Source organism: Rhineura floridana, chromosome 4, assembly GCF_030035675.1.
Source record: "Rhineura floridana isolate rRhiFlo1 chromosome 4, rRhiFlo1.hap2, whole genome shotgun sequence".
Taxonomy (NCBI): Eukaryota; Metazoa; Chordata; class Lepidosauria; order Squamata; family Rhineuridae; genus Rhineura; species Rhineura floridana.
Window position 1 is genome coordinate 187,558,067 of NC_084483.1, and position 72,089 is coordinate 187,630,155.

The 72,089-nt window shown below is 42.3% G+C and overlaps 1 protein-coding gene across 5 annotated transcripts; it reads right to left on the reverse strand.

Moving 5' to 3' along the window:
* Positions 1 to 17,206: 17,206 nt before the first annotated feature.
* BCL2L11 (BCL2 like 11) lies at positions 17,207 to 60,441 on the reverse strand. Of its 5 annotated transcripts, none has more exons than XM_061625544.1 (5): positions 60,422 to 60,441; positions 60,073 to 60,163; positions 55,084 to 55,507; positions 33,397 to 33,509; positions 17,207 to 18,012 (listed from the first exon to the last, which is right to left on the reverse strand). In XM_061625544.1, exons 3-5 carry the CDS (start codon positions 55,481 to 55,483, stop codon positions 17,923 to 17,925), a joined length of 603 nt encoding a protein of 200 aa, XP_061481528.1. In that variant the 5' UTR covers positions 55,484 to 55,507; positions 60,073 to 60,163; positions 60,422 to 60,441; the 3' UTR covers positions 17,207 to 17,922. The 5 variants fall into 5 exon arrangements, with proteins under 5 accessions (XP_061481528.1, XP_061481526.1, XP_061481527.1 ...); XM_061625542.1 differs by lacking the exons at positions 60,073 to 60,163; positions 60,422 to 60,441 and adding exons at positions 56,356 to 56,423; positions 56,931 to 57,198; XM_061625543.1 differs by lacking the exon at positions 60,422 to 60,441 and having other exon boundaries at positions 60,073 to 60,282.
* Positions 60,442 to 72,089: the final 11,648 nt, after the last annotated feature.

Consider the following 72,089-nt stretch of genomic DNA (forward strand, 5'->3'; position numbering starts at 1 on the left):
TTCACAGTCCAATCCACTTCCTGTGTAGCTTAGAAGGATTTGGTAACATGTGCCTCTGAGCATATGGTGAGTGATGGCAACACCTACGATCCGCCCAGATAACAGAAACAAGAGATGTGCTATGCTGATCTTGTTTTAGCAGAGAAGAAACAAGAATACGAAGATAGTTGATACAGTTCAGATCAGGGCTGGCGCCAAAGGGCAGCCAGGTCAGGCCCTGACCGAGGACCCTGCGGCCCACGGGCCCCTGAAGGCCCCCTCATTAGGGTAAGGGAGTAGTGCTCCTCCTCTGCGATCTGTGGCAGGCTGCCTGCCGCGGATCGCAGGGAAGGAGATGCCTGCACACCCGCCTCCCCTGCTCACCCCCTGCTTGCTCGCTCGCCTGCCTGCCTGCCTGTCCGCCCGCTCGGTAGGTAGGTAGGTAGGGCGTGCATGCTTGAGGGTGCCAGGGCCCAGGACAGGCATGCCTGGTGCCATCCCTGGTTCAGATAGTCACTTTAAATATGTTTGATTTACTTTGCAATTTTAGTGAAAGAGGGGAAGTCCCTTTCCTTTCCAAAAGGAAAACATTGTGAACAGTATCATTGTTTTTCAGCATTTCCCTCACCTTTTTATTCTACAGCAGGCACATGTAGTCTCCCACCATATTTAAACCAAAGCTGTCCCTGATCACACCACACCAGGCCTTTATTTCACTTTAGACAGTCATGGCTTCTCCCAAAGAATCCTGGGAAGTGTAGTTAGTGAAGGATGCTGAGAGTTGCTAGAAGATGCCCTGTTCCCCTCACAGAGCTTCAATCAGAGCCGCTGACTGTTAAACCACTCTGGCCACTGGAACTCTGTCAGGGGAACAGAGTCTCCTCTCAGTACACTTCACAAACTACCCAGGATTTTTAGGGGGAAGCCATGACAGTCCCAAGTGAAATAAAGGTCTGGTGTGGGTGTGGCCCCCTGAGTCTGGCTGTGAGTCTGGCTTTTAAAATGCTGATAGTTGGTTCTTACTGAGCACTTTGAACTCTCGATTCTCTCTGATTGTTTTGTGTATCACCATTAAAATTTAGAGAGTTGTTAAGCAAGCGTTTCTGAGTTCGGGACTATAAGTTTTGTAAGGTTTTGTTTTGAAATGAGCTTAAGAGAAGCATCAAAATGGCATGGGGGTATTTTCAATTTAACATTGCAGAATGCAAAAAATCCATGCTGGCTATAGTATACAGCCACTCTCGTGCCCATATAGTAGATTAATTTAGACAGTGTCACAAAACTGATTGGGCGGTTATGGGGGTTGTGGATTATTTCTGAATAAGGAAGGCCTAAAGGCCCAGGCCCCCTCCTGATCATAATATTGCTGGCACGCATATTGGGAGCCTATACCTCAACTGCCTGCCGTGAGTAGGAGAATCTCATGTAGGCCAAGAGGCTGCAGAGAGGCCTCTTAGTCCTGAAGTGATCCTGATTATGGCACAGAGAGTACACCAGAGAGAGGATTTTAATGGCCTCTGAGCATTCTGAACCTCTCCCTGTGCAGATCAGGCCCTTCTTCTTGTCCTTGCCACCCTCACATAGTCACCTGGGGGAGTGGGGCAGTCCTGAGGGCCCAGTCCATGTATGTAATCTTTAGGTCTGTGCATTATATTTGTACAAATCACAAATAACAAACCAAACAGAGCTGATTCAAGCCTAATTGCATCCTGTCCAGAGTACTGGAGCAGTTACAGATCTCTACAGAGCAGATCAGCTAGTCCCAAATCAATTTTTAGAGATTTATACACATCTGTAGCTCAAAACAGACTTTAATTAAGCCAGACAGGTGTCTGAATTGGAGCAATTTCAACACCATAAAGAAGAACACTGGAGTGGGGAGAGAGGGAAGAAGGCTAGAATTCTGTCACCCCACCAAACACTCTCCAATCACAGTGCTTGGAAGGGGTGAAGTCTTAAAATGCAGAAATCTTTTGTAAGTTCTGTCTCTTAGAAATGTTTGGTGGGGTTGGGTGGCATTTGTTCAGCTTGTGTATGTTTTCTGTTCTTTTCCAATCGATCCCAGCCTTATTTAATTTTTTTTATAAAAAATGTTTTGTTTTGTTTTGTTTTTGATTCTCATTGCTAAGAATTATTATTAAACCTTGTGGGCATATTTAGCCTCAGCTTTCTGAATTCAGTGTTGTTGTTTTGCAGTTGCTACCCACAAACAATAAGAAGCAGCCTGCTTGTGTGCTTATACATCTTTATTATTATTACTATTATTATTAGCCAGCCAAACTTTGTAGGCATATTAGCCAACATTCTGAGTAACAAATTATTATTATTTCAATTGCTAACCACAGTGAATATTATTAATATTAAATATTTTCACTCACTACTCCCTACTGCTGTTGGCAATCTGCCCCATATATGACAGGATTTTTTTAAAAAATCCACCTTTCTTGGAAAAAGCTAAATTTAAAGATGGTTAGCATAAAATTCCCTGGAACTGGGTAGTTTTCAGGTGGGTACCTGAAAAATTGCAGAGTTAATGTCTATAAGAGCTACCATGCCTCCAAATGTAATGTCCTTCCATGATTCCGTCAGCCTGTGCCTGCCTAATGCTACCCACTCATGTCTAGCATTGCAAACCTAATTTATACATACACACATACATACATACATGAAAACCTTTGAGCTACCCACTTGCAATTTGACAGGGTCAATTCCCTCTTTAGGGCCCACCATATCTCCAAATGTCATGTCAGTGTGTGAAAAAATAAAACCATTATGTCCATTTTTATTTTAAAGCATTTTCAACTTCAAAGGTGGTTAGCATGAAAACCCCTGGAGCTATCCACCTACAACTTGGCAGGTTTAATACCCTAAATTGTAGCTATCATGTCTCCAAATTTAATGTCTCTAGGTCAAAAAACCAGACAGTTGTGGTTGTGGTTGTTTTGGTTTTGCAATGTAAATCAATGGGATTTCCGGAGATTTCCGGAGATTTGTAATATCCAGATTGTAATCTGGATTTGGATCTGGATCAGGTCAGATCAGACTGGATTGGGCCTGATCTGTATTTGCAAATCGGAGCGACAAATAGGATTGGGGAGTCCATGCACAGTCCTAGTAATCTCCAAGGCTATAAGCCTTGGTCCTCCTAAGAAGTTATATGAATTGCAGTGTGCTGGGGCCTAGAAGCCTGGTTGATTCAGAATACATGTTTAATTTAAAACAGTAGCAACCCTTGGTCCTATTTTGGAGAACAAGAACTCTGAAATAGGAACTAGAAAAATGAATACACACACCCATCCACTCCATCACAAGACACATGTGTGAACCTATCAACACATTGACATACAGCACCTCCAGACTGTCAGTATTTTGCGGGAGGGATTCAAATAGATCCTGGGAAATTTAGGTTTGTGTAATTAAAGTAGATTAAAGTGCTCTGTCACTCTAGCACAATAAATCTACTTTAAAAAACAGAATTCCTGCAGTTAGGAAAATGACAGGGAAATGCAGGGGAAAGTGTGGAGAATTAATTATTAAAACATTGGCGGAGACCCTCTGGCCCCCAAGCCAATTGCATCCCCCCAGGCATCCCCATTTGGCCCTGAGGCCGGTTTGGGGAAGCTGCGCCCACCCACCCTACATCTGATGTCAAGGATGGGCAGATAAAAGCGGAGCTTCAAAGGAAGGTGGGCACACGATTGCTTCTTTTCTGGAACAAGATGCGCTTCCAACCACCCATCAGCTGATGGGCAATAGAAAGGGGCCTTCAGGAGGGGTAGGCAATTTCTGTTCAATGGAAGCCACTTCTCCCTACCAGCCTGCTTACTCCAGCAGGAGCAATGGGGGGGGCAAATAATTGTCTGTTTCCTTCCACCCCCAGCCCCTACTGCTGTGCCATCACCAGAGCGACAAGGCAAGGGGAATAATTCTCCCCTTCATTCCACCACACCCCCTCCCGCCACCGCTGGCTTTAAAGTGCCAGCTTTCTTCTCCCCCTTGCAGTAGCAGGGGGCGGGGGACAGGGAAGGAAGGAAGAATTCTGTGCTTCTCCCCCCGCCCCCCTGGGAAATGACAGAAGAAAGCCTGCTTCTTTCTTGAGCTTCCCTCAATTGCAGCAAGGGATTTTGACAACCCACCTGTCAATCTTGTGATGCCATGCAACACAGGTGAAGGGCCCTATCCATGTGTCAAATTTGGTCCGCAAGGCCAATCCTGATAAGGATCTAGCCCATGGAGCCAAAGAGGTCCCCCACCTTTGAATTAACAGGAAGGTGTATAAACACCCCACAAGCAAATCAGGATGAATGCAGCATGAAAGTTTGTTTTCAGCTAACCTTCCCACAAACAAGTTAGAATGAACACTCCATAAAGACTGGATGTAATCTATCCTCTGCAGAAGCCTTCCACACGGAAATCAGGACGAGTGCTCAATAAAGAGGCTGTCGATTGAAAAACACAGCTCTTGTACACCTACAACATGGCTTCTTTTTTTCTGTTTGGTCACAGGTCATGAGGCATTCATGCCTCACAGAGCCTGCAGCTGAAAAACACATCAGTGAACCTGCCCCCCCTTCCCCCTCTTGCAAGGCCACATTTTCTCTCATACACGGAATCGTGGCTGCCTGGCAGGTGATAATGGAGCTAGGGAGGCTGCTGCAGGCTCCTTGATGAGGAAACCCTGCCAGAGTCAGACAGTCTGCTGATTCAGCAAAGCATATGCAGGCCAGTGGAAACCCAATCTCTCTCTGTTTTCCACACCAAAATGCAGCTGCTTGGAGAGTGCGACGTTTATTGGTGTGTCCACATCTAGGAATTCTGCTTTGCCAAGCTGATGCGCAGTGTGCCGATTAGGTGGATTTTCCTGTGGCGTGTAGATTAGGGAGCACTTTGGAGATACAAATGTCCTGTACTCCCCCCACCCCCAAAAAGAAGAGCAGTACTAATCAAGCAATCTTTGTTCACTACACCTAGTGGTAACTCATCCCCGCCACTCGTTGTTGTTATGTTCCGTCAAGTCAGTTACGACTTATGGCAACCTTATGAATCAGTGACCTCCAACAGCATCTGTCATGAACCACCCTGTTTAGATCTTGTAAGTTCAGGTCTGTGGCTTCCTTTATGGAATCAATCCATCTCTTGTTTGGCCTTTCTCTTTTTCTACTTCCTTCTGTTTTTCCCAGCATTATTGCCTTTTCTAGTGAATCATGTCTTCTCATTATGTGTCCAAAGTATGATAACCTCAGTTTCATCATTTTAGCTTCTAGTGATGGTTCTGGATTAATTTGTTCTAACACCCAATTATTTGTCTTTTTTGCAGTCCATGGTATGTGCAATGCTGTCCTCCAACACCACATTTCAAATGAGTTGATTTTTCTCTTATCCGCCTTTTTCACTGTCCAACTTTCACATCCATACATAGAGATCAGGAATACCATGGTCTGAATGATCCTGACTTTAGTATTCAGTGATACATCTTTGCATCAGAGACTGAGAAACCCAAGTTTCGAGAAAAAATTCTAAACTGCAAAAAGATCAAACAGTCATATTTTAAAAACCACATAGGCTCTGGTATTTGTGATGCTTCTACACCATCATCATGATCACTGGCAATCGTATGGGAGGTAGTCATATCCACACATACTACAGTCTTAATAAAAAAAATGAGTATTTTGTAAGCTGGTGGTTTAGACCTGTGGTAGGATCTATTTATTTATTTAACTCTCATTGCCCTCTGACTGGCTAGAAACAGACCAAGACTTGTTAGGAAGAGAGAAACAACTTTGCTAAAGTGCTTGATGAGTCTCTGTTGAGGTCACCCTGTCGTTTCAGAACAAGGCAACAGTGATGGAAGGGAAGGGAATCAGATTGCTCTTGATTAAATAGATAAATGAAGAAAAAGATGTGGCTCAGGAGGACCGCTGAGCATGTTAAGGTTTCTTCTTCCCAGAAAACACTTCCATGTAATGAAGTCCTGAATGACTTGGGACCCAACTACTCGAGACAATGCCACCTTCTGTGTGGGCTAGCCCAGGCCCTGAGATTCACTGAGGGAGGGGGGGCTTCTTGGTGATCCATCAGCAGCGATGTGGGATGACCCATGTTAAAGCCTTCTCTGTAATGACACCCCAAGTGTGGAATTCCCTCCCCTCGGAGTGGTGGATGGCCCCAACCCTCTGGTTAATACCTGGTTAAAACATACTCATTTCCCTGGGTCTTTAGTGGTGGGAGACCAGGGTTCGAATCTCCACACAGCCATGAAGCTCACTGGGTGACCTTGGGCTAGTCACGGCCTCTCAGCCTCAGAGGAAGGCAATAATACCGCTTACTATGAAAACCCTATTCATAGGGTCACCATAAGCTGGGATCGACTTGAAGACAGTCCATTTCCATTTTTAGTGGAAGCTGAGTGTCTTATTTAATGTCTTGTTAAGCCGCACAACATCAGATTTGATGTTTTAACTTTTGTTGCTGTCCTGGGTTTTAAACGTTTATATTGGGGTGCTTGTTTGCACATTGCAGTTTTCGACTGCCCTTCCGCGAATAGCTCATAGGCAGTTTGTGAAACAGTAACTAACAACCACAAAAAAAAGAGCACACAACCCACATGTAGATGGACCCCCTGTGAAGGTTGTGCTTGTGTACATTTTTAGTGCTGGTAAACAATGACAGCCGGGGGAAGTATCTTGGACCCAAAGGAAGAGAGGCTGCCAATGGCGGTGGGTGGGATGATGGGAGAAAGCGAGTGCATTGCAAACAAGTTGCAGGGTCCATCATGGCTGAGCAAGGACCTCTGGGAGCGGCTCACAATCTGTCTAGGAATGGACTGGTGCTGTCAGACTGAAAGCAACATGTAAAAGTTTCACTCACTGCTACATCCAGCTTGAGTAAGAGCACACCCCGAGGAGACCTTGCACTGATGCAGAAGGCATATGATTGGGGCATGCCTTCACATAGTGTGGGCAGTTACGTTTTACTTGTTTCACAGTTGAAGGTAGTGAGGGTGTGGGGTATATGCAGAGGAGAACTGGAGAGAGGAGGTGCTTAACTCTCCACCCCACACGTATACACGTATTCTCTGTTATAATCTTCCTATATAATATTTTTGTAAACATCACACTATACACTTCTACACAGGCACAAGACATGTGACCCGTGAGGGGGAGGGGGAGCTGTTGACCCCTGGGAGGGGAGGGAGGGAGAGTGGGGTGGTGACTGTAAGGAAAAGACGAGGGCTAGTGACCCATGGGGGAGAGGGAGAGAACACTGGTGACCCACAGGGGAGAGAGAAGCGCCGGCGACCTGTGGGCAGGGAGAGGGAGGGGGAGCCTGGCGACCCGTGGGGCGAGTGCACTGGCGACAGCAGGCGGGGTTGGTGAGTGAAGCCCCTAGTAGGAGCATGAGCCTAGCTGGTGAATCAAGCCAGTGGCCCATCTAGTCCAGCATCCTGTTCTCACAATGGCCAGCCAGATGCCTAAGCAGGATCTGAACGCAAGAGCACTCTCCCCTCCTGCGGTTTCCAGCAACTGGTCTTATTTATTATTTATTTGTTTATTGCATTTATATACCGCCCCATAGCCAAAGCTTTATGGGTGGTTTACAACAATTAAGAACATTAAAAAATTGTTCTTATCAGTCCCATATCTGTGTATACCTGGCTGGGACTTGTGTCTCACTGTCTTCCCAATTAACAAACAGTGAAACTACTCTGGTCTTCCTCCCCCACCCCCAGGCTAGGCCACCTCCCTCTTCACCACCTTGTTCCCAAACATGCTAATATCCCCTCTCCTAATGTTACAAGGCAATCACAAGACCTGAACTTTTCTAAGGCATACTTTTGTCCTAAGTGAGTATTGGGTGAAGTGGAAGCTTGCCACGCTAATAAAGCAGACTATAAGAACTTAGTGAGCCACTTTCAGTGGTCAGTATTAGTCACCACCTGGAGCAAGGCTGAAAAGTTGCTTTTCCTGAGGTTGATTCACAGGATGAGCCACAGCAGGAGACCACAGCCAATAGCCGCTTTGCAACATCTCCTGGGTCATTGTTTCAGGTTGTGGCACTCTGTGTAATATGCAGTGACAATTCCACCCACTTCTGGGTACTGACAGTGATAGCAGCAAACCTTTTGTGTATATCAGCACTGTTTTCCAGGTGAAACGGATGTTACTTTGAGAGCCCCTGATGATCCAGAGGCTGCTCTACTCGCTTTTGCCTTTCCAATTAAGCACTCAAACATGTAAATAGTCAGAAATTGAAACAAATCAAGGGGTTAGCTTGCTCACGATCGCTACTTATCTATGCCAGTCCAATGCATTCGTTTTAAGTTACATTCAACAGTCCAGGTATATGTATCCAACTTTGATAGCTCACTCAGTTTGCTCCGTTTAGATAAAGCAAGTGGGGAAATGAGAGGATCTTGGGCCCTATAGAACTGGATGTGGTCATAGTATATCAAACCAATTTCATGTCTGTTCTAGGTTGCAACAGGATTGTAAACGCCTTCTGCCTGGCCACTGATGTCCCCATCTTTGGACTTAATGAGCTGGATTATTCTGAACCCTCTTGGCCTTTGGTTCTGGAGCAGAGGAGATAATTAGTTGCTACTAATTCATTTATAGAAATGCAATACAACAATACCTCAGTTAACAAATCCTCCAGGGAAGAAGCTCCTTTTAACAAACTATTTTTTGGGTGCGGGGGACATGGGCACACGCTCTGCATAGTTGGAACGTGGCTCCTTGTGTGTTGGATGGTGGCTGCTGCAGGCAGCTCGCTCACACGCGGCTGGAATGGTGCTCCTTGCCAAGTGGTGCAGGCGCCTCTGCAGTAAACAGTGCTTCGGGTGCCCTGGAAGGACTGTTTACTGCAGCTGTGTCTGCTCGAGGGTAGGGGAGGATGGCAGAGAGAGAGAGAGCAAGCACAGGGCAGTGGTGGTGGCTGCCCCTTGCCTGCCTGCTCGAGTATATAGAGGAGAACCGTGCTCAATGCTTTAGATTGCTGTAGCAAGATGATACAAGAAAAAAGGCAAGACAGGCATCCCTGGATACATTTTGGAAGAAGCCTTCAAGAGGCCTGCATGCAAAGCTTACCTGACCTGGTTGTTTCATTTGAGCTATGCATATTGTTCGTTTTGAATAAAACATTTGCTGAAATATGTTGAACTTGCTCTGCTTTTTTGTGGTGTAGGAACCTATCCTTATTCTTTCCATGTTATTCCTACCTCTGGTACCAAAGTTTCTGTTAGAGAACTAACGTCCAGGAACACATCTACTTCGTTAACCGAGGTATTGCAGTATATTGGCACACTGGTCTATTTCAGGAATATGAGAGAATTATTGGGGCTTGCTCACAAACAAGTACAGTAGGGCCCCGCTTTGCAGCGCTTTGCTTTACAGCGCTTCGCTAATACAGCGGTCTCAATTAGACACAATTAGACTAAAGCCCCACTCATACGGAGCTTGTTCCGCTTTCACGGCGATTTTTGGGCATCACACGCCATTCTATTCAATGGGTTCCGCTTTACAGCGGTTTTCGCTTTACAGCGGGGGTCCGGAATGTAACCCGCCGTATGAGTGGGACCCTACTGTATGTGGAAGGTTGCATCCTTTCACCTGATTCTAGTGCACACGTCTGCTCCTGTGCTTGCAGGTCCCCCACCTCCAAAAAGGACAAGCTACCTGGAGGGCTCCGATGGGACAATTACTGCTCTAGTGATGAATATTCCATTTCCATTCCAGCAATTTGGGAGTATATTGTGCTTCCACTAGAGTAGTAGGACCCTTTCCCTGGGCTGGGGTGGATCTCTTTATTGCATCCCCCCGTGGAAGGATTGTGTACTTATTGTGTACTGTCTGCCAATAATAAACAAACAAACAAAAATGTTACTTGAATTAGCAGCTCAAATTAAGCACATATCTATATATTTTGCTTAGCTTTCTAATTGAGTGTTAATTTTTAAAGCCCTACATCTCATGTTAGACAGGATATGACTATAGGTACCAAACATGGCCCAGCTGGAAAGTAAGAAATGTTTGTGGTTCTCTGCTCTTAATGGTGTTATAATTAGATTTCCAAATCTAATTATAATCCTGCACCTTCCTCCAAAGTAGTCCTCATATGACTTCATTTGAAGTACTTTCATATCTTGGGTATTAAAAACATAAGCAGCAGCCTGCTGAATCAGACTAAAGGGACATCAGAACCAGCATTTCATTTCTAAAAGTGGTTGCACATGTTTTTAGGAAGCTCACAGCCAGGCTAAGCTTAGCCAAGCCAGGCCCTATTGCTGGCTTCCAGCTTCTTCGTTCTAATGCAATACAAGCTAGGGGCCATTGCATCTTGTGCTAGCGAGTTCCTTGTTAATTATGCATGATGCAAAGTAACATTCCCTTGTGTTTTGTCATGAACTCAGTACTAATCAAATTAATTGAATGCACCTATTATAAAATGGGTGGAGAGCCTCCTTGACCCAGCAATCCAGATCTTTACCTCCCCCACATTGACAGGCCAACTTTGTCACCACCTGTCAATCATCTGGCAATATACTGACATTGAGTGATTGACAGATAGGTAGTCCTGCCAATCTGTCAAAGTTGGCCCTGCGGGGTGAAGAAATTACACAAAGGACTGAACGCACCAGCATCAGCCATGGGGTTCAATCCCATTTTGTGCAGGATTGAGGAACTGGCTGATGCACCCAGTGCCATCCAACCCCCCCACATTTTTGCTCATGCATTGGGGGGGGGGAAATGTTAATCCTGGCTTCTGCAGTCCTCTGCCTGCCCCACATATGATGGCAGGTTGACATGGCTTGAGAAGAACGGCCTCACTAACCAAATGAGGGCTGGGGTGTGTGTTTGGCCCAGGGCCAGAGGTCCCCTCCCATATTATGAAAGACAGGGAGATAAAAATGTCTCTACCTTTTACAGTTTGCAGTCCTTGATCATATCCCATTTTACAGAACAATCTTATAGGAGGGAGATTCCATGGTAGTTTTGCGGTCACATCTAAAGCCCTGCCTGTCCCGATATACTGCAGCAGGGCAGAATGTAGGGAGAGCCCCCCCCCCTTTTAAATGTGCCAGGGCTGGTGCAGTTTCAGGCCTGAACTGCCAGAATGTGGGGGGAATGAAAAGGCACTGAATCGTGCAGACCCAAGGGCCCTCCTAAACCCACACATTGCTGGAGACCACCGTTAACATTTCTGCATCCACTGGTGGTGTAAGTGCCATGTTGCCAGTGGCTGCCTCCTTTAGCAGCAGAGCAGCATTTTAAGCATATCCAAGAGTAATTCTGCTGCCCTTTAAATAGCTTTAGAATTGCAGCTTTAGTGAATTCCTCGCCTCTCAAACACTAAAAACCCTTCATGACTTTAGCCTTTTCTTGCAGGGAAGTTCCTTTGACCAGCCAGTAATATACCTTATTATATAGTAACTAAATGCTAGTTGTGTTAGAGAACTGCTCTGTTGAAATATCCATCAGAAGGATTATGCACATCTGAAGAGTGGTATATGCAAACAGAAAAGATTTCTGTGCAAATATAATATCCATGCCTAAATCATAGCTTTATTTATTATTATTAATTTATATCCCACCCTTCCTCCCCGTAGGGGCTCAGGGCAGTGTGTGACTGTGTATGTATAAGAACAGGGAACTTTATAAACATATGCTCTGAAATAAGGTAGACAATGAATAATTGAAAGTTTTATTCATATAAAATTCCATTATTAAGAACATAAAAGATTGTATTTTAAAAAAGATCTGCAGTTATTTACAGCAGTATTGCACAAGTAAAGTGGCAATTACCCTGTCAAATTTTCATCAGTGCAAAACACAAGTAAGCCAGGGAAACTGCAATAAAAAATGCTACATATGCTGGGTTCTAAGAAACACGTTAGTGATTAATCAGTACAAGATCAGTGCTACATTGATATTTGTACCTGATGACGAGGCTGCCATACAGTAACTAGTGGTCTTTAAACCAGGGTGCAAAAAATTCCACTCTTCCCCTAAGAATTTAGTAGTTCTTGAATAAACTGCAGGTACTTCTTGCTTATGAGGTAACAGTCATATCTTGTGCTACGTAAACTGAGGTCAAGGGATGAGGTCTTAAAAGCCCTTAAACGCAAGCACAATTCAAGGAAGAAACAGGAAGCACCAACAAGACTGAACTGGCATCTAATGAGTTCGCAAGATAAATCTACTTTTGAGATGGGATGCTGGGGGGCAGCTAAGTTCTCTGTAAACACACAGTGTGTGCAAGTGAGTTCTCCGGATATTTTTTTATTTTAAAAGACTGACTAGTTCAGAGCACTGCATGTTGCTTTAGTAAAATGTATATGTAAGCTACTTTTCTGTCCTCAGAAATTTGGAACGAATTTTTATTAAAAGCCACATATGAGATTCTGGATGTGGTCTTTGCACCTGTGCAATTCCTCCCCAATCACACATTTGTATTCCAATCCCTGCCTTCACTTCATATTTGAATTCCTTTAACAAGACAGAGAAGGTGGGCAAGCAAGATGGTAGAAAATCAAGGGGTTTAAACAATATCTAAAACAGCATCAACTATCCCAAATTAGTAGACAGTGCTCTAAACTGATCAATCACTATTTCCATATATACTAAATACAATTCAAGGGGGGGGAAGACTTTACAAGAACTTAAATAAGCAGAAAATAAATATACACAATTTCTACAAGTTACAGCATTATGAAACAGTAGAGTGCATTAATTACAAAGAAAAAAGGAATCTACAGTATTTAACCAGGTCAATTCTACCAAAAAAAGTTGAGAAATCAATCCATTTTTCTGCTTCTATACAAAAACTCTTACATGACATAGCAAGAAAAAGAGAGGGAACATTGCACACAGGTGACATTTGGCTCAGATGAGAAGGATTGCGCTAATCTAATAAATACTCAAATATTTACAGTCATTGAAAGGGGGTAGAAGCATAGAGACTTTCTAAGAAATTTGAATCTGGTTTCTCCACAACCAAAGAAAATTCTTCATAAACTGTTTTGGCAGGATTACACACACACACACACACACACACACATATAAAAGGTTTTCAAAAAAACGTTTTAAAAAATCCCTCCAATAGACAAAAAGGTTGTGTTAATTCACAAAAGATTTAAAGAAAAAACCACCCACAAGTCTACTGTGGGGATGTCAAGGCACAAAACCTGCACTGAACTGTGACAAACCAAATGGGCCTTGCTTGATCTAGCATTTTAGGATATATTGTAGATTAATGTCTGGCAGAGATTTCTTGGAGAAACGAGAAGTGGGGTTTGGGCCACACAGTGCCAATATCTTGTCATTTATGGTTTACATTATAATTCACAGAATTTTAAAAAAACCTTAGGCTTACAATAAGTTTGCCTGAAGCCATGGGAGTAAGCTAATTGCACTTCCATGCTAGCAGTTAACACATATGAATGTGTACACATCTCAAGGCACTGGGCCAGCCGAGCCTTATAAAAAAGGGGAGAGAAAAGGTTGGGGTATCTGAAGGGATTGCACTGGGACTTTTGGGACCCCCCCTTCTCACAGCAGCTCCTTATCCCCTAAGTGTGCCTCTCCCCACAAAAGCCTCTCCTGAAGGTTAGGACAGTCTTTCCCAACCTTTGGGTCCCCAGGTGTTGCTTGATTGCAATGCCCTTCGTGCCTGACAAATGGCCATGCTGGTTGGGGTTGATGGAAGTTGGAGTCCAACATCATCCAGAGGGCCCCAAATGTTGGGAAAGGCTGGGTTAGGGTACCCTAAAGAGTGGTATCCATCATCATGTAAGCAAAGAACAGGGAAGTCCTCCAACTTCAGCTGCATGCTTAGAACTCCCTGGACCCCAACCACTGATAGCACTGCCTGCAGGAGGATTTTGTATTAGAGAGGCATTAAAACTCGAGTGCTCCAAATATAGAAGCACTAAATAGAAAATACTTTGGTGAGTTCTAAAAGACTAATTCTGGTTGCAGAAAGGATTTCAGAAAGCATCAGGCTGAGTCAGTGACGACAACCAATATGAGTCAGTTTGGCCTCTAAAGAGAGATTTCTAATTATCCCCATTGAAGAACAGGGACAAATTGAAATGCAGTGTTCCTGTGGTATACAGAAAAAGATTACTGGCAGACTCCCAGCTAGGAAAAGCAAGTTTGACTTTAAAAGCTGGGTATCAACATTGCTAAAGCTGGAAAAGATCTCGTTTCCAGTTTTTGGATGCCACGAAAAATCCCCTATTGCACAGTATCCATTTGAACAGTCTAATACTAGCTATTAATATCAATTTCCTTGCCTTTTTCAATCAACCAACTTTATGTGGGTAACATGCAAATAACTATACAGGCCAAATTCCTATTAGCAATGCTGCAATTTCTGCTTGACACTAAAAAAAAGCAAATGGGAAAACTAACGCTGTAGACCAAAGCTAGCAAAGGAAGATAAAATGTTGCTACAAAGCTACTGTTAGTACATTGCAGCCAATATATGAACAGCCTGACATAGCAAGGGCTATACAGATAAGGAAACAGACTTCTGCATTTGATTCCCTGGCTGGATCTGGAATAGCAAAATCAGAAGAGGATGCTGTTGCATGTGCAATTGGTGGGCCTGCAGGCAGGGGGTGGGAATGGGAACAACATTTCCAACAGTGAACTGCAAAGTACTCATTCAGTGGCAAGTCAAATTGGTGCTTTCAGTTTTGACAGAATCTAGCACATCCTTTCCTCCTCCCTTATCTGAAAGAGGTGATTGGCACTGTCAACACTGACCTTACCAAGCATCTACTGTACAAGTATGCACAAGATGTGTGTGAGCAGCTCACTGTTGCTTGTGCATGTCTCTAGTTTAGGAGCCCAAAGTATATTCTGATAATCTGGATTTCTATTACAACCTTCTGCAGAGAAATTCAGGACATGGGATGTGTCTGGACTAGATGGAATAACCAACCCTCAATGTATCCTAGGCTGGCACTGGCATAGGAATCGAAGTTGACAAAATTCTCAATTACATAATAGCACTTAGGATGGCTTTGACATAGCTGAACAAAAACCAATTTTTTTTAAAGGTTACGATATTTTCAGTGGTGCTGGTGAAACCAGAAATTGGTGTAGTATTTCAAACATATTTCAAATAAGATTCCATTGAACCACTGCTTTCCACAAAGTATCTGCACCAGTTTATGTAACTGATCAGTGGTCAAACAACGTTATATGGTCAGAGTGGAATAAGGGGCACTTAGAAACACAGAACCTTTTAAGTAATTATGCAGTTCCATTAAGTTCCTCTTAGAGTTGCCTCCCATGGCAAAGTAAAAACTCAGTTCAAATCCACACATGAACCAATTTACCATAGTGTGGTATAGCACGTTAAGCCACTTTTTTCAATTTTCCTCCTATAATATCAAAGTCACTTCCTGATTTGGGTTTTCCTAAAATCCATTACCTATTAAAATGTATTTTTATATATATGAAGTTTTACTACTATCCATGACATTTGGAGAGTCAAAGCAATTAAACAATGAAGCAATTAAGGTTACAATCCTTTTATCTGGGAGTAAGCCCCACTGAACTCAGTGAACTTTCTTCTGAGTTACATGATGACACTGTTAGTATTAATAAATCAAGAAATATAATATTTTACAGAAGCAAAATCTGTTTTTGTTGTTTTAAAAAAGTCAACATCTGTGCCAAATGCTGCCTGCCATCTGGTTAGTGGAATTTTACTTTATTTTACTATTATTTTGGTTCACCGTTAAGTTTGGGACTGTGTGCATGTCATGATTCCTTACAAATTTGGTATAGGGCACATCAATTCAGTATCCTGAGAATTTCAGCTCTTTTTAAAAGCAATGTCTTAGCCTTTCGTACTACAAATGAAAGCCTGACCGTGTCTTCACAACACCCGATGAAATCTCAGGAGACAAAGGAGAGTGGGCTACAATTTCCATGTGAATCTTCAGGATTCTGCTTGGCTCCTTATCCAGCATTTCCCAAACCTTTTGTGAGCTGGCACACGGTGTTTTCCAGGATTAAAAATGGAGGCATACTTTACACATATTTTCTCAGTCCACTCCCAGAATAATGGGCAGGCATCCTTCTCACAACTACAGAATGGCCCAGTTAATAGTGTCTTACTCCATAATTCAGGAAGCCAGGACTTGGGGAGGGAAGGCTATAGCTCAGCAGTAGAGAACATGCTTTGTCTGCAAAAGGTCCCAGGTTCAATCCCCAGCATCTCCAAGTAAGAATGGGAAAGACTCCTAACACACTGCCAGTCAGCACAACAATACTCAGCTAGATGGAGCAGTGGCATAAAACAGCTTCCTATGCTTTCCAGGATAGCCCTGCACCCGGCAGCCGATAGTGTACCTCTAATGAGTCCTTCCCACAGAAGACTCTCGCACTCCCCATAAATTGATAGAAAAGGGAGTTAATGCTGTATGGGTCCTGCCCCAATCCAACATGGTGACTTAGTTTCAGTCTTTCACTATGGCATGCTATTGCTCCCCAGCCCATAGTTTGGAAATTACCATCCTTACCTCTCCCTTATGGCTTACAGAAACAATCTGCATAATTTATTTAGGTTGCACAATTCAGCTGTTTGCAGTAGGATGCCCTTGGTTCAGAATTTTGTTTGTTTGTTATCATGTTAAAGAGCCCCAGTTAAAGATCACCACAAAACATCAAGAGCCCACATTAGATAAATGTAGCCCATCATCTACTGGCACCCTTACGAGGAAAAAAAAAGGTGCCCTTGTTAAAAGATCTAAATATTTTGTATAAGAAAATGTGTTCCTGCTTTATCTTTTGGAGTTTTGACCCTCTGATCAATTTGAATACTGTGCTGATGTTGACCTCAAACCCATGCAGCGAGTCAGTAGTCCTTATACATTCCATATTATTGTTGTTCAGTCATCTCTCATTACAATATTCTTTAAGAACAAAGGCAGCAATTAACAAAATCCAGAGTGCTTTAAAAAAACCCTAAAACACCAAAACTGGATTTTAAAAAACAGAAATATACCAAAGTGAGGATCAAAACAGTGCCTGAAATTATGCAGTAGGACCCTGTTGTAACAACTTGGGACAATATTGCACAGGCAGAGGAACTGCTTTCACCCACATACAATGTCTTATTGCTACATCCCCCCCCATCTTCAGAATATGTTATAGAATATACACTTATCTGTACAAATAATAAAGAAAGAAAATTGTAAAAGGCAACCTGGTGTCATTATTTGGAGCATTAAAACTTTCACAGTTTAATCTCAACTTTCAAAACAAATTCAAGAGTTCTCCCTCTGGGCTGCAAGAGGCAAAAACTTCACCCAACGGAAGATCAAAAATGGTGCTTAAATAGCAGATGGATGTATATTTTTTTGCAAACTTCTGTGTGTAAGATGTACAAGGGCAGCTAAATTTTAGGTAGCACAGAAGATCAGAGTCTGGCTTCTCACTGCTTGGGAATATTTTGTACAGTAAGACTGTAATATAAAAAAACTAAGACAGCTTTATGAAGTAGCTGGCTCAGACAATTCTGTTGCAAGTTATAAGAGCAACCAACACGTTTCCAAACAAGAACACAACATGATTCAATGATTTTCTTGAAAGCTTTATATAGCAGGGTTCTAAAAAAGGTTCAGCAAAATGATGTCAGCTCTACTTTCACATGAAGTCCCGTTTCTTAAAAAAGGTGGTCCATTTCCAAAAATCCATCATGATTTGCTAATAGGGAAGTTCCATTTCTAAAAAACTTGCTTTTCTCAAAAAAAAGAAAAAAGGTGCAAACCACCCGATATGGAGTCCTCCTGCTCCTTTGTAGTTTGCTCGATGTCTCTTTGGGTCAGGAAGGGCCTGTTGACTGCATCCAGAGACCAGAGACACTGTTAAAGGTTGATGTTGCTGGAAACGAGTAAACAATCCCAGTTGCCTCTTGACGCATTAGTCACTGCATTCTCCATATGAGGCGAACGATGTAATGCAACAGGCGCAAAATTATTATCTGGTGGTTTACTGCTTGGTAATCCAAGAAACCCTGTAAGAGGAAATGAGAGGTTCTTTTTAATTCATGAAGCTTTCCTGTCCAGCAGTAATAATTACCAAATTGATAGGGCAAGCAAAGGAATTGCTGCACTAGTAAAGTTAGGATAGGAAACTGCAACAAATATACCAGAGCAAAGCATTACACGGTAGCACTGTTGTGCCAGCACTGCAAGCAGTTCTGACAGTAGCTGAAGTGGCCAAAACTGTCACATGTTAAGATCATAACAAAACCGAGATTACTAAAAAACCCGTATGTAAATAAAGCTTAGTGCAAACACCTACCTGACCACACTTCAGCATGCACACTGTAATCATAAGAACTAAAATGCTATGCTTGAAAAAGATACAATAGCGTATGTGCATGTGATCACTAATAGGCTACATGACTTGAAAGTTTAATATTTATTGACCTTCCCATTTGATTTCTATGAAGATTAGCCTCTATTGATTGGGGCCAAAAAGAGGACTCTTGTTCTTGAATTAATTGTTATGGATTTAGCAGACTTATTGTATTACTGTTTTGACATGGATTTGGCTTTGACTTATATTTTGATATATACTAGGTTGTGTTACATTAACTATTATTCTGATATTCAGCATTAATTGAGATGTTTTTTGTTTCATTGATAGCAGCTTTGGGAATATAAAGTGGAATACAAGCAATTTTTTAAATGAAAGTGTCCATAAAACACAAGTAAAGCTCACTACCCTTCTTCCCCCCCCTTTGATAAGAAAAATGTGACCAAGTACGCTTTCCGTTAAGTAGGCCTACCCTTACTCTTTTAAATGTAAGCACCCAGTGCTAGCACCTAGCTCGGTACAAACAGTATCTCGTGGACTGCATGAGGGGCCACACTTCAATGACAAAGCACAAGTGTCATTTGCACAAGGTCCCAGTTTCAATCCCTACATTACAAGTTAAAAGGATCAGGTAGCAGGTGACGGGGAGACATCCCCCTGAGATCCAGAGAGCCTCTGCTAGTCAGAGTAGACAATGATGGGCTAAATGGACAAAGAGTCTAACTTTGTACAAGATAGTAGCCTGTGTTCATTGCTTGATGGCTGCAACATCAACGGATGATTTCTAGGTATGAATGGACCATCTCACAGCCACAATTGTCATATTGTCACCTCAGGGTACAGTGTTTTAAATGGAGATATTCACACATTCACAAAGAGTCATGTAACATACACTCATTATGTGAACCAGTCACTATAGTACATAAGCTCTTGACGAGCCTGAGCTCTGAGCCCCCAGGTCACACCTGAGTTCAGGTATGAATTCAGTGGAAGGGGTGGCCTTAGACAACCTACCATCTCTCAGCTTCTCACACAAAAACACTCACACCCCATATTACAAAAGGGTGGCAATGCTGGCCTCTCTCACAGAGTTGTTATAAGGACAATGTATGCAAAGTGTTTTGAGCACTCCAAGAAAAGTGTTCTAAAAATACTGCTAATGGCAGTGTTAAAAAACCCTACTTTTTATTTATTGATTTCAATAATGATTTCTTAGTATTTAGTAAAAATACAAAGGCATACGTATCTTTAAAAGCATCAGGATAATCAAAGAAAAAAGAAAAAAGGGAAGCAAGACTAAACAAACACGCTCTGATTTTAGAGTTCATTCCAATTGCTCTGTTGTTCACAGAGTTAGCTGAAAACGGCTGGTAATTCCAGGAGTACTGCTTGTTTCAACATTTTAAAAAATGTGCACATTTCACATGTACACATTACCTAAACAAGGACTGACACTGAGCTGCAGGCCACCTTAGGAGGGAGCCACACTGAAGGACTGCCACCTCCCTAGATTCTAGGCAACATCCCCGAGTATGCTCACGGTACAAAACAGGAGTTGGAGGGCGAGGCCCATCTCCAAGATTAAATAGCATCCCTGTCACATTCAATGCTGAAGACTGCATCCTTTTAGAAGACATCCTAGTGGCACCTTTGGCCTGGTACAAAAGGTAGATCAGTTCTAAACACACAAGAGTCTGCTGGATCAGGCCAATAGCCCATCTAGTTCAGCATCCTGTTCTCACAGTGGTCAACCAGTTGCCCAAGGGATGCCTGCAAACAGGACTTGAGTGCAAGAGCATTCGCCGCTCCTGCAGTTTCCAGCAAGTGGTATTCAGAAGCATACTGCCTCCAACTATAGCGGCAGAGCACAGCCATCATGGCTAGTAGGCAGTGATAGCCTTTTCTTGATAGGCTTTTCCTCTTTTAAAGCCCTAGTTACCTCAGCAAGTATACACTCACAAGGGCAGTGCCAAAAAGTATGCTGGAGAGCCACAGGTTCCTCACCCCAGTTTTAAAAGGAGTTAGATCCTGGCAAAGAAAAACATTTGGCACAAACAGAACCCTGTATATTCCAAACATACTGTGTGTGAATGTTTTGTCATTCCACCTTCTCGCCCAATGCAGACCCACCCTAGAGAAGAACGCTCATGAAAACTCATCTGTCCCCCTACACAGACAACCCCCCCCGGCAACTAACCACACTTGCCTGCAGAGGCTTGTCTCTTAGTTTTCTGCATGCTCCAAACTGGAAGTAGAGAAATATGTTTTGGGACTATCTCGGCATCTGTAACACTGGGACCAGAGCAACTGTCGCTATATTTAATCTTGCTCTACACTGCTTAATTCACTGCCACTAAGTGTTATGTGAGGTTTGTTACAAGAAACAAAATGGTATATAATTTATGAGATCTGGTAGAGCACACAGAAGGGAAAAAAAAGAGAAGCCAAAAACAGGATGGTATTCTCAGAGTATAATTGTGTCATTGTCTAAATTGTTGACTCTCGAAAATGTTAGAGATTCCCAGAGGATGAAATCTGGTAGCTATAATTTATCTGAGAAAACCAGTGATTTGGTGTCATCTGTGCCAAGAACCTAAATAAAGCTATAAGCAATCTGTGCCAGAGCTAATGAACTAGTGAACCTCTAAATTATTCTCAAGTGACTCCACCTGTGTAAACAGTAGTTGGTTCATTTTGGGGTATAAATATGCAAGCAGATGCATTAGAAAAGATACAGCCACGTAACGCAAAGTATGGCGGACACATATTAACGTGCTGCCTACACTCAACCTTAGGTAAGGGCCATAGTCTGCAGGAAACAAGGAGACTAGCTAACCCGATGGACAATCATGCCAGCCATTTTTCTTTCTACTCCTTTTCAGAAAACATCGTTTAAGATAGAAATGCAATGTGTGAGGTGGCCCAAGGTTTTATGTACACAATGAGAAATGTTAAGGGAACATGTGACAAATGTATGATGCACATGGTCGAAACCATACAGGCATGTGCGTAAAGAAGCCTTAGAAGACCAGTTCAGAGGAATAACTGTGCAGACACACACAACAGCCTTGTGACACCTTAACAAATTTGTTGTGGCATAAGCTTTTGAGGACTAGCACCCACTTCATCAGATACCACTGCTAGACTTTAAAACACCACAAAACCCTCCGTTATGTTAAGACCAGAGGGCACCACTGCATTAGTCTTCACTTCAGCTGGAAAAAAGCACCAAGGAAGAGCACCTGGGAAAAGGAATTGTGATTCACTCAGGCTAACTGCTATGCCATAAGACATGTCTTCAGGTCTTCAAGCTAAGCAAAAGGTTTAACCTTCACAAAGAGTGCAGCTGACATTAAAAAAAGACTGAGCAGGAGATCGACAGCAGCTGCTGCTGCTGCAGAGCTTGTCTGACCAAGCCTTGCCCCAACTCACCTGACATGATGGGACTCCAGTGAGACCAAGGCACTTCCCCTCCATCTCTACATAACAAGGTGGAAGGAAATCAGGTTTGCTGTAGAGGCACTCACAGCAGCCTGTGATTTTTATCTTTGAGGTATGGGATTGTTCCAAAATTAGCATTTCATAATTTTACTTTCAAAACTATAAAGGCGTTATTTTAAGTTGTCCAGGGTATGTGAGTGGGGGGGGGGAGATGTCTGCATTGCCTTTCAAGACAACCCTAACAAATATGAAGTTTAGCACATTGGAAGCCACAGGATAGCGATGCCACCAAAAGCCGATACAAAGACCTCTTTACAAAGACACACAGAAAGCCTATTAATCTAAATGAATAATCTTACATCCATTTCAGACATGGGGTGCCAAACATCTCTACAAGATGTCGGAACAGGCATGCCCCCTCCCTAGCCTAATATAGCTATTATGTTTGACACAAGTGCCCTGCACCAATATTCAGTGTATGCGACCTTCCCCCTTCAAACAAGGGTGGAAGACTCATGCAAACCTGGCATTTGCATGGAGTGCCTGTGGCAGATGTTGCCTGTATGTGCACTAGTGGCTAGTGTGAAATGTAGCTGTATCTGGAAGACAGACAACTGAAAGAGACACAACTGCTGAAGATTCAGAAGACTGGCACAAGAGATCCCGATTATTCTTTTCTGCACTTCTCCTTTCCTTCAGCATGCAAGATATTAGGAATCGTCTGAAAGCACACGATACAACCTTGGTCAAAGCCTGCCTGAGAACTCGTATGTGTCATTTTGAATTCCACAGCAAAAGGATGGGAGAGAAATGGGAGAAATAACAGACCTGTGGTTTCCTGGAGGCCATAAAAGGACGGAGGAGCCAGCCCCAGCGATCCCAACATTATCTCAGAGACCAGCTCTACCAGCTCGAAATCTAAGGGGATGCAGGTTGGATACAATCCATTGTCCTAAGTAGCACTAAGTAAACAGCGCAAGGATTTCTGCTTGCACAATGGAATTTACCCCCTCTCCTCCCCCCCCGGGCCCCCTAAATCTGTTCTAGGGGCTCCCCTAACCTGCTAGAGCCAATATAGAAAGAACACAGGAGGCAAAGATGAAGTTCCATTACGCAAGTAGAAATCCTTTTCCCAAACACCACATCTATGTCAAGTCAAAACTAGCAGAGAGGTGCAACTGAGACTGAAACCTATCCACACTTGCTAAGAGCAACTGAAGACAGTGCAATTCACTTCTAAGTAAACATGCATACAATCGCAGTGTAAGCTGTGGAAAGTACACTGGCGGTAGTTATATACATTCTGCTTCAGAGAATGCAAGAAAATCTTCATTTTGGCTTTAATAGAAACGCTCATTTGAATTTGGTACAAACTAAGATTATTATTACTGAAGTGAACCAAGCAGCAAAGTTGGGGCGTGTGGGGAAGGAGAGAGTGAAGCTAACGTTCAGGTTCCATAAGAACATAAGAAGAGCCTGCTGGATCAGGCCAGTGGCCCATCTAGTCCAGCACCCTGTTCTCACAGTGGCCAACCAGGTGCCTGGGGGAAGCCCGCAAGCAGGACCCGAGTGCAAGAACACTCTCCCCTCCTGAGGCTTCCGGCAACTGGTTTTCAGAAGCATGCTGCCTCTGACTAGGGTGGCACAGCACAGCCATCATGGCTAGTAGCCACTGATAGCCCTGTCCTCCATGAATTGGTCTAATCTTCTTTTAAAGCCATCCAAGCTGGCGGCCATTACTGCATCTTGTGGGAGCAAATTCCATACTTTAACTATGCACTGAGTAAAGAAGTACTTCCTTTTGTCTGTCCTGAATCTTCCAACATTCAGCTTCTTTGAATGTCCACGAGTTCTAGTATTATGAGAGAGGGAGAAGAACTTTTCTCTATCCACTTTCTTGATGCCATGCATAATTTTATACACTTCTATCATGTCTCCTCTGACCCGCCTTTTCTCTAAACTAAAAAGCCCCAAATGCTGCAACCTTTCCTCGTAAGGGAGTCGCTCCATCCCCTTGATCATTCTGGTTGCCCTCTTCTGAACCTTTTCCAACTCTAGAATATCCTTTTTGAGATGAGGCGACCAGAACTGTACACAGTATTCCAAATGCGGCCGCACCATAGATTTATACAACGGCATTATGATATTGGCTGTTTTATTTTCAATACCTTTCCTAATTATCGCTAGCATGGAATTTGCCTTTTTCACAGCTGCCGCACACTGGGTCAGCATTTTCATCGTGCTGTCCACTACAACCCCGAGGTCTCTCTCCTGGTCGGTCACCGCCAGTTCAGACCCCATGAGCGTATATGTGAAATTAAGATTTTTTGCTCCAATATGCATAATTTTACACTTGTTTATATTGAATTGCATTTGCCATTTTTCCGCCCATTCACTCAGTTTGGAGAGGTCTTTTTGGAGCTCTTCGCAATCCCTTTTTGTTTTAACAACCCTGAACAATTTAGTGTCGTCAGCAAACTTGGCCACTTCACTGCTCACTCCTAATTCTAGGTCATTAATGAACAAGCTGAAAAGTACAGGTCCCAATACCGATCCTTGAGGGACTCCACTTTCTACAGCCCTCCATTGGGAGAACTGTCCATTTATTCCTACTCTCTGCTTTCTGCTTCTTAACCAATTCCTTATCCAGAAGAGGACCTCTCCTCTTATTCCATGACTGCTAAGCTTCCTCAGAAGTCTTTGGTGAGGTACCTTGTCAAACGCTTTTTGAAAGTCTAAGTACACTATGTCCACTGGATCACCTCTATCTATATGCTTGTTGACACTCTCAAAGAATTCTAATAGGTTACTGAGACAGGACTTTCCCTTGCAGAAGCCATGCTGGCTCTGCTTCAGCAAGGCTTGTTCTTCTATGTGCTTAGTTAATCTAGCTTTAATAATACTTTCTACCAGTTTTCCAGGGACAGAAGTTAAGCCAACTGGCCTGTAATTTCCGGGATCCCCTCTGGATCCCTTTTTGAAGATGGGCGTTACATTTGCCACTTTCCAGTCCTCAAGCACGGAGGAGGACCCGAGGGACAAGTTACATATTTTAGTTAGCAGATCAGCAATTTCACCTTTGAGTTCTTTGAGAACTCTCGGGTGGATGCCATCTGGGCCCGGTGTTGTCAGTTTTTATATTGTCCATTAAGCTTAGAACTTCCTCTCTCGTTACCACTATTTGTCTCAGTTCCTCAGAATCCCTTCCTGCAAATGTTAGTTCAGGTTCAGGGATCTGCCCTATATCTTCCACTGTGAAGACAGATGCAAAGAATTCATTTAGCTTCTCTGCAATCTCCTTATCGTTCTTTAGTACACCTTTGACTCCCTTATCATCCAAGGGTCCAATTGCCTCCCTAGATGGTCTCCTGCTTTGAATGTATTTATAGAATTTTTTGTTGTTGGTTTTTATGTTCTTAGCAATGTGCTCCTCAAATTCTTTTTTAGCATCCCTTATTGTCTTCTTGCATTTCTTTTGCCAGAGTTTGTGTTCTTTTTTATTTTCTTCATTCGGACAAGACTTCCATTTTCTGAAGGAAGACTTTTTGCCTCTAAGAGCTTCCTTGACTTTGCTCGTTAACCATGCTGGCATCTTCTTGGCCCTGGTGGTACCTTTTCTGATCTGCGGTATGCACTCCAGTTGAGCTTCTAATATAGTGTTTTTAAACAACTTCCAAGCATTTTTGAGTGATGTGACCCTCTGGACTTTGTTTTTCAGCTTTCTTTTTACCAATCCCCTCATTTTTGTGAAGTTTCCTCTTTTGAAGTCAAATGTGACCGTGTTGGATTTTCTTGGCAATTGGCCATTTACATGTATGTTTAATTTAATAGCACTGTGGTCACTGCTCCCAATCGGTTGAACAACACTTACATCTCGCACCAGGTCCCGGTCCCCACTGAGGATTAAGTGCAGGGTTGCCGTCCCTCTGGTCGGTTCCATGACCAACTGGTCTAGGGAATAGTCATTTAGAATATCTAGAAACTTTGCTTCTTTGTCATGACTGGAACACATATGCAGCCAGTCTATCTCTGGGTAGTTGAAGTCACCCATTACTACCACATTTCCTAGTTTGGATGCTTCCTCAATTTCATATCTCATCTCAAGGTCTCCCTGAGCATTTTGATCAGGGGGACGATAGATCGTTCCCAGTATTAAGTCCCTCCTGGGGCATGGTATCACCACCCACAACGATTCTGTGGAGGAGTCTGCCTCTTTAGGGGTTTCGAGCTTGCTGGATTCAATGCCTTCTTTCACGTATAGAGCGACTCCGCCACCAATACGTCCTTCCCTGTCCTTCCGATATAGTTTATATCCAGGGATAACCGTATCCCACTGGTTTTCTCCATTCCACCAGGTCTCCGTTATGCTCACTATATCAATGCTCTCCTCTAAGACCAAGCACTCCAGTTCTCCCATCTTGGTTCGGAGGCTCCTAGCATTAGCGTACAGGCACTTGTAAGCAGTGTCTCTCTTCAAGTGTCTTTGGCACTTGTGGTTTGGCCTGTGGTAATTTTGCTCTTCTGAATTTATATCCTGTGCCCCTGCTCTCACAATGCCTACTTCTAGGCCTACCCCTTTTAAAATTTCATCATTTCTTTGGTTTTTATCCCAGGGGGGGAGGTTTATTCCAAACCGGACCTTTCTCAGCTCCTGTCGGGTTTCCCCCCTCAGTCAGTTTAAAAGCTGCTCTGCTACCTTTTTAATTTTAAGTGCCAGCAGTCTGGTTCCATTCTGGTTCAAGTGGAGCCCGTCCCTTTTGTACAGGCCTGGCTTGTCCCAAAATGTTCCCCAGTGCCTAACAAATCTAAACCCTTCCACCCGACACCATCGTCTCATCCACGCATTGAGACTGCAAAGCTGGGCCTGTCTGGCTGGTCCTGCGCGTGGAACCGGTAGCATTTCAGAGAAAGCCACCTTGGAGGTCCTGGCTTTCAGCATCCTACCTAGCAACCTAAATTTTGCTTCCAGGACCTCACGGCTGCATTTCCCCATGTTGTTGGTGCCAATGTGCCAAGTAGGTAGCAAGAAAAAAACACCAGTCACAAGCCCTGTCAAAACTGTGGTTGACTGTTTGAGCACTGCCACTTAATAGCAATACAGATAAAACCCTGGCAGTTGCTGAACCATCCAAGGTGGTTCTCGCTGACCCAAATTCTAGCTCTGTTAGGAAGAGTTCCACACAACTGTATAGAAAAACAAAAGAAAAACAAAATAGTTGTCGGTAGATAAGAAAGCAATTCAGAAGGTATGACTCACTGGCTCCCCCACCCCTCAGAAAGGATCCCTTGGCCCCTTGATGATCATTATCAACCCTAGAGGAGGAGGAACACTTCATTCACCAGGCTGAAGCCTGGGAGTCTGCAGCTATGTAGGAAGCTCAGATTAGGAGCACGACCACACCTAATAAGAGAACCCATCCCCAGATCTTCCCTGTAACGGACATATCTGCAAAGGTTGTGGCCCTTTAACCTTCATAAAGCTCTATGGTGTGACCCAAGAGGTGGCTGCTCAGAGGCCCTCTGGAACACTTGTGCAATTTTAAGCCTAGAGACCACACCTCAGTCAAACATAAGGACTAGGAGCAAATTTTTACTACCTTCAAGACCTGGCTACATAAGATAATTCAGGCCAGGGCATTCCCCAAGGTCCTGGGTCCACAAACAGAAGAAGATTTCAGCCTGTCAAAACACTTAACTTGCTTTAAATTAATAGTGTCATAGGACTGGGGACTGAAACAGCAGCACGTGGCCAGAAAGTAGAGGCAACATGTGTAAGTGAGCAGACATAGGAAAGGAAAAATGAAGATGCGATAGCTACTCTACAAAGTCAGAGGAACCGCTAGCAACAAAGTAATGCCTAACAAACCCTAAGGATTTTTATTTGCCCAAAATGCTGGTGCAAAGTTGCTGCAAGGCTAACATAATACTATGTTCTGAGACTTTACAATCATGTTAGCTGCTCCCGTGCTCCCATATGCTGGTCTAACAAATCTTGGGAATTTCAGCTGATAGACTATTCTGAATTTGCCAAGGTCACCAAGGAACTTTAAAGATGCCTTCAGTGTCCCCAGGCATACACATAACCATACTGGGATAGTTGCATTCTCTCAGGTAACAGCTTCCCATGAATTAACTTCTGGGCTTTACACACAAGTGCCTGGACTGACACAACAGTGGAATGAAGAAATAGCCAAATCAAAACAATCTGCAAGTTCAATCCAGGGAAGCAGGTGCATAGGAAACAAAAACAGACCTTGACAGCCACTCGCTCTTTCTGAAGTCTCTTGTGAGTTTACTATTGTTATCAGTAGTAACATTTAGCTGCGCATTCGACTCAAGTTTCCAGATATGAATGAGGAAACCAAAAAGCTGTCTAAAGCCCAATTCATGGTATAAACCAAATGACTCATCACAATGCTTCAGTACAGAACACTGCTTCTGCACGTTATTTTGATGTGTGACAAATCAGGTGTGTGAAGCTTTGCCAGCTAAACAAAAAAGCTACATAGTCCAAAAGAAACGCGTGAAAAACGGGAAGGAGCTAAATATAAAACATACTGAACAGCCTGAGAAGTTTGGCCAAAACAAATAGCTAACGGGAAGCAAAACAGTATTGAGGAAATATTTCTTAAGCTGAAAATTGCAGCATGGAAAAAAATGGTGTATCACTCAAATAGGTTCAACCAGTGATGCAAATAACACAGGGGCATCTGGAGGGGAGAAGTGGCAGATGGGGATACAGCCCTTCTGTCTCCTGTCCCCGGTTGCATTTCCCCCAGGCAAGCTTCAAGACAATGTGCATGTGGCTGGGGGGGAGGGAGGGAAGAGTCTAAGAGACGATTAAGCATCCCGTCCCATCCACGTTTCCTCTGCAAAAAAGATCCTTGCTGGATCAAATCAAAGGCCCATCTAGTCCAGCATCTTGCACAGAGTGGCCAGCCTGATGTCCATGTCAAGCCCACACGCAGGAGATGAGCACAACAGCATTACCTTCACTTATGATCCCAGCAACTGGGAGAAATACCACCCTGGGCACTGAAGGCAGTCATCATGACTAGCAGCCATTGATAGCCTTATCCCTCCATGAATTTATCTAAACCCCTTTTAAAGCAGTCTACGTTGGTGGTCATTGCTGCATTTTATGGTAGTAAATTCCACAGTTTAACTATATGCTGTATGAAGTACATCATTTTGTGTCTGTCCTAAATCTCCCAACATTCAGCTTCACTGGATGACCCCAGATTTTAATATTATGAGAAAGGGAGACAAAAACATCTTCCCATCAGCTTTCTCCACACCATGCCTAATTTTATATATCTCTGAATGGGCGGAAAAATGGCAAATGCAATTCAATATAAACAAGTGTAAAATTATGCATATTGGAGCAAAAAATCTTAATTTCACATATACGCTCATGGGGTCTGAACTGGCGGTGACCGACCAGGAGAGAGACCTCGGGGTTGTAGTGGACAGCAGGATGAAAATGTCGACCCAGTGTGCGGCAGCTGTGAAAAAGGCAAATTCCATGCTAGCGATAATTAGGAAAGGTATTGAAAATAAAACAGCCGATATCATAATGCCGTTGTATAAATCTATGGTGCGGCCGCATTTGGAATACTGTGTACAGTTCTGGTCGCCTCATCTCAAAAAGGATATTCTAGAGTTGGAAAAGGTTCAGAAGAGGGCAACCAGAATGATCAAGGGGATGGAGCGACTCCCTTACGAGGAAAGGTTGCAGCATTTGGGGCTTTTTAGTTTAGAGAAAAGGCGGGTCCGAGGAGACATGATAGAAGTGTATAAAATTATGCATGGCATTGAGAAAGTGGATAGAGAAAAGTTCTTCTCCCTCTCTCATAATACTAGAACTCGTGGACATTCAAAGAAGCTGAATGTTGGAAGATTCAGGACAGACAAAAGGAAGTACTTCTTTACTCAGCGCATAGTTAAACTATGGAATTTGCTCCCACAAGATGCAGTAATGGCCACCAGCTTGGATGGCTTTAAAAGAAGATTAGACAAATTCATGGAGGACAGGGCTATCAATGGCTACTAGCCATGATGGCTGTGCTGTGCCACCCTAGTCAGAGGCAGCATGCTTCTGAAAACCAGTTGCTGGAAGCCTCAGGAGGGGAGAGTGTTCTTGCACTCGGGTCCTGCTTGCGGGCTTCCCCCAGGCACCTGGTTGGCCACTGTGAGAACAGGATGCTGGACTAGATGGGCCACTGGCCTGATCCAGCAGGCTCTTCTTATGTTCTGAAATGTCTCCCCTCATTCGCTTTTTTCTAAACCAAATGCTGTAACCTTTCCTTGTAGGAGACTTGCTCCATCCCCTTGATAATTTTGGTTGCCCTTTCCTGAACTTTGTCCAGCTCCACAATATCCTTTTTGAGGGGCAGCCACCAGAACTCTACTCAGCAATCCAAGCACGGTTGCACCACAGAATTGTATGACAACATTATATTGGCAGTTCCATTTTCAATCCCTTTCCTAATGAACTTTAACATGGAATCCACTTTTTTTAAAAAGAAACAACAACACAGCTGCCACATGCCGGATCAACATCTTAATCAAACTATTCATGACTTTGAGGTCTTGCTCCTGGTCAGTCACTACCAGTTCAGACCTTGTTAAGTGTTTATGTGAAGTAAAAGGGGGAAATTGCCCCAATGTACACCATTTGCTTACAAATGAACAGCATTTGCCATTTTAATGGCTATTTCTCCAGTTTGGAAAGCTCCTTATGGAGTAATTTGATGTCGTCAACAAACTTGCTCCCAGCACTTCTCACCCCTAACCCCAGGTAATTTATGAACAAATTAAAAAACATAGTCCCCCCCCACACACACACAGATCCCTGGGACACCCTATTTCTTACATCCCTCCAGTGTGACAACTGTCCATTTTCCCCTACTCTGTTTCCTGTTCTTTAACCAGTTACTGATCCAAAGGATACTCCCTCCATGCATTCGCTTTAGGTAGCAAGCATGGGGAATCCTTAACTGAATATTAGGCTGTGAACCCTTCACATCTCCTGCAGGAAAAGGGCAAGAGAGAGATGTGTCACTACCGATGCCACCGATCAGTTTGTGGTAGTAACATGTGAACTTCCAAGTAAGGTTATTAGGTCTGCCAACACTGCCTAAAGGCAAAAGAACTGAACCATTCATGAGAGAGTCAGAAAGAGACATGAGAAGTGCAACAGTAATGGAGAGGTCACTGCCCTGTCCACTGGGGAATTAGGAGCTTGTTACAAACAAAAAAGGAGAGGAAGAAACCCCCAAGTTTTAAATATTTTTGAAAGATAGGTTCCTTCTGCTGAAATAACATTAACTGCACTCATTTCACTGTTGGTGAAGTAGGAAGAATTGGCCAGTATTAACTGCAGGGTGGACATGCCTGTACATGTCCAAAAGAGAAACACAAGTTGTGCCTGTCTGCAAAGGTGTAGTGTCATCCTTCTGCTTTCATACAGCAGCAAAGTAGAGAGAACAGTTATGAAATATCTGGTTTCCAATGGTTAAAGTTGCTGTCCTCTAAGCCCAATTCCACAGACTTATGATCCCTAGGCAGCTGCAATGTAGTGGCAGGGAATCCACATATCTGGAGCTGCTATCACTCATCAAAAGTGCCAGTAGGCAACAGACAGCCTCAGAGGTAGATGCAAGGCATTTGTACATGTGGATCAAAAACACAGGGGGTGGATCAAAAACACAGGGGGTGCCTCCTCCATATGTGGACTAAAAACTAAGCAATCAAGAAACCAAGTTTTTCCAGTAACTACCAATATATTTACGGCTGCCAACTTTTCTACTGGCTCTGCTTCTCTGCTTTTAACAACAGCCTGGCATACTGAGATTTGGCAAGTCAAGCTTTTCTCATCATTTCATCTCCAAAAGCCAGGAAAAAGCTTTATCTGCTTATTTTTTCAGTTCTAAGCTGCTGTTGGGCAACTGGAGCAACACATATGCACCCTTTATTTGAACTGAAGACTTCCTTTGGCACAATGCCTACTTAAAAAAAAATGCACCAAAGACCACTAAAGCTTAATAGTCATCTGAACAGAAGTCTTGGGAAGAAAAGGGAAAAGAAGAAATATGTAAGTCCTTAAGCTCTGCAGACTATTCAGAATCTATACCCTTCCCCTACTTTGAATTTTTGTGATTTTAAAACCTAGTACTTAATATTGAGTGGGATTTACATTTTAAAGGCTTTATACACCCTTGGCCTGAGATCAGAGGATGGGACGAAAACCCGTACCAAACCAGAAAGTGCCCAGCTTCCAAAGCTGGCCATTTGGGTCTCCTGCTGTAGCCTTCCCCAACCTGGTGCCCTCCAGATGTTTTGGACTGTTACTCCCATTACCTGTGCTGGGGCTGATGCGAGCTAAAGTACAAAACCATAGGAGAACCATAGGCTGGGGAAGGCTGTAACACACAGCCTTTATTGCTGAACTTAAAGAGTTTCTGATGTTAAAGCTATTGATTATCTAATATAACCTGCCACTGAGTTGACTGAATAGTTTCATTCCCTTCTCCCTGCATAGACGCTAACTTCTTACAAAACACACCAGAATGCCCAAAACATTGCAAATCAGGAAAAGAAAAATACTTTCTTCCTGGCTATTTGCAATTTCTCACAGGTCTAATATATTCCATTTTAAATCTATATGCAACAGCAGTATCATCCTTCTCACACTTCCAAATTTCTCCATTAGCTTTGCTGTCAGCCACACTCCTGAAAAAGCCCTCAGGATCAAACTAAAGTATCTACGTAACACACAAGAGATACAGAAAAAAGATACAGGGTCCCCATGTTTTCCTCTGTAAGAAGAAAATCAGCTGGTGGTGATTTCAGCTGGAGTAACAGCCCCCAAGGAAATCTCCCCCATCGCTCCAATCAAATTTACAAGCTCCTACAGCTGCTTTTCAGTAAAAGCAACCCTAGTTTGCTTTTTTAAACAGGCAGTTAAGAGATTCTCTCAATAGGTACTGAAAGAAAACTGATAAGAGCATGTTAGTATGTACACACAGTTCTGGTTTTCAGCAAACATCCCTCTGAATGCCACTGATAAGGAATTTCTACATTATGATGCAATTTACTCCTAGCCACAATATGTAAACATGCAAGAATATAAAGTGAATCCAAGTAGGACCAGGGCAGAGCAATCCTATACTTTCGTTACACTGAGGCTTGAGGAGAGACAAAGATGTTGCTGCTGCGCATTTCAAGCTCAGGATGGGAAAACCCACAAGTAGAAAATACGAGTTTGCAGTAGAGTGCAATACCCACAGTGCCCTTCAATCAGACTATGCCATTGTCAACATCCAGATACCGCCCACACACAGGGAGCCAATGAACTCACCTTGAGCTCCTTGAAAATAGGATATAAAAGAACTAAATGAAAATATAACTGTTATAGAAAAAATTTGCAGCTTATATGAGTGGTTGAAGAAGGCTGCAGCTCTCTGTAAATCCACCACACCCAGAGAGCTTTGAGACCTTTATCAATAAGGAACTGACACCTTTGTTGTGTGTGCATTTTCCTGCCAAAACTGAGAAGCCCCCTGATTGAGTATATAGGGCTACACCTCTGAATTGCAGCAAAGAGATGGAAAATAAAAATACGGAAAGTTACCCTTCTTGGACAGTAGGAAGCATTAAATTCATCTCCAATGCGCCGCAATTCTTGCGCAATCCATATTTCTGGCCGCATATCTTCAGGGATTGACCGCGACTGCCACCTGGAAGCTGGATCAAAGCAACAAAGAAACAAATGCTTTTAAAGATTCCCAAAAGGTACTTTCCCAATCTCTCCCCCCTACATATCCATACAAGATTCTACAATCGCTTCCAGATTACAATGAGAAAAGTGACTGCTCTAAAGTCACTCAGAAAACTTTTCACTGAACAAGCCACCAAGAAACCTGGAATTATATTTTACATTAGAGTTACCATGGCATCAGAAACCTAAATTCTTTGCTAACTAAATCCATGGCCACCAGCGTGCCTCCATATGATTCCTACCCACCCGGGGACAAAGCATAACTGTTTTCCAAAACCATCCAAGACTTCTCCATTAGCTGCACAAAGAGCAGAGTCTTAAAAGGAAGCCAGTGAAAGAGTACAACAATATACAGATGTGCAAATAATCACACAGAATCAGAATCTGGTAAAAGAGAAGAACTGAAATACTGGGGGGGGGGTGTTATCTCCCAAAAAAGAAGCTATGAAGCAGTTCCAAGCAGGGCTGTGAAGTCAGAGTGATGGAGTCGGAAGCAATCTTGGGTGGTCGTTGTCAGAAGAAATGTACCGACTCTGGCTTCAAAATAAAAACTTATTATAACAATATATGGTAACAGGGCTGTGGAGCTGAAGTCGGAGCCATGGAGTCGGAAGCAATTTTGGGTGGAGTCAGAGTCGGACAGTAGAAAAATAGAGGAGTCGGAGTCGAAGATTTGGCGTACCGACTCCACAGCCCTGGTTCCAAGCATGTTTATGTCATTATGTTCCATTTATTCCCAGCCCAGAAGTACCTGCACTGCACTAACATCCCCGCTGCCTTACCCCACCCCATCTCTCTCCCAGTAAATACAGCAGCACACCTGCTGGGAAACCAGCATTGAGGCTCTGGGCGAGCCACTTCTGCTCCTACACCTGCTATAAAAGGTAGCAGAAGTAACCCCTTGTATACTCTTACACATCATTCTGAGGTTTGGGAGAGACACTCCTGATACTGCCATATGCCCCTAAGGTTTGTCTTACGTTCCCCAAAACGAGGGCTTTTAGTGTGGTGGAAACTGCCCTCTGGAATGCACTTCCAGTGAACATCTAGCAGGCACCTCCAGTACTGGCATTTAGGCATCTGCTTAAAAAAAGCTCACCTATTCACCCAGATTTTCCCTGAGGTGATTCCCTGAGTGATTCAGTTGTGTCGATTAATCTGATCTACCGACTTGTGATGTGCTTTGCACTTGTTTATATGAACCTACTTTTATTGTTGATTTTATGCCGTTCACAGCAGTAATATTTTTTCTTAATGTTGGTGGCACAGAACTTTCATTCAAATAAATAAAATAAACTTAGGAAGAGAAAACGTGAAAGATCTACTAGAGACTATGGAAGAGCAGAGGAAAGTTAGACATGCACCTGCATTTTTGGTATCAGTTGTCAGTTTACTCCAATGTTTAGTTTGGACCGAATACAAACCTTTTGTTTATTTGTTACATTTGGATCCTACCCTTCCTCAAATCATCCCAGAGTGACATTCTCCCTCAGCATTCACTGGAACTGAGAAAGAATGATTTACCCAAGGCAGCATAATTAAGGACAGATCCGAACTGGGTATTATGGTTCCACAATGATGTTCCCACAATGGTACTACAACTCCCAACATCCCTGACCACTGGCTATGCCAGCTGGGGCTGATGGGAGTTTACCAACAACCGCTGGAGGGCTATAGGTTCCCCTTCCCTTTTCTAGGCAATGCTGTTACTAGTCATTTACATTTTAGCAAAACAACATTTTAAAAGGGATTTTAGAAGGAAGAAATCATGTTCCTGGGACAGGCCTCTGGTGGGAAAGAAGGACATTGGTTAAGTTGATCATCTCTTTAGAAGAGGAGCTTTGGCTGTCAGGGCAGGTATGTCGGTTCACAGAGGGGAACATTAATAAGCTCAACGGGCGGTGGGGTGAATCCTATCAGCTGAAAAGGAATGACTGTCAAAACCACTGGCCCCAATATAAAGGGTTTTCCATGCCTTGGCTGAACTACACCAAACAAGCATGCTTGGGACCCTGAGATTCAGCAGTTCTTTGCTATTCTTCTGTTTGAGTGCATCCGAGTGTAAGCATAGACATACAATTTCAAGCACATTAACTCACAAGCAGTGCGGCAAATCACGAGAAGCTGTACAACTAATTTGGTTTGTCCCTTACAAACCACTCCTCAAAACACACCTTTTCTGTGAAGACACTGGGACAGGCCCCTGGCTCCCATGCCCTGCTGCAACAGCATGTAACCAAAGCTCAATGTGAGCAACTGAAATAATCACATATTCTTCCCCATTTTCCCTTCCTCCGTTACCCCCATGTCAAATAGATTATAAGGTCCTTATGGACCTGTGGTCTTATACATCACGCACACTGATGTATGCTATCCTTTGCAGAATAGGTACCACAAACATCCAAAACGCATGTAGGCAGAGCAAGAGGAGGGACAATCCAATTCACAACAAAATATGGATTTCTGATGTATACATAACCTAGCACTTTAGGAGGCAAAGACTGATCCAAGGAACAACAGAGGAGTATTCATAATGGGAATGCATGAAGTGTAACTGTAGCACATTGCAAGGTTTTCCTATGTACAATGGCAAGGAAAATTTCAAGACATTAACTAACACTGTTAAGCTGTTGTTCAAATTCCAGGCTGGCCAATGGCTAGGGATGATGGGAGTTGTAGTCTGGTAATATCTGAAGGGACACAGCTTAGCCACTCTTGCTATAAATATTACCTCACACATGGCTCTATCTTTGCACATGAACAAAACAGTCAATACTTGCCTCAAAAATTACGCCTAGTGCTTTTGACACCAAGCACAAAGTGAAATGGAAATAAATTCGCTGCCCAACAAAATTATGGAGTAATTCACCATCCACTAAAACGCAATAATCCTACTGTTCCCTCTATGTTAACTATACAGTACACACAGAAAATACTTCATTGCTTAGAATATTGAGGGCCAAACTAGACATGGAAGCATGGGTCTACCCCAGCTATGTATGAAGTTGGATGAGGGTGTCTGATTTTATGTGCACAAGGAACACGTGGGTGAGGTAGCAGGACCTTCCATATGGCTGCCACTTGCTTTGACCCTGCCTCTCTCCCACAGCTACTTCTCTCCCAGCCACTAGAGGCAAGAGAAAGAAAAATGACATCAGGACAGACTGCACAGAGACATGTTTGAGAGGACAGATCCCTTACCCCACAAGTGTGGGTCCCTTTTGCATTTTAAATCAGACACTCATATATGCAATTTATATGTAATTGGGACAGACCAGCATTTAACATTATGATTTTAACTCATCACATCCAAAATGGCCTTTATTTTACACAGCCACTTTTCAGGTCAGACTACAGTTGCATATTTAGAATATGCACATATGCCCCTGTTAATATGCTCATATTAAATGGAAATATTTCAATCCATTTTCAGTGAGGAAAACGCAATGTGCATTTCAGCACCTACAAGAAATTGCACTGATGTATCAATGTGCACACAGAAGAAGTCTTCCCTTTTTCAACTTCAACAAGGTACCTTTTTTCTTCTTACTGGTACATCAGGTGGGGAAAAGTATTTGTTAGCATTTCATTTTTAAAAGCCACTTTTGGGGACCATTGGGGCTATAGCTGGCCCCTTGGGGCCAAATTACAGGGTTTTTCCCCTTCAAAAAGCAGCCTTCCAGGTGAGAGAGATTTGGATAGTGGCTATAGCGCAGGCAGGCGAGGCTAACCATTTGCCCCCGTGTTAATTTGCCAAATCACACACACCCGCAACACACTCCTACTTATCCTGTTAGGGAAATATACAGGAATATGCAAGTTCTCCTTAACCAGGCAAACAGCAGTTCTGGGACATAATCTTATGTTAGGGAATCAAGGCATTGGAAAAGGTTAATTCCCCTCCTCCCACATTACATCCCAGTCTGTGTCGGAATTGCTGTTTAAAAAGTTTTTAAAAGTTTTTTTAAAGATGTTTTGTTTTAATATGTTTTCAAAGATGTTTTGTTTTAATATGTTTTAGAGTCTGCTTTCTAGATTTTAGAGTGTTCTTAAGTGTTTTGTTTGCCACCCTGGGCTCCTTCTGGAAGGAAGGGCGGGATATAAATTTAATAAATAAAGCACCACCCAAATCTTGCCCCCTACTCTTAGCAGCTAGTTTTTAAAGAAAAAGCTCTTGGGAGTTTATGTATTTGTCACTTTTTACACTGAAGTGTCTAAAAAGCGATTTCAATTATAAATCATAGAATAGTAGAGTTGGAAGGGGCCTATAAGGCCATCGGGTCCAACCCCCTGCTCAATGCAGGAATCCAAATCAAAGCATTCCTGACAGATGGCTGTCCAGCTGCCTCTTGAAGGCATTCAATCATATACAAGATCTTATTTGACCCTTAGCAGTATCCCTTGGTAGTGAAACTACAGCTGTCAAAAAACAATCTTTAGCCAAGCAAGTAGTGGTTCTTAAAGAAAGTGGATTCTAATGCACATTTTACACAAGCCAGGTTTATTAATTTTAAACAGAAAATATTAATGCTAACGTAAAACCATGGTACAACTACCATATAATTCAAAGAGTGAAATGAACACTTTTGGCCTGTAAATATCAAGTGTTTGAGGAGACTATATGAACATCTAAAGATTATTTCAGTCAACACTGTACTATCACTGCAGGGGTTCTGGTGGGATCACCTTTTGAGTGCTTTCCAATTCCATGAACCTGGTCTGACTTTTTTCCCTTCTTTAACATGAGATGAGAATGTAAGCAAGCATGACAGCACTTTTTACACAGAGTATTCCACGAACTTGGCATTCAAACCATAAAGGGATCATAGGGGAATATGCATAGCTTCCAATCTCACAACAATCAAAAGCCAGCAGAGCAGTGAAAACGTTAAGCAAATGCCCCTGGCTCCAATCTGTATGGAAAATTTATTTCAGAGCCAAACTAACATTTGCTTGGCTTACAGAGGTATTGTTTTCACATTATAGTAGTGAAAGACCCTATCAGTTTTCAAAACACAGTTTGCATCAGGCCCAGTTTTAGTCACTTGCTTAGCTGCTGAATTTCATTCAGTAAAGTCCTTGCAATACTGGGCTTACTCCGTTCCTAATCTTCTAGTCATTTTAAAAAGAAAGAAGCAGGGAGCTGACCAACAAAATTGATCTTGCCCTAGTTAATCCCAGTTCTCCACAAATGGCATGTTACACTATTTTTTTTTAAATCCTTCCCACCCCCTGCTAAATTAAACTATTTCACTCCGGTTCAGCATCACTGAACACACAACCCATCCAGAAATGAGCAAGAGTGGAGGGACCACAAACTAACCAGAGTCCCTATGCAAGTGAGTGCAGTTCTCAAAGGGTTATAATGGAGAAGACATGGAAAGAACAATCTAGCACAAAAGTCAAACTCATGTCAATGGAGTATTTGGGAGGGGGGGAAACCCTCTCCCAATCCAAATTCCTAAACAAAGTTGTTTTAAATTGTCTAAATATGTGGTTTATTGTATTGATGTATGACTGTTGTGAACCGCCCAGAGAGCTTTGGCTATGGGGCGGTATATAAATTTAATAAAATAAATAAATAAAATAAATAAACCAGATCCATTTCACTCAACAGAAGTATGAATCTAATCCCAGAAAAAACCCAAACTACAAGCAAATTCTGACACCCAATGCCATACGTAAGTTACATACACCACATCAGCACCTGGTGCCAGCCAAAACATTTGATGCCTGAGGCAGAAAATTCAATTGGCAAAGCTAACAGGCACTAGATAGAGTCACAAATGTAACAAGGGACATCTAACTGTCCATTAGCGTTTCCTGCCACAAGTCAGTGCAGAACCAAATCGTGTAACGAACTTGGTCAAAAATAATCTTTTGCTGGTGGGATTGTACAAACAGATAGTTTGCCTCAGCAGCCGTAAAGGCCAATTTCAGACCAATTCTCCCCACCACATTCTATACCCATACTCTATGGGTATGAGTACCCAACAGGCATCTGGGTAAAATGATACTGATCACACCAATGGAGCATTGCCTTTTTGCACCAAAAAATACACTACAATATTTTTACAGTAAAAGGGCCATTTCATATCAGAGAGGACAAGTTTCCTACACAGAAGTCATTTTTGCATTGGAAGTTGTGTGCGCTCAACATTTAATTTGCTGTGTGTGGATGCACACCTTTTTGAATTTTACTGTGTGTGTGTGCAATTGGAAGCCATTCGTTTAGGACAAGAATGGGGAGCCTCTGGCCTTCCAGATGTTGGGGACTACAGCTCCCATCATCCCTAATGACTAGCTGATGGGAGTCCAAATCCAACATCTTGAAGGCCACAGGTTCTCAATCTTGGGTAGAAGAAATCTTGTTTCTTTGTGGAAGTACACAAAGAATTACAGAAAATAATGTCAGGAATTACAGAAGATTTAAAATACTTTTAAGACTTTGGCAACAACTGTTTGTTCTTCTCAGCTAAGTTCTGTATCAGAAAGGAAGGCAGCAAATTACTCTGAAGTCAGACACAACTAGCAAGTGGCATTTTGCATACTACACAGAAGTCTCAACATATGCAGGACCCCCAGGAAGAGAGATGTTCTCTTCTCCCAAAGAGCCACCTGTTTATATACTTTCTACATAACTTGACAAGATGTTAGTTTCACATAAGCACACAAAAGCAGAAGTGTCTACCCAGCTATCCAAAGAAATTTAAGTGTGTTATGAGACCTAAGGGACTGCATGCATACCAAGAACCTATATTGACTTCAAACGACAGGTTCTGCAAGTCAAGAAATTAATATAATGTTTCATGTGGTTAACAGTGAAATCAATCTGAGGCTTTCATAAAGTACTTTCTGTGGTAGTGTAAGATCAAGATGATCAGGAGCATCGTCATTTAGCTAAAACAAAGTGGAGATGCACTTTCAATATTTGTTGTTTCATATAGTCTGTTCCAAATACAAATATCTGAAGCCATATTCCAACAATGCAAGTTATGTTGTGTTGCCTTATTATACAAGTTTTATATATTATATATACAGTCACTGCTGCAGAGCAAGAATTCTCAACATGCATACCATGATCAGTCTTCTCTTAAGACATCCCAGGCAAGATCTTGAGAGCCTCAAGCTTTCATTATAAATGCACTATTGGATCTCTCCATGGGTGACTCAACTATTCATATTCAGAGTAGACCCACTGAAATCAATGGACTTAAGTTACACAAGTCTGTTAAATGTAATAAGCCTATGAGTGACGACTAACACCAAATATGGGCCATTCATTTCAATGGTTTTGTTCAGAAAAATTTCTATCTAGTCCAGCATCAAGTGTCCAACAGTGACCAGGCAATTAATTTGTAATGAGTTTTATATAACACACATACACCTTCCCATTAGGGATTCCTCCCCCACCCCATTTTCTAGTCTCCAAATAATTCATGTACTCCTGTGCAAAAACTAAGAACATTTCATTTCCATTGTGCTCAATAATGTATAAACTTGGGTTCAGTCATGATAACTCATAATATCAATTAGTCTTGTGATAACTACTTTACCCTTCCACCTTACACGATACCAGGGCATTATGCAAAATGCATGACTAAACTCATAACAAGATAAAATACAGTAATAAAATAAATAAAACAGACTCTGAAGCAGTAAAAAAAACTACAACAGAGTAACAGCATAACCAACACTTCAAATTCCCAGGTAAATAAAGGTTTGAACCTGGTGCTGAGAGGATTGTAGCATCAGCACCAGTTCTACTTCAGCATGGCTTTCTTCCTTGCTACCACATAATGTGGTACCTAGTAGAGTTACTCCTAGAAGAGCACCTCAGCTTCCGTTAAAAATATATAAAGCAGTCCTTGCTTGGCAGCAAAGTGTCTCAGGTGTCTGTCCCATCTTGAAACTGCCAGCGCAAATGCACAAGATAGGGCACCAACAACTCATCTGCACAGCAATCATGTTACTCTCACATAACAGCTGGACACATCACTACAGTGGTTTAGAATACAGTTGCAAGACATGCAAAAGAAGCAAACATCTTTAAAATGATGATAGCTAGGCTCACTGAGTGTTGTATCTAAAGCAATGCTAAGGAATTGTTCCCTCAGTGCAAAGATCTCTCCTTGTACAATGGAGCTTCCACCTCTCTCCTCCCTGCACGTGCTCCCTAAATCTGTTTTACGGGCTCCCCAACCCTCTAGAGCAGATTTGGGGAGGGTATGGGGCACATGCAAGGGGAGAGGGAAGTTCAGTTGCAAAAGCAGAATTCCCTGTGCTAACAGGATGCGTTAGTTGGATACCACCCTTAGAATTTCCAAGCTCATCGATCTAGCTGTAGCTCACAATACAGACAATTGAAATGGGAGAGCAATAAGCATCCAAACAGACTCAAACATGGATTAATTATCAAATAAAATGAAGCTTCAAAAAGGAAGCATAAAAGTTTTGCACCCACTGGGCATTACTGACATAACTCGAGAGTCTCCAATAGGGAAGTGGTAGACAGCTGATTTGTGCTCTTTGAGCCATGCAGAACATCTTTTCTTTAGTACAGAATGACGACCCAGATTGTTGTTTTTAATAGATACATACACAGCTGGCATTCAGGTTAAAGCACAGAATAAAAAAAAAAGCAAAGTAAGCATTGGTGTGTTGGCTTCTTGGAAGAGAAGTAAAAGACAGCAGGAAGTCTTCAGCATTGTTCATGAGAATATGACCATGTTGTCACATTACAAACAGCACATGGAACATGGTGCCATAAGTCATAAATCCTAAGTAATGCAGTTGAGCTCTTTATGAGTCTAGAACGCTTACTTCCTTTACCAACAGAATTATTTCCATCAGTGTTCTAGTTTCATCTCAAAAAGCTACTGCTTAAATAAAGGCACAAGAGATATAGGAAAAGTAAATATTCCTCATATTCACAGCATTTGTAGAATCTCACAACATTGCATCACAATAACAGCAACATTTGATTTAAAGTCTCTGTTTGGAAACTGAGAGAATCTCAACTTTCACTGAATCAAAAAGTGTTTAAATCATGCAATCGCTGAGAACATCCGTAAAAGACTGGTGTGCCTTTAGCAACACAGAAACTAAATATACAAATATTCTTTGTAGCATGCCTGACTCATAGTTTCTTGAGGTTGACAGCACAGTATCAATATGAAACTATTCTATACTGTAAAAACCTCATATACCATACAAACCTGAGCTATACTATTTAAACAGAATTCTGTTAAATACGTATTTTTGATCAACAAATGCACAGATGTGTACTGCACAATGTATCACAGATCTGAATACACATGGATGTATTAAAAGTCTTCAAAAAAAGTTTGGAAAGCTTTCCCCAATTTTTGCAGATACATAATGAATTCAGGTTAACCTGACATGCAGCTGCATTAAAAAAGAACTTTGCTGCAAACAAATTACTCCTCTTCACACATGGTGTCTATCTCAAAAGTCACACTCTTAAAAATATCCGGATACTTCTGGAAACAGCCACTAACAGCTGTGGGAACTAACAGCCCACACTTCTTGTTAAGTCCTAAAGTACTTACTCTCTGCAAGCACTACTTGAAGCTAGCCTACACAATAATGATAGCGTAAGGTGGCTCAAAATTACCACCACTTGAACAATATTTTCTGGAAACAACTATTTTCTCTTCTCCCGATTCCTAAGGATTCTTTACTTAGGCCTACATGGCCAAATTGAAAACCTTGTTTAAACACCAGTCATCACTGATTTGTTAGATCTATTCAAGTCATTCTAAATGCCCTCTTATTTTTCATATATCGAGGCAAGAAACCGTGTACGATTTTCCCATACCACTTAACATAAGCAAATTCTCACATTCAGACAATATCGCAATTCCAATCAACATCCTATTATATGCACCTGAACAACAGTAGGATTTCCAGTTTCACTACATTCTAGACTACAAAACCAAATCCGAGATACAACTTATTTTTTGTTTCCAGCACTATGCAGACACATTTTTCAAATAACTCATCACCACAAAGTATATCAATCACATCCCAAACTCATGTCTAAAAAACTCATGTGTTTTCTTCTTTAGAATATGCAAGTCTTATGATACAAGAGAAACTACTTGTTTTTTTTCTTTGCAGGCCAAAGGATGACTATTAAAGCAGCTGAACTAACCACTTATAGGGAGTAACCCACTTTCTGCCTCACACCATCTCCTGCCTGTAGAAGGAGCAAGAAATAGCACGAGGGTTGGCAGAGAGGTCATTCAGCTGCCTGTGGAGTAAGCAAAACTTTGGCTGTTTCCAGCTGCCAGCACATGTTGGATTAGAGTCAGAAGGACCTCTAGTGAACTCCAGCAAGTGTAGCAGCAGCATCCCAGGAGTGTGAAAGGAAAACACTGCTACAACTCTATTTGATACAAGCCACACTCCATTAAAATCAGCAGAAGTTCTTTATTGGGTGTATTAATGAAGCTGCCAAAACTTGAAATTAGTCGGTTCCTAAGTCAAATGTAGTATGTTCATAATTCATATATACATATAAAAATAATTCAAACCAAGATTGAGTTACATTATTTTATACACCTGCATTGTCTGCATGCAGGTGGATGTCTTAGTAAATTTACAGTAATGTAAAGGTAGTTTAATGGAGCTTTAACCTTTAAAATTTTTCTTTAAACCAACAATGGTAAAAGCTACATGCTCATGTAATGTTGTCTCTGGTAACTGTACAAAAAATTGGTCACATCCAAAGTTAGTCACACTCATTGTAGATCCACTGAAAACAGAGGACTCAAACTGGTCAAGTCTATTAATTTCAATCGTCTACTCCAAGTATAACTAACTTTGGCTACAAACCAACAGTTGCCCCATGTAATGATAAGGGATAATTCTGGCCCCATGTTTAAAGCGCACAGCATGAGTGGCACTTCCTAGCCTCTACTTAAAAGGTAAACGCCCCTCCGAAAGTTTAAAAATATAAAGAAAACAATGGCTAAAGCACCTTCAGATAATCTCATGCTACAAGTTTAAATCTGAAGTTACAAGATTTCAAAGTAGGAAACAGAATTTGCAGCTTGGGCAAACAAATTGCAAATAATGATATTGTCAGTTCACACATCACTACACACACACGAAAATTCACCTGCTTGAACATGATACAAAAAGAAACCAAAAAGTTTGCTTATACTATATGAATGCCCATTACTATTATATTACCTAAAAGGCTGCCCGTGTTGCTATGACCACTTAACTTTCCCATTAAGTCGTGCACTTGGGTCTAGTCTGCATAGCTCATAGAATTGTATGCATCCACAAGAAAAAAAATCTCTCCACAGAGAAAACTGGGCAGCTATGACCCATATACTGTGAATTTTTTGTATGGTGAAACACAAATCTGCATTCTGGTGTGATATTAACCAAACCCTCCTCTTCGGATGCACACCTTAACGTGGTGAGAGGGTTTGAGTGTGTTGAAGAAGCTGACAGCAATGCCGTCAGGAGTCTAGAGCAAAAGGCTAGACTCCTAGCAGGGGCACCCAAGGCGGAATGGTTAAAGCTGAAACACCAGACTAAGATGCACCCAAACTCAGAGGAAGGCAATGGTAAACCACCTCTGAATATCTCTTACCACGAAAACCCTATGAACAGAGTATCCAAAATGCAACACGAGATAGTGCTGGATGATGAGACCTCCAGGTCAGAAGGCGCTCACCGAGCTACTGGGGAAGAACAAAGGACAAGTACGAGTAGTGCTGTGACTAATGATGTAGCTGGGTCAAAGCCAAAAGGAAGCCCAGAGGCTGAAGTGCACAGATGTGAAAGGAGAGTCCGGAGTTGTACGACACACACAATAGGAACATGCAATGTGAGAAGCATGAACCAGGAAAAGTTAGAAATTGTCAAGCAAGAAATGGAACATATCAACATTACAATACTTGGTGTGAGAGAACTAAAATGGATGGGAATGGGACATTTCCAATGAGGCAACTACAAAATATTTTATGTAGGAAATGAGAAATTAAGAAGAAATGTGGTTGCTTTAATAGTGAGAAGTGATGAGCAAGAGCAATTAGGAGCTACAATGCAAGGTCTGAGCGAGTGATATCAATGAGATTAAATGGGAAACCTATTAACATAAACATCATCCAAGTCTATGCTCCGACGGCAAATGCAGAAGAGGAATTGGAGAGATTTTACGCAGAAGTACAGGAAGAAATTGATCACACCCCAAAACAAGATGTGCTGATAATCACAGGGAATTGGAATGCAAAAGTAGGGAACAGTGAAGAATTAGGAATGGAAATTATAAAAATGGAAAATTAAACAATGGTCCACAAACTGGAAGCGTTCCATATACATCCCAATTCCAAAGAAAGGGGATCCCAGGGAATGCAGTAATTATCAAACTATTGCCTTAATATCCCATTCAAGTAAAGTAATGCTCAAGATTCTACAACAAAGGCTCTTGCCATATATGGAGCGAGAAATCCCAGGCGTCCAAGCTGGATTTAGAAAGGGAAGAGGCACCAGAGATCATATCGCAAACATACATTGGATAATGGAACGGAGCAAGGAATTTCAGAAGAAAATCACCCTGTGCTTTATAGATTACAGAAAAGCCTCTGACTGTGTAGATCATGAAAAACTATGGAATGCTTTAAAAGAAATGGGGGTGCCACAGCATCTGATTGTCCTGATGCGCAACTTATACTCTGCACAAGAGGCTACTGTAAGGACAGAATATGGAGAAACCGATTGGTTCCCCATCAGAAAGGATGTGAGACAGGGGTGTATTTTATCACCCTATTTATTTAATCTATACGCAAAACATATCATACGGAAAGCAGCATTGGACCAAGAAGAATGAGGTGTTAAAATTGGAGGGAGAAATATCAGTAATTTAAGATATGCAGACAATACCATACTACTAGCAGAAACCAGTTACAATTTGAAACGAATGCTGATGAAAGTTAAAGAGGAAAGCACAAAAGCAGGACTACAGCTGAACGTCAAAAAGACTAAAGTAATGACAACAGAAGATTTATGCAACTTTACAGTTGACAATGAGGACACTGAACTTGTCAAGGATTATCAATACCTTGGCACAATCATTAACCAAAATGGAGACAATAGTCAAGAAATCAGAAGAAGGCTAGGACTGGGGAGGGCAGCTGTGAGAGAACTAGAAAAGGTCCTCATATGTAAAGATGTATCACTGAACACCAAAGTCAGGATCATAAAGACCATGGTATTTCCGATCTCTATGTATGGATGTGACAGTTGGACAGTGAAAAAAGCGGGTAAGAGAAAAATCAACGCGTTTGAAATGTGGTGTTGGAGAAGAGCTTTGCGGATACCATGGACTGCAAAAAAGACAAATAACTGGGTGTTTGAAAAAATTAAACCAGAACTATCACTAGAAGCTAAAATGATGAAACTGAGGTTATCAGACTTTGGACACATCATGAGAAGACATGATTCACTAGAAAAGATAATAATGCTTGGAAAAACAGAAGGGAGTAGAAATAGAGGAAGGCCAAACAAGAGATGGATTGATTCCATAAAGGAAGCCACAGACCTGAACTTACAAGATCTGAACAGGGTGGTTCATGACAGATGCTCTTGGAGGTCACTGATTCATAGGGTTTCCATAAGTCGTAGTCGATTTGGAGGCACATAACAACAATAATAATAATAATAATAATAAAATTTTATTTGTTAGTCACCCATCTGTCTGACTTAACAGACACTCTGGGCGACTTACACAATATAAAATACAATTTAAAACATATTCATACAACAGTCACCATATTAAACAACAATACATCTAAACCACCCGTTAGTAATACAACATAATAGCCTAACCCACCCCAGAAATCCCGTAGGCCTGCCTGAATAACAAGGTCTTTAAGGCTCGACGAAAAGCCATCAGGGAGGAGGCATGTCGAAGGTCAAAAGGAAGCAAGTTCCAGAGGGTGGGGGCCATTACCGAGAAGGCCCTCTCTCTGGTCCACACCAGCCTAGCTGTTTTCACCGGTGGGACCGAGAGAAGGTCTTGTGAGGCCGATCTTGTTTGGCGGCATATTTGGTGATACTGGAGGCGTTCCTTCAGATAAACTGGGCCAAAACCGTTTAGGGTTTTAAAGGTTAATACCAACACCTTGAATTGGGCCTGGTATACAACTGGCAACCAGTGTAGATCCATCAACACTGGGGTGACATGATCCCGGCAACGGCTTTGCTTTATTAAGCGTGCCGCCGCATTCTGTACCAGCTGCAATTTCCGTACCGTCTTCAAGGGTAACCCCACGTAGAGCGCATTACAGTAGTCTAATCGAGAGGAGACCAGGGCATGTATCACTCATGGAAGCAGATGTATAGGAAGGTAGGGTCACAGCCTCTGTACCAGATGAAGTTGGTACCAGGCTGCCCGACTTACTGCAGATACCTGGGGCTCCATGGACAATTGAGAGTCCAAAATGACCCCCAGGCTGCGGACCTGGTCCTTTAGGGGCAATCTCACCCCATTAAACACCAGGTCAAAGTTTCCCAACCTTCCCTTATCCCCCACCAGTAACACCTCGGTCTTGTCGGGGTTCAGCTTCAGCCTGTTCTCTCCCATCCATCCACTTACGGACTCCAGGCAATTGGACAAGGTTTCCACAGCCAACTCTGGTGAGGATTTAAACGAGAGATAGAGCTGCGTGTCATCCGCATACTGGTGACACTGCAGCCCAAAACTCCTGATAGCTCCCAGCGGTTTCATATAAATGTTGAATAGCATGGGGGCAAGGATAGAGCCCTGTGGCACACCACAATTAAGGGGCCAAGGGTCTGAAACCTCATCCCCCAACGCTTCTCGTTGATATCTGTTGGAGAGATAGGAACGGAACCACCGTAAAACAGTGCCTCCCATTCCCAATCCCTCCAAGCGATTTAACAGGATACCGTGGTCAACGGTATCAAAAGCCGCTGAGAGATCCAGGAGGATGAGGAAAGTATGTTCTCCCCTATCCAACGCCCTCCTCATATCATCCACCAGAGCGACCAAGGCTGTTTCAGTTCCGTGTCCAGTCCTCAAGCCCGATTGGAAAGGATCTAAATAATCTGCTTCCTCCAAGTGTGTCTGTAACTGTTTAGCCACCACACGCTCAATCACCTTGCCCAAGAATGGTAAATTGGAGACTGGGCGAAAGTTGTTTAAATCTTGGGGGTCCAAGGAGGACAACAATTAACCAAACAAAAGGGTTATCATCTCAAGGATATGCGATGTAGAATTTAAGATACAACAAAAATAGCATCACAGAATAAGTCATATTTATATATGCTAGATTCTCTTTTTAGTTACTTTCTCGTGGATTCTAATCAATCAAGTTTCTTAGACAACAAATTACAGGTTATAGCCAAAGCATGGATTCTACTCTAAATAATCATATTTCTAAAAATGCCACCCAAGTGGAGTTTCAGAATGCTGGGCCTCAAAAATTCAGATGTTAGGATCCGGAGATATAATATGCAGAAAAGAAAAGTGAAGCTGCACATCTTTTACTACCATCCCACCCACCCCCTGAGAAGTGGACACCAGATGTGCATCTTCCGTTTTTGAATCTTACACTGGAGCGGCAAAAAGGATACAAGATTATAAATCCCAGAATCCACTCAGTTATGACATAGAAGAGTTGCACCTTACAGTGCAACCTCTACACAATCAAGGCCTTAGCTGCCATGATTCTAGAGAATATAATGGGTTGGATCCAGAGTTGCCCAGGGCAGAACTCCACTAACTGGATGCTTCCACAGGCAGAACATGGAACACGATGCTCACAGATTCTGTCTTCCCTGCAACCCGCCAAAACTTTGCACCAGAGTTTGGGGTACCTCCACAACAGTGTGGGAGGCAGCACCAGGAGCAGGTGAAAAATCACCCTCCCCACTTCCTCCAGTGCGGAGTCTCTGATGAAAGTGGATTCCACAAACAAAATAAGCCCTTCAGTACATAGAACAGCAGGTATGAATCCATATCAATCTCTGCTGATTAGAAACTTTAGCCAAGTTTTAGGTCAACTTCTAGAAAGATGAGAACATGTTTGGAATGGTGTTCATGAATTTGTAAAAGAACTGAAGAACAAGAAGGAAGCACAGATTTTTTTCCCTTTCTCAAACATGAAGGAAAAGTTGCATATGAGGGTATAATTTAGCATAAATAATATCTCAGCCTTATCTGAAGATCTAGATTGTATATTTTGTCTGCACAGCGCACTTTCTGGTGAGCTTGTGAAAGCTGAATTAATCTCTAAGAACTGTAGTAATCCCCAGAGTATTGAAGGGCATTTTACTATTTGTTTTAACACATTTTCAGAGCACCCTTCACCTTTTTTTTTTAAATTTCAGGGCAATGCAACAAACAAAACAGTAAATAAAATCCATTAAAATCCCATAACTACTTTGCGCCTTTGCCATCACTATGTACATATTTTTGTATTGCAACGCTTTTCAGACTTTACTATTCAAATAAACTTTTTAACATGCAGTCTTATCTCAGTTTCACAAATATGATACTTTTTATTGAAATGTTGACTTATAAACAAAAAGTCTACTGAAAACGTCATACTTAAAATCAACTTTCACCTGGAATACGAAGAAAGGGAAGTGGTTATATGAACTGCACAATGCAGAAATTTCCCCTCCCCTTCATCACTGTAAACTCAAGATGTAAACTTTGCCTGAAGCTACAAAAATGCTTTCACAAACTAGTATTTTAAGAGAAAAGGCTATATAAAAAGTAAAATCTCTGCTATACATACTGTCATCGTAAATGGCCATAGGATTAAGCCTCACAAGCACTATTACTTGCCATAGCAGGTGTGTAGCTAGCTTGCCCAGTGAATTCTGAATGGTTCATTCTGCATGATCTCTCATGCATACATGGCAAACAACAATCATGAGCAACCCTTATTATTAAAGCAGCGCTGCTTACCAAAAAAAGTTATCTTGCAGACTTATCTGCAGAAAGGAAAAACTGAGAACTTGCAAGGATATGGATGAAAACAATAGCCAAAATACTACTATAGAGCTGAAATGGTGCTCTACCACCTTGTAATTCCAGCTGCTTTATAAAACAGAATTGGAAGACTTGAAACAGCTAGGCTATTGCCAGTTTGCACATTTGAGCTACATGTGCATTGTCCTTGGGAATCCCAAATCACAGCAAGGTGAACAAAACTGTTACTCAGACTTTTCTTCATAGGATATGTAGATGGAGTAAGAGTCAAAAATGCAACTTACAGAAAAATGTTGACACTCTCCTCCCAATTTTCTTTTAAAAATGTTTTTACATTTCTACTTCCCAATTTCTCTCTGCAATCATGAGAGCCAGCAGTATACATTTAAAAATTAATTGTGGATTCCCAGGATTATAAACAGAGGCTGCAGACCACATGCAAGTACTTCTGGACCCTTTGCTGTCTGCAGATCACATATTGCTAACTAAATGGCTTATTATGACTTTGCCAAACTTTCATGAACATATACCAGTGACAAAGGATTCACCTAGCAGTTTATTCTTGCCCACAGCAAGCTCCTGCAGGGAGGAAGGGCAGGATATAAATCAAATAATAAAAAATAAGGAAAAAGAATGGTGGCACACAGCATGACCTAAAATTCCAAGTGGATGGACCTTATGGAAGAAGAGAGGCTGTAGAAGAGAGACTGGTGTAGCAACTCCAAGCACAATCATCACAGGCAGTTGGGATTGTAGCCTCCTGTTGTGCATAGGAGACGGGGCATATTTTCCTCCCCTACTCTAAGTATACATGAAGGAGGCAGAAGCAACACCACAGAAGACCTTGTATCTCCACTGTACTGTTTGCACCTACCTACGGAAGTCTACCCTAATTTATCGGCACAACGGAGCTGAAAAAGCAGCAGAACTCTATTGCTTGCAAAAAAGAATGTGGGAATTCCAAACTATTTATCTCAGGAGGACAATGGATTCAAACTGGAATCCCAATTATACTCATGGCGGTGTACATTCCATTGACCCTAATGGGACATCTGAGTAAAATGTGCAGGATTATGCTGCAATACCACCAACAAATACAAGCTAAACACATCTGTACAGTGATCAAATATCAGCCAAGTCATCTAAGCAACAAGAATACAGAGTGGCATCTTTGGTAGCTGCTCCAGGACTGTGGAATTCTTTTCCCCTGGGAGGCCTGTTAAATCTTCCTGTCCATCTGCCACAAGAATGTTCAGACTTTTTGGCTGGGTTGCCATTTAGGAAAAGAATTTAAGTAGGCATAGCCTACATATATATTAATTTTAAAAAGTGTTGACATTTTATTACCTTCTCATTACATGCAATCACATTCCCCGGCTCCTCAGAAAAGTGCAAGAAATAAAATAAAAATAAATAAAGATAAAGAGTCCTGAGTAGCACCCACTTCTGGTGAAACAGTTTCATTTTTAAAGTAAACCATCTACCCCCCCACCAATGGTTCCAGCTGATGTGGACTCTCCCTCCCCCGACTACCACCACAGGGCTACTCAAGAACCATCTTGCCCTGGGGGTAGGAGAGACCTAGCTTTCAACAAAAAGTTATCCATATAGCATATTTTGCTGTTTTACTATATAGTTTTAATAGCGGCTGTATTGCTTTTTTTAAATGTAAAATGCTTTGTGAGGTTCCCCTGAATAACACAAATACCTTAAAATTAACACCAAACACAGACATGCTACCAGAAGCATGTGTTTATTTACATGTTTGACCTCCAGGAGTGCACAAAGTCCCTTTTCACATGTTAGGTTCATTCCTTGTTGGGGTTATCACCTCCCACCCTGCTTCTCTGCATTTTAAACAGTTATAGAGTTGAAAAATCAGCTCTCCCCACCACTTGATCTCCATGCCAGGAAAAGCAGCATTGTTGAATTTCTACCTATCATACAACTCTTAAAAGGCAACAAAGCCTCTGTGTGGTGGAAGAACAGCAACAACTATTCTGTACACATTTCACCAACAATCTTATAAAACAAGTTACAAGCAGGTTACACATAATTTCTATTTTGATATTACCATCTTATTCCCTAATCAATAGGCTGTTCAGATGTTTTCCCCAAATGTGTTGAATGTTCTACATTTTCAGCTATGCCAGAAAAAATTAAGCTACAGTACGTTTTAATATACCAAAGCAGTAAGAGGCTATAAAAAACAAAGGATTTTTTTCTTCTAGATTCTGATTGGTGGAATTTTCAGGAAGTGCCTTCAGTTTCCATGGTAAAAATGGGAAGATAAACATGCCTGCAATATTGAGCTTAGCCATTTTAAAGGGTATGTATGCACTTGGGAATATATTAGCTTAAGTGTATGTCTGTGCTTCAGCTTCCAATATAAACTGGTTCAAGGATGTACAACACAAAATCAGACCACTGGAAGTATTTCTGAAAAGGAGAGCTCTCTTCTCCCCCTCCCCTCACATACTCAAAAGAAACAAACCATGCTGAAGCTTATGGAACAGGTCAGACTCTACAGCTTATATGGCCTCTGCCCCCACCAAAGTTGGAAGCAAGTAGCCCATTGTGTCAGTCAAGGATGCGAAGCTTGTGGCCCGCCAAAATTGGATCCCAACTTCCACCTGAAGGGCTACAGGTTCCCCATCCCTGCTTTAAGTGTACTGTAGCAGGATTTGCACATTTAACAGTAAACCATGGGGACGACCTTCTGCAAGCCTGGAACAGCCACAAGGTGGCCAGATGTTTCCACCTCCATAGTAAGTTAACCACAGTTTAGCATTACATCTGAATCCTACACAGATGCTAAATTTGTGTGGCTTGTTCACAGAATCACAATTGAAAGGGACCTCAAAGATAATCTAGCACAACTCCTCGTTGATGCAGGAAGCCTAAACCACAGAATCCCTAATAGGTGGTTTGAATTTGGCTTATTTCACCACATCATAGTCAATATTAACCACAGTTTTTTAGGTTCAGATGACATGGCAAGCCAGCCTGTGGTTCATCTCTAACAGATGTGAAAGCTTCCAAACTCCTCTTTGAGGCTTCATCGGGGGGGGGAGCCTGAAGTTCACCTAGGTTTGTTCTTGTAACACTGAACTAGCATTACCTTTTGAAGCAGCCCAAGTCAGCATAAGAGTTAAAGTTTGTATTTCACACTAAACACTGCAGCCTCTTACTTTTAGACTGGCCTGGACATGGATAATCCATTGCCAATCTCATGCACTTTTCAGTATTCAGCTCTTCTAGACTTTGTAATTTACAGGTAATCTACACTCTTGATCACCTGCAAACCAAACTGCAAAGCCCATCCCAATAACTGCAGGCTTGGCAGCAGCAGATGACCAGACTGAGTGCTAGCTGAGGGCTCCAGGGGTCTGGAAGAGCCCCTCACTGCCCCAACCCAGATATACCACCATTCACTGCTCTCCTGTTGGAGCGGGCAGCAGTGCTGCTTTTGAACAGGAGCCACGCTCAACTCCCATCCACGGTGACCGCTCATCATTTTAAAATGCAATGAATGCCCTAGCACATAGATCTGTGATATTTATTTATCATGGATTTGTAATCCACAAAGAACAATAGATCTATGAAACCTATAGATTTCATTGATCTATAGGCAGGCATAGCATTTTGGACATGTTAAGATGGTGGATGGCCACAATGGATGGAAGTCAAACTTAGCTCCCATTCAAATGTTTGAAAAAGCCTAACAGGCAGGTGGGGTGCTCTGGTGACCATCTTCAACTGCACCCGACCCTAAGTACGTCTTTCAGTTTTATGCATGTTTTTAAAATAGTAACTAGGAGGCACAGGGGGGTTTGATTGGGATCATGATTTGCTAGAAGAGTTTTTTTCCCCACTTGTGGCCCAGATGCAAGTTTCCCCCCATCCCCAAAGCTGGTAATTGCTCCAGCATCAATGGGAGTTTCACTTCCAGGACTAATACTAGTTGGGGGGTAGGGGCAATTTTCACGCTAGAGAAAGAAATGGTTCAACTCCCTTCCAGCACACCATAGTCCCAATCCTGCTCTCCCCCACCACATGACACAAGTGACACATTTAGCATCATGCACATACTAGCATTTAACACTTTAGAGTGCTCCAAACATGTCACATACAATTGTCTCAGTAAATTTGTCAACTACACTGTTGTATTATCCCTACACTGCAGATAGTATGCCTCTGAGTTCTAGCTGCTAAAGAACACGCGCACAGAGTGCTATTTCCACATGTCCTGCTGGTGGGCTTCCCATAGGTTGGCCATTATGAAGCAAAATGCCAGACAGCCCTTTGGTCTGATCCAGCAGGGCTATTCTTGTGTTCTTATGAAGCTCGCAGAAGGCCACCTAGTGAGCTAATGGAAGAGGGAATATTTGAAATGGGGGACCTCATGGCTCACAGTTCAGTATGCTACATTAACTACCCTCCACGTCAGAGTTCACATTAGGCTAAAAACACGAAAAGGAACACAGATTTTACAGGCAGGATGAATTCAGAACATGAATGGAAAAGTTTCTTACCATGGTCTAGCTTACCCATTGCGCTTAGATAATGATTGAAGGCTTGACACGGGGGACTCGGAGTCTGCGTGGCCTTGTCACAACTCATTGGTGCAGGACTCCTATCGGTGTCAAAAGAGAAATACCCACTGGAGGATCTGGACAGCAGTGGGGATCTTCTTACAAACATGAACAACGGGGATCTGGTAGCAAACGGACTGGGGCTGGAGGGTGGTGCCAATGGTCCCTGAGGACTACTAGGTGATGAACTGTCCCGCTCGCCCGAATGATTACCTTGGTACTCAGTTTGTAAGGAGGTGGGAGCCCCAGGCCGAAGATGCTGAACTGGCCTTTCAGCAGGCTGCAATTGTCCACCTTCTCTATCGCATTCAGGATTTAAATCAGAATATTGTTTTGCCATTGGGTCTTTATTTTTGTTCTCACCCTGGAAAAAAAAAAAGGGAGAAAAAAAAAGACAACACAATGTTTACCCAAGACCAGGTAATAGTGGTGACTTGCAGGGGTGTCATTAAGAAATAGAAATACAAATCGCTGTGCATTTTATGTCCCCTTTGGATATCATGTACAAATTAACCAGCATGCCAGAATTAAAAAGAAAGGTCAAACACTGTTGCAGATGTCAAGATGCATTATCCAGTCCAACATCACTCAGAAAAAAAAGCTTCCCTGGGTGAAAGGAAAAACAAGTACCACAGAAGTTTTAAGACAGAACTTGCTAGCCAGCTGAGCTGCGCTCCAAGTCTGACAAGGTAGTGGTAGGAGTTTCAACTGGCTTTAAGAAGAAAGGGGAATATTAACTTGGGTCTCCAACCCCCTCCAAGTCATTAGACAGGAGGATCAGATACAGCGTTGAAATGTTAAGTGGGGAGTCGATGCCGTGATTGTGCAGGACGGGGAAGTCGGCCAGGCTCTCTCTCCATTGTTCTACCGAATATGCTGATCACAGCAAGTCTGGAAGGTTTGGCAAGCGCAATCAGTTGTAAAGTGCGTCACAATAGTTTGTACACTGCAAAGTGCTCCCCTATTCACTCCTCCTCCCTTCATCCTTTTACGGCTGGTTTGCTACCACCACCACCACGAAATCCTTCCCTTTACTCTAAGCCAAGAGAGAGACGCAGAGAAACGTTTCATTTCGGAACCTTTCGAGAATCCACAGCAGCTCTTATTTACATTTTGTTTCAGTGGGTGGCAAAGCCAAAGGGGGAAAAGTAAGCAGCGAGCCACAGTCTTGGTCACTGCCGCAGGGACATACCACCACCCGCCCCAACTCACCTTTATTTACTTTCTTTCAAAAATGTACAGCGTTACTTGACTAAGCAAAGCGCTTCATCGTTGCCCAACTGATAGACGCAGCCAACATACAGGTTGAAGAAAAAAGCCGGTTTTAAGACGTGCACACAAAAAGTTGGCAAAAACATCTCAAGAACAGAACAAAAAGGTGGAGAGGGGCGAAAAATAGCCATGCAGAGGCAAATGTCCGGGCAGGCGCTTTTGGGGGAGGGGAGGAGGGAAGAAAACACCCCCGCGCTGTGACTTGAAAAGAAATTTAGTTGCAAGTCCAAATCACTCCTCTTTCAGTCCGAAGCGCCCTCGCTGCCAAACGACACCGGGTGGGAGCCCCGACTGGGACCGTGTAGGACGAATCCCTTCTCCCTAGGAAGCCCAACAAAGGGAGAGCGAGCGAAAGGCAGGAGAATAACAGACCGAGAGAGACGCGCAAAAACACAAAGGGGGAGGGGATAAAAAGCAGGGGTGGAGACACACGCACGCACCCCGAGAGACCCCCGGCGCACAAGCCCATCCCACATACATGCACACAAGACACCCATCCCCCGGCCGCTACTTACGCGTTATGGCTTCTGAGTCATCCCCGAGGCAAGCCCCAAACTTCCCTCCGACTGACTCCGCTCCTGCTCGGAGACGGAGGCCGACACACAAACAAACACACACACACACACGCTGCGCGCGCCCCTCGACAACAACTCTCCGGTGCCGCTGCTCTTGCCGCCTGCACAACACAGGCCAGCCAGCCAGCCGGGAGGGCACCGCCGCGCTCTGACCGCTTCTCCAAACACAGAAGTAAGAGCCCTCCCCGTCGCCAGTGTAAAAACATTGGCTGAGACTAAGAGGCCAATCCAGTCGCGCTAGGGGCGGGCTCACTCCGCCCACCGCAGCGCGAGGAGTGTGTTTACAAACTCAAGACTGGGAGAGGGGGAGAAACGCACACACGCGCACACATACACATGCACACACGCGGGCACGCGCGCACGCCCTGCCACAACCCTCCTCTGTTGCGCGGCCTGCCGTCCCTCGCTCCCTCCCTCTTATGCATGTCCCCAGGAGCTTCCTGGAGTCGCCTCCGCGGTGTTGATGATTATGATCAAGACGCAGCCCTGCAGCCGCTGCTGCAGCGGCACTTGAGCTCTGTCCTACGCTCTGGCCCGACGACCCACATTCCTCTTTTGTTTTTAAACGGCAGGGAAAGATGCAAGAATGTGGAGGCGGCACGCGCGCACACACACACGCGAGAAAAGCGGCCAACACATTGACCGTGGCAGCCGCTCTCTTAGGAAAAAAAGCCATGTTTCGGTCAGATGCAAAGCAGCACCGGGAGACGTTCCCCGGTGCCCCCCACCCCCGCATCCTAGCTTCACCCAAAGGACTAGCAGTCCACTTCTGCTTAGCGTTCCTGCAAACCTACACCCAGAAGCTATTTACCCCCTTAACCGGAGCATCCGCGCCCAGTTCTTCCACCCTCAAATCACGGATATGGAACAGAAACCGTTACCGTATGTGATTCAAGCCCGAGCCCTCCTCCTCCTCTTCCATAGCACGACAGGGCCCTTCACCAGCCCTCCTCCCTTTCTACCCCAACACATATTACTCACTGCCTCATTCCCCCACCACATCCCATTGGTCCTTACAGCTGGCACTGGTACTAGATCTCCACATTTAATCCACTGGTCCACCAATATGCCCCCGACAGGCCCCATTCACCTCCATCAGCACACTGGCACACACTATCCACTCTGTCGTTAGGCCTGCTCAGACACCCCACTGTCCCCCGTTCAGAGCCTACCAGCATGTAGCACCAGCAGTCCACTCATTTTGGCAAACAGGCCCTCTTGCAGCCACAACAACCTGCCCAGTCTTCTCTCCCACCACTTAAAAGCAGCACATCTATCAAACCCAGAGGAGACCCTACAGGATATTCCTTTCAACTCCCTTGACAGCTAGCATCCTCATCCTCAGATTCACCTAGTTTCATAAATTGTCCATTTTTTCTCCCGCCCCCATATTTTTCAAATCACATCCAATGCTGATTTAAAGCGCATGACTTCCCCCATGTCCTGAATCATGGGAACTGTAGTTTTCTCCTCACAGAGCTACAAATTCCCAACACCCTTCACAAACTACCCATGATTCTTTGGGGGAAGTCACTTGCTTTAATACGCGTTGGGTGTGCTTTAAATGTATGTGTAGACCTGCTTTGCACAAGAATGCTATCTTTCTCCTTCCACAATGCCCCTCCTGCTTTCACCACATCAAAAGCCACTCATCCTCCCTGCATGCACTGAGCACAAAGAGAACACTGCAGCTCTGCTCCCACAATGTCCTGTCCCCACCACGCAACTCTCACAAAAAATTGTCTCCAAGCAATCCTACAGTATCTCATTGTTCTTTGTTCATGCCCTGTAGGCCTCCAAACATCTCCCAATTTACATTCACAAATAAACCACTATCTATTGCTTAAACCTAGCTGAAAGAACCTTGCAAAAATGTATTTTGCCCTAATGCATCAAAAATGAAATACGGTCCAATGCAGTGTAGCATAGTTGGGTGTGAGTATGAGAAACCCAGATTCAAATCCCCACTCAACTTATGAAGATTGACTTGCCTCAGGCAAGACATTATGTCTCAGGCTAACCTGCCCCACCTGACTGTGTTGCTTCAAGGTCCTAGGAAGATGAGTGAGCCAGGATAGAAATGGAAAAGACAAAAATGACACCCCAAGCTTCTGCTTCTGAAACTGGAGGCACCAGTGCAAGTGGCAATCCAACAATGTTTTGCATGTCTTATTGGTGACAGTTTTTTTTTTACTGGCCTATCCTTGGCCAGCTGCCTGTCCAAACAATCACTGCTGATCTATTATGGGATCCCATTAAGTTCAGGCACCTTTCCCCTTAACTGATTATTTATTCAGTGCTGTTACCCCCATTTTAACCAATATGCTCACCTTCTCTTGTCACAACAACCATACTTTACATCTAGGCTAGTGGGCTACAAATGTTAGTGTGCTAATATATATGTGAGGCCTCCTTCCCCAAAATATGGAGCCTAGGGCAGAAAATCCAAATGCAATATTAAAAATACAATACTATATGAAGCTGTGGTTTCCCTCTCTATCTATCGAGGGGGGCCGCCATTACAGCCCCGCCTTGAAGACCCGGTTTGGAAAGGCGGGATACAAATGCCAATCAATAAATAACACCCCCCTCCTCCACCCCCATATTTTTTCCTCTCCCAACCAGAGGGCAGGCTTCAAAGATCACGAAGCCCCCCCCACCCCCCCATTGCTTTAAGGACGCTCCCTTCCTCCACCCTCCTTCTCTTCGTCTTTCTTCCCCCTTTGCCATAAAGACCTTGATGACAGCTTATCACACGTTGAAATACTTTTTCTTGTGGTTATTACACACAGCTCCCCCCCAGGGCCTTCGGGGTTTTTAAACAACACGCAATTCTCTCTTCGTTTTGACACAATTGCCCAACCTTTTAGTCTACATGGCCCCAGGCAGGCCGGCCTTCCCTTCCCCTCCTGAGGCCGGCTTCACTGAGCACCGCGGGCGGCACGGTGGCACCAAAGGGCGCAGCAGGACAGCAGCCGGATAAAGGCGAGAGAGAGACGGGAAGGACCGTCCTCCTCCAAAGACGGTGGCTTCGGGCTGGAGGAAAGGCTCGAAGCCGCTGCAGGGACTCCCCGCCACTTGCCTGTCGCGGTTCCCATCCCGCGCAGCGCGCCTGAAGAGAAGGTGTCCGGGACTCTCTCCCTCCTGCCGAGACAGCTTCGGGCGCCAATTACCTGTGGGGCGGAGAGAGAGAGAGAGAGAGAATTAAAAAATGCAACCGGGACCGGCGTGAGGGATTGATAAACTAGAGTGGTGTCGGTGTAGCTGTCAACTTCGTCCCCGCCAGGTTCGAGAGCCAGCTGGTTGGAATTCGCGGGAAACGCCTGAGCAACTCTTCGCATTAAGGCGCGTCGGCAGAGTCCACCATACACACACAGAGGGATTCCCCCCCCCCACCCCTTCCCTGATAGGAATGAGAAGCAGTTCGTTACTTTTGAACCAAGCAGAGTTTCTCCACGGCCTCGTCGGCCCTTTCGCCTTGAGACGATCGCAGCAGCAAAGCACCCACGCAGTTCATTACTCTTTGGGGATGAGTTTCTTTTTCAAAAGCGACAAAACTATTGTGTCAATCAGGTGTCGTCGGGGTTTTTTTTAACTCGCTCATTCACATATTTATTTTTGGGAGATTTTGATTCTAATTCACCCACCCTGAGTATGAAAAAAAAGGGGGGGTAGTTATTGGCTGATTAATTTGGAGCAGAAGGTGTGAGATCTGAGAAGCCAGAAGCAATAGGGAGGGTTTACAAAACGTCTGGAAGATGCTGAGACTTAAACAATTGTTTTTAAGAGAGCTGATAGCACAGAGGTGAGGAACCCATGTTGCTGGACCAACTGGACCAATATATTTTTCTGTCTGAGGCAAAGGACAAGATGGCAACCCCTTCCATGCACAGAAGCTGAATGAACTGGCAGTTCACTCTGATTTCAACACTGATGATGAGTCAGCAAGCATCCTCCACCACAACCAAGGGCAACAGGTTAGCTTAGGGTAGGGGTCCCCAGCCATGTTGGGCTTGGGGGCACGTTTGGAAATCTATTAAACTGTTGTGGACACCACAAATTACCCATTTCACAGAAGAAATACTGGTGATGCTCAGAACTGCCGCCCTAAAAATCAGATAAAACACTTGCACATACCTCCCCAAATAAAACAGTAAAATAGCAGGACACCCCTCCAACAAAAGGCAATCCCCTCCAACAAAACATCCCTCAAAAGCAAAAACAAAAAAACCCCGTCTTCAATTTATTTATTTTTTTAATTTTGAGGGACAGGCAACCATTTCAAGTACCAAGGGAGTGTCTGAGGGCACTCTGGTGTTCACAGTAGGGATTCATGAGAGGCCATGTGGCACACTTAGTTCTGTCTTCTAACACCCACACCTACCAGCACCTGCTGTCTGAGGCAGCTGCCTAATGGCAGGGCTGGCCCTTGATGGACTACAACTCCCATCATCCCTGATTATTGACCTTGCTGGCTGAAGTTGATGGGAGTTGGCATCCAACAACCTCTGGAGGCCACAGGTTCCCCATCTCTGTAACAATGGCTTGAGAGACATTTTGTTTCTAATTATATATATATACACATTTCTCCGGTGAAGACAGGATTTGCAGGGTTTTCAAACAACTTTGAAGCCAGCCAAACATGTTTACCAGAATGGAAAGTGAAATAAGTATAGACATCATGAGCAGGGATCCCCACTTTTCCACCACCCAGCTTTCTGTAAACCATACCACCCATCTCTAGCCATAGCTGATCTTCAACCACTGTCAATGTATTTCCATATGTCAGGTTCTTTCATTGTTCTAGCCAGGAATCAAATGCTTGCACATGAAGGAAGACAGGAGAAAGAAGCTCATCACAGAAAGGATAATAATGAATGATGACAACAGTGAGGATGCACCTAGAAAACTGGTAGGTTGGGGAGAACTCTATTTTCTTTGTTAACTTCATGTCAGTTTCAAAATTACACTGGTACATATATGTTAAGTACACAATAAAGTGCCTGGTAACATATCACCAATAAATGCCAAGCTTAACCCATAGTTGGTACCATACCAAATTAATATCAATTAATATACATCATCAACTCTTCTTACTGACTTACTGGTTTTCTAGGGGCAGGGGATTGTTTTTAAGTAGTGGGGGCATTCAAATGTGATTGCTCATTCTCATTGTCAATAGTCATGAAGACCATACCATGTGATATTTCTGAATATGTAGTTTGGCTTCAAAATCATCCTTTACTGTCCTGACTCTGATAACTTCCAGAAAAATGTAGCTGTTCTCTTGAAATTAGGGATGGAAAGATCTGTCTATTTCAGTTCTCTAAATTTCTCAGTTTCTCATCCCAATCTTAAATTCAGTTCTCTACATTACTGCAGCAATTGTGAATTAAAAAAAATACTCATGATAATTCTCCAGCATTTTAGTGTGAATTTCTCACAATAAACACATTTTTGTATGCATTTTTACTAATGTGCATATTTTTGCAAGCCATTTGTCATCATATAAAGCATTTTGCATGTTATTTTCATTATTATGCACGCTTTCCCATAATATATACATTTTTGTAAACATTGGTTGGCAAACTGCACTGCAAAGTTCGAATAAGTGCGAATTTGGAAGGATGGCTGTGTTTCAGTTCTCATATTGTTTTGGCAAGTGCACATTTGATAGAGTCAGGTTGAAATGCAAACTGAATGAAAATTCTCACCCATCCCTGCTTGAAATCCACCCACACAGCACCTGCCACTGATTACTGGTCCATCTAACCAGATGCATGTCTGTTAGTTCCACCCCTTGTTTCCAAGTTGCCGGGAAAAATACATCTCCTCTGGACATCAGTTCCACTATACTCCATGTAACCTTATTGTTTGTTCTCTCCATCCTTGAGCTTTGGTTCTTAGGTTCACTAGGATAGTGCCCATTCTGCCTCTTCCTATAGAGCTACTCTCCACCTTAGAGAGAAGGCCTACATCCTTCTGGAAAGCAGAGCAAAGGACAACTCTGAGTTATCCTGCATCACATCACTTCAATTAAAATTGTCTTTGAACAGAGGAGAAAAGTAAGGAAAGTATTCCAGTACAGTATATAAAGAGTTTGTGAACAGTATATAAATGTGTATCCTTTTCCTGGATAACAACTGTGAGAGTAGCTAATGCTATTTACTTTTTGAATACAACCTGAACCCAAATGAGATTAATGTACAAAAGGCAATAGGAATAGATCTGGAGATCACTTCTGAAGAATGTGGCAGTTGTACACACGCTGCAATTCTTTGCTATCAGGCTGAGGAAGGGGGAAGGATATGAGCTCTAGAAGTGCAGCTCTAGATGCACCTCCGCAATGATGTATGTGTGTCACTCACTGCTACTTACAAGCACGAACTGATTGATACTATCAGTTCATACCAATGCAGGCATAGATGGCTCATCTATATGGATCAGTCTTTCCTCCCTTCTCAGCCATCCCTAGGAAAATGTCCCACTGTAGGCAGGACCAGCACCACCACATAGCATCCTGAAGCAGCTGCCAATGCCCCAACAGAGCCTCTCAGTGATGCCTGCCATTTTCTCATGCTCCATTGTTGAATGCTGGGTGCCTTGGAGCTATTGTTTAAATTTCCTGCAATGTCCCATAGCACCCCTGACATAGCACTGTTCTGGGGCAAGTGTGGGGTACCCCAGGCTCAGAGAACCCTAGCCTCTGGGGCCAAATGCAGCCCTCCAGGCCTCTCTGTTGGGCCCTTGGAGTTCTCCTCAGGCAACACCTCTCACTGGCCCTGCTTTGCACTCTCCTTTTTGTGTTTTTGCCTGGTGGAAATGCGTCTTCAAACTCTAATAGTGCCTCTTGCCTGGACAGAAGATAGAGAGGGATGTGTGACTATGTGAAGAAACCATATGGAACAAGATAAAATTTACACTGATTGCTGCACCCAGTTTTGCCTCTGGCCCTGCCCACAACTGACATGTGGCCCCCCAGAAGGTTGCCCAGAAGATAATATGGCCCTTATTCTGAAAAAGGTTCCCCACTCTTATTCAGGAGTATGATGGGAAATGGGGGTTCTAAGCCACCTGGTGCTCATCTGCTGCCTCCCCTGCTGCCCATCAACATCATTGTTAGGATGCTGGGGCTCACAGATTTTTGGAAAGAGCCCACTAGGGGCTCTCTGGAGCTAGCCTTGAATGTAGGTAGAACTAAATAAGAAAACTGAGAATGTAGACAAGAGGAGTAATTTTTTGCCCCAAAGGGAAGGCACAGATTGAGAAAACAATGGCAAGAAATTAACTCAGCAAGCATAACAACAGAGAGAGAGAGAGAGAGAGAGAGAGAGGTATAAAACAGGATCGAAATGGAGTAAACGAAGTTCAATAGCTTTAATTTTTAAAAAAGGGTTGTTTTATGTAACTTCTTCTGATAGACTCTTTATTGATAACATTGCAAATACCTCTTGCAGCAGCAGCCACTATACACCTTGGTCTACCTTGGTTCTATTCCTTCTGATCCCTTTAGCATGGCCTATATCAATTCACCACAGAGGCCACTGCTGAATTTTACAAGGACAGCAAAAGTCACTCAGGTTTTTTTCCCCATTGTATACTTTGCAAAATGAAATTTCCATTTTTCATAGTTGGTTTGCTGCTGGAGTGTTCCAAGATGCCATTCAATTATAATTAATCTTTATTTTGAGCTTATCCTCCCTGATGAGAGAATAATCTTTCAACCTGATTTGTGTTTACTCCGAACAAACGTGGTGGTCCCACCAGTTTCAGTTTCAGGTCATTAGGATTTGGGGGACAAGTTGTGTAAATGTCTTCAGTATTACAGGTATAAAGATGAAAGAGGGACAAAAGATCTGTATGAGTCCAAATGATCCAAGCCGGGATGGGTTGGTGGGAGGGGAACTAAGCACGATGAGAAAGCTGAAATCCCCTTCAAACCTTCTTCCTCTATGGAATCCCCAAATACACAGAAATCAACAGTTGCAACAGACTTATTAGTAAGCATTTGTTGCCAACAATCCGACTCATGCTGGATTGCTTGCTTAAGTTTCTCCAGAGCTTGTCATAACTGCCTCCCACATTTTATTTTCTAGGAGCCCTGGGCTCCTACTGGGAGGAAGGGTGGGATATAGTAGTAGTAGTAGTAGTAGTAGTGATGATGATGATGATGATGGAGTGGCTGTACATCAGGGATTTTTAACCTATGGCCCATGGACCCCTAGGGGGTTTATGGATGGGTTTCAGGGGGCATGAACTGGGTGCAAAAATAAATCCCAATGCAATGAAACAATATTTATTTATGGGGTCCATAGCCTTCAATGGATTATCAAAGGGGTCCTTGACCCAAAAAAGGTTAAGAACCACTGCTCTACATGGATATTCCCTTTGCTCACAGTTTAGTACTTTTGTGCCAAACCAGACAAAAAATGCTTGTCCTATCACCACCAAAAGATATAACGTGGCACAGGAGAATCCCATGCCACAGTTTGAGTGCCATTCATTTCAGAGCAATTCTATGTGTGTTTATTATTTATTTATTTATTTATTTATTGCATTTCTAAACCGCCCTATAGCAACAAGCTCTCAGGGCGGTGTACACAAGATAAAACCACAATTAAAATACGAACAAGTGTGGATTATAAAACATATTTAAGAACAGAATTAGAATACAAAATTAAAATAAAAATTACAATTACAATTAAGTTTAAAATTAAAATTAAATTAAGTTTAAAATGCCTGGGCAAAGAGGTAGGTTTTTACCTGGCGCCGAAAAGATAACAAAGAAGGCGCCAGGCGTATCTCATCTGGGAGGGCATTCCATAATTCGGGGGCCACCACCGAAAAGGCCCTAGATCTAGTTGCTGTTCTCCGGGCCTCCCTATGAGTTGGGACACGGAGAAGGGCCTTAGACGTCGAGCGCAGTGAACGGGTAGGTACATAGCGAGAGAGGCGTTCCATCAGATATTGCGGTCCGATGCCTTAAGGGCTTTGTAGGTAAGAACCAACACTTTGAATCTGGCCCGGAAACATATTGGTAGCCAGTGCAGTTGGGCCAGAATAGGTGTTATATGGTCGAATTTCTTCGTCCCAGTAAGAACTCTGGCCGCAGCATTCTGCACTAGCTGAAGTTTCCGAATCATCTTCAAAGGTAACCCTACGTAGAGTGCATTACAGTAGTCCAATCTAGAGGTTACCAGAGCGTGAATAACTGAGGCGAGGTTTTCCCTGTCCAGATAGGGTCGTAGTTGGGCTACCAGCCGAAGCTGGTAGAACGCATTCCGTGCCACCGAGGCTACTTGAGCCTCAAGTGACAGGAGCGGATCTAATAAGACCCCCAAACTACGTACCTGCTCCTTTAGGGGGAGTGTAACCTCATCCAGGGCAGGTCTGACATCAACCATCTGGGCAGAGTGGCCCCCCACCAACAGCATCTCAGTCTTGTCAGGATTGAGTTTCAGTTTATTAGCTCTCATCCAGTCCATTATCGCGGCCAGGCAGCGGTTCAGTACATTGACAGCCTCACCTGAGGAAGATGAAAAGGAGAAGTAGAGTTGCGTATCATCAGCATATTGCTGAAAACGCACTCCAAAACTCCTGATGACCTCACCCAGCGGCTTCATATAGATATTAAAGAGCATGGGGGACAGAACTGAACCCTGTGGGACCCCATATTGGAGTACCCAGGGACTCGAGTAGTGCTCCCCAAGCATCACCTTCTGGAGACGACTCCCAAGATAGGAACGCAGCCACTGCCAAGCAGTGCCTCCAATTCCTAAATCCGTGAGTCGCTCCAGAAGGATACCATGGTCGATGGTATCAAAAGCTGCTGAGAGATCAAGGAGAACCAACAGAGTTACACGACCCTCTGTCTTTCTCCCGACAGAGGTCATCATACAGGGCGACCAAGGCCGTTTCTGTACCAAACCCCGGCCGAAAGCCCGATTGAAATGGATCCAGATAATCAGTTTCATCCAAGAGAGCCTGGAGTTGGTGAGCAACCACGCGCTCTAGAACCTTGCCCAGAAATGGAACATTTGCTACCGGTCTATAGTTGTTGTTTTTTTTTTTAATAATTTTTATTCAAATTTTTCAAAAGACAAACAAAACAAAGTCAAAAAAACATAACAATACATCAACAAAAAATGAAAATAAAATAGTTGACTTCCGATTTGTCGCAGATCAGCTATAAGTATATAATATACATCAAACCTGTCCCTTAATGTTTACATACAGAGTCCCTTTTCTCCATAGGCTGTCTTAATTAATCGTCAAATCCCAGTATCATCATTTTATTTTGATCTTTCAACAAAAAGTCTAAGAGAGGCTTCCATTCCTTAAGAAATGTATCTGTCGATTTTTCTCTAAGTAAACATGTCAATTTGTCCATTTCTACTAAATCCATTAATTTCAATAGCCATTCTTCCATTGTTGGTATTGATTCCATTTTCCACTTTTGTGCATATAATAATCTTGCTGCCGTAATCATATATAATATTATTCTTCCATATTTCTTTTCTATTTGTTTATCCATAAAACCCAATAAAAAAAATTCTGGTTTTGACTGAATATTTATCTTTAGAATTTTTTGCATCTTCCTACCTATCTGTGCCCAAAATGATTTTGCCTTTTTACATAACCACCACATATGATAAAATGATCCTTCTTGTTGTTTACATTTCCAACAAACATTAGAAACATTACTATACATTTTTGACAACTTTTCTGGAGTCATGTACCAACGGTACATCATTTTATAAAAATTTTCTTTAAGATTATAGCATAGTGTAAATTTCAAACCTTTTTTCCACATATTTTCCCATTGATCCATTTGTATGTTATGACCAAAATTTTTTGCCCACTTTACCATACACTCTTTTACTTGTTCTTCCTCCATATCCATTTTCAATAAGAGTTTATACATTTTCGCAATTATATTTTCATCATTTGTACACAATCCTATTTCAAAATCAGATTTACTTATTTCAAACCCATACATTTTCTTGTCCATTTTATATCTTTCTAACAATTGTAAATAGGCAAACCATTGAAAACTATATCCTTCCTTTGTCAGTTGTTCTCTCTCTTTCATTGTATATTCTCCATGTACATTTTCTAATAGTTCTTGATAAGTTAACCATTTCTCTTTTCCAGTCATTTCTCTTCTATAAAACGCTTCTTGACTTGAGACACATAATGGTATTTTCGAATAAAACCTTGGTTTGTATCTATTCCATATTTTCAACAGAGGACGTCTTATAAAATGATTGTTAAAGTCTACATTTACTTTTACTTTGTCATACCATAGATATCCATGCCATCCCCACTTCAAATTATGACCTTCCAAATCCAATAGTCTTTTATTCCTCAATAAAATCCATTCCTTTATCCAGACTAAACAGCAGGCAGCAAAATAAAGTCTCAGATTTGGTAATCCCAGTCCTCCTCTTTCTTTGGCATCTTGTAGTAGTTTAAATTTAACTCTTGGTTTTTTTCCTTGCCATACAAATTTAGAGATATCTTTTTGCCATTGTTTAAAAGGTAAATCAGAGGATATTACAGGTATTGTTTGAAACAAAAACATCATTCTCGGTAATACATTCATTTTTATCACAGATATTCTACCCATTAATGACAGTTGTAGTTTATCCCATCTTAGCAAGTCTTTCTTAATCTCTGTCCATAATTTTTCATAATTATTATGAAACAACTTTGAGTTTTTATTTGTCATAATGATACCTAAATATTTCAACTTTTTTTCTATTGTAAAATCTGTCTTGTCCATTAACTCTTTCTGTTCCCTTAAAGTTAAATTTTTCACCAACATCTTTGTTTTTTGATTGTTGATCTTAAATCCTGCTAACGGTCCAAATTCTTTTAATTTGTCCATCAATATATGAATTCCTTCCAAAGGGTTTTCTAGTACAATTATCAAATCATCAGCAAATGCTCTCAATTTATATTCTTCTTTTTTTATCTTTAATCCCGAAATCCTTTTATCTTGCCTTATATCTCTAAGCAGCACTTCTAAGACCAGAATAAATAAAAGGGGAGATAATGGACATCCCTGTCTTGTACCCTTTTGTATTTCACATGAATCCGTTAAATCTGGGCCTTTTGAGATGTATAAATCGATCTAATCCATTTTATAAAATTGTCTCCAAAATCCATTTGCTCCAAAACCTGAAACATAAATTTCCAATTCAAATTATCAAATGCTTTTTCAGCATCTAAAAAAATCAAAGCTGCTTGTTTATCATTTCGTTGTTCTAAATATTCCAACACATTCAAGACATTCCTGACGTTGTCACGTAATTGTCTTTTAGGTAAAAACCCTGATTGATCTTCCTGAATAAATTGTTGCAATATTATTTTCAATCTTTCTGCCAAGATCATTGTAAAAATTTTATAGTCATTATTCAATAGAGATATTGGCCGATAATTTTTTGTTTTAGTTAAATCTTGCTCCTCTTTAGGTATTAATGTTATATTAGCATTTTTCCAACTATCCGGTATCTTTCCCTCTTGCAGAATAGAATTCATTGTAGACTGTAAAGGTATCAAGAGTTCTTCCTCCAAACATTTATAATACATTGCAGATAACCCATCTGGTCCTGGCGCCCTTCCTAATTTAATTTTATTTATAGCTTCAGATATCTCTCTTGACGTAATAGGGCCATTAATAGCTTGTCTCTGAAAATCTGTAATTTTAGGCAAATTCTGTTTAGATATATACTCTTCTATTTTTTCAGATGGAATTTCCTGACACTTGTACAATGTTGAATAATATTGATGAAAAATCTTTTTGATTTTTACATTATCTGTCAGCGTCTCATCTCCTTCTTGTATCTTTAAAATAATATTTTTTTGACGTTCTTTTCTTAATTTATATGCTAACCATTTCCCAGGTTTATTTGCAAATTCAAAAGTCCTTTGTTTAGCAAAATTTAGTTTCCTTTCAATTTCTCTAACTGTCAACATTGACACTTGTTTCTGTAACATTTTAATTTGATTTACAATAGAAACTTTAGTTGGATTCTTTTTCAATTCTTCCTCTTTTTGTTTTATTTCTTCCAAAATTAATTGCATTTTCTGTTGTTTCTTTTTTTTTAATTCAGAGTTACATTTAATAAAATATCCCCTCATAAATGCCTTACTTGTATCCCAAACGATATTTTCACTTGTTCCTTTATGTAAATTATGTTCAAAAAACTCTTTTAATTTCATCTTACATTCTTGTACTACTTTGTCATTCTGAAGTAAAGATTCATTTAGTCTCCATCTAAATCCAAGATTTTTTTTTTTAAAGTTAATATCACAGGATTGTGGTCCGAAAAAGTTTTTGGTAATATATCCATTTTAAAAATATCCTTCGCTAAAATTTTAGACATCCAAATCATATCAATCCTCGAGAATGTTTTGTGTCTTTCTGAAAAATAAGTAAATTCCTTTGCGTTATCATTTATATATCTCCAGGTATCCACCAATTCTAAATGTTCCATCAGTTCAAAGCAAATCTTCGGTAATTTACCCTGTGTCTCTTTGATATTTTTTTCAGAAAGCCTATCAATTTTTGGTGAGATTACCCCATTCCAATCACCCATGACGCACCAATGATCATATGAAAACTCTGACAATTTTTCCATAAGTCCTGCGTAAAACCTTGTTTTATCTTCATTGGGAGCATAAATACCCACTATCAAAATGTTTGTACCCTGTAAAGTAATTTCAACCCCCACAAATCTACCACTATCATCCAGTAATACCAATTTAGGAAGCAATTGTGGGTTAATGTAAAGAACAACTCCATTTTTTTTTTTTGGTCCAGCTGAAATAAATTCTTCACCCAAATTTTTACAAATCAAATATTTGGAATCTTTCTTCTTAATATGAGTTTCTTGTAAACAAATTATATCCAATTTTAATTTTTTCAAATAATGAAACACTTTCTTTCTCTTCTGCGCCGTGTTGGCTCCATTTATATTCCAAGTTAGATATTTGTAATCCATCTTTAAGCATGTATTTTAAAATGTGCCTGATGCTCCTTTTAATCCATCATCTTCCTTCCCCTCCTCTGCGTATCCTTGTTGACTTTGTTTCCCAGGAATTATATCCATATCTTTGAGTTTATCTTCTTCCATATCTTTTGAAGCTTTTCTCAAGAAGTCCCTTGCTTTTTGAACAGTATTCAATCTATATTTCTGTTGTCTGAATGTAAAGATCACTCCTTCTGGAACATCCCATCTAAATTGAATTTTGCATTGCTTAAGTTTTTCTGTAAGGAAAGCATATTCTTTTCTCTTACGTAGAAGTCTAATAGGAATTTCTTTCATCACCAGTATTTCCTTACCATCAATTTTAAAGGTATTTTTAAAGTGTTGCTGTAATACCATATCTCTGGTCGTCTTTTTTATAAAATGAACAAGCACATCTCTTGGAATTTTTTTCATTGTTGCATATCTGGAATTAATTCTATAAACTTTGTCTATTTCAAATTCCATCCGATCTTCATTCAAATCCAGAAATTTTACTAAAGCATTAACAATTTTATCTCTGATGTCTTCACCTATTTCCTCAGGGATTGCACGGAATCTCAAACAATGCTCTTTATTTCTCATTTCAATCACAGCCAAATAGTCCAAGTTTTTTTCTAATTCCAGATTTAATATATCTGTTCTATTCTCCAAGATTTGTACCTTTTCTTTAGTATTTTTTGCATCCTCCTTTATTTGCCCAATTGTCCCTTTAATCTCATCCACTTGTGTTTTAATATAGTCTTTTATATCTATCAATTCAGTTTTCATTTCCTGTTTTATAGCATTAATCCCTTCCATTATTTTTTGAAACATATCTGGGGGTATAGCCCCTTCCTGTGGGTCAATAGAACCTCTTCGCTCCTGGGCCCTAGTTGCTTTTTTAGTTGTCATTTTCAAAAGAAGCCTTTAATTTCTGATATTAACCACTGTTCCAAAACCTAGAGGCAGTCTATTTCTTTTTTTTTTCCTCCACCAACAAAAGAGTTAATATTCCAGGCCTGTTATTATAGTCCAGCCGGCACAACACAGTTCTTATCTACGTCCAAGAATGCAAAACAATCCT

What these genes read in the sequence shown, in the direction of transcription:
- BCL2L11 (XM_061625544.1), bottom strand. Translation starts at nt 55,483, where the DNA reads ATGGCAAAACAATATTCTGATTTAAATCCTGAATGCGATAGAGAAGGT. An exon ending in AATGGGTAAGCTAGACCATG is followed by an intron (nt 33,510 to 55,083) that starts GTAAGAAACTTT and finishes GCTTTGATCCAG; the next exon opens with CTTCCAGGTGGCAGTCGCGG. An exon ending in CTTCCTACTGTCCAAGAAGG is followed by an intron (nt 18,013 to 33,396) that starts GTAACTTTCCGT and finishes TTCCTCTTACAG; the next exon opens with GGTTTCTTGGATTACCAAGC.